Raw genomic sequence first — 62173 nt, forward strand, 5'->3', positions numbered from 1 at the left:
AGAGATGCAGCTGCAAGGTAAGTGGGGTCGATCGAGACACTCAAACGTTATTTTATTTATTGAGACAAGGTCTTGCCATGTAGCCCAGGCCAGCCTGGAACTCGGGAGTCTCCCCGCCTCAGCCTCCCGGGTCATAGGCGTGCACCCGCTCTCGACGGTGTTTAGTAAGCACCTCAGCGCCCCTGTTTTGACCATGAAATGCAGCGGCTTGAATTGTGGTCGACGGGCTTGAAGCAGGGGTCGCCTGATTATATAATATGGATTAGTTAGCTGACCGGGCTCTTCCACCGCGGTGCAACTTCCGTGAGAACAAGGGCTGTGTTCTCCTGCGCGGGACTGAGAAGAATGCCCGGCAGGTAGGAGCTGCTTCGTAAATGGCACGAGCGAGTGGAGTGACCCTTGCCAAGACATCTTAACGTACCGCGTAGCCAGTGCACCTGAGAAGTAGGGGGAAGGGAGCAGAAGGTTGGGAGAGCGCCAAGCGGAGTCCTGCTCAGGAGGGTCTTTCCCGCTGATGGGCTCAAGGCGGAGGGGCCCAGAGCCCAGAATCCGGACCACAGCTAAATCTCACCGACCTTCGATGTCCCTGCCCTTCCTTGCCAGAGTTCGAGAGTGTTTTGTTTTTCTTTGAGTATTCCCATCTACAGGTCGGAAACCAATCCGCTTGTGTCATTTAAGCCCCCTGGAGTATCATTTAATAAAAACTGTGTCTTCCGTCTCAGATGATGCAAGATGAATATCTTCGTACCTACCTTTCGTCCCCTCCCATTGAACATTTTCCCAATGAGTATATTCCTTAGACAAACTATATTGGGTCTAGCTGTGTCTTATGTTACTTACTGTATATTAACTTTCTAGAAAGTCAGCAGTGACGATGGGTGTGCCTATAACCCCAAATTGGGAAGTGGGGGCAATAGAAAAGGACTTCAGAGCTAACGTGGGCTATTGGGACCCTGCCGTGTGTGTGTGTGTGTGTGTGTGTGTGTGTGTGTGTACACGTATGTACGTACGTACATACATATTTGTACATATACATGGGAGGCAGGTGAGATGTCTCTGTCCATAAAGGCACTTGCTGCCAAGCCTGATGACCTGAGTTTAGATCCCCCACGCCCACATTAAAGGCTAGATTTGGTTGTGCACATCTGTAACCCTAGTGATGAGGGGAGGAGGAGAGATAGGTGGGTTCAGGGCAAACTAGCCAGTCTAGTGGGTACACTGTGTGTTCAGTGACAGAGACCAGCCTTGTAAGATAAGGTCGGGGCGCAATAGTGGAAGAGATTGGATGTCAGCTTCTGGCCTCCATATGCTCTCTCTCTCTCTCTCTCTCTCTCTCTCTCCCTCCCTCCCTCCCTCCCTCCCTCCCTCCCTCCCTCTCTCTCTCTCTCTCTCCCTCCCTCCCTCCCTCCCTCTCTCTCTCTCTCTCTCTCTCCCTCCCTCCCTCCCTCCCTCTCTCTCTCATAATGAGGGGATGGAGAGTTGGCTCATAGTTTTAGAGTACTCATTGCTCTTGCAGAAGACCCAAGTTCTATGCCCACCACCCACATGGTGATTCACAACCGTCTATAACTGTAGTTCCAAGGGATCCAACACTCTCTTCTGACCTCTGAGGGCACCAGGCCTGTATGTGGTACACATTCATACACACAGGCAAACAAAATGAAAAATAATTGTTTTTAAACTTAGTAATGACAAGGATCTGTTTCCTCGATAATTATGATGTGAGTGTCTTCTGGTGTTAGGCACTGAACTGGGCTCAGTAAGCGCAGACATAGATTCTGCTCTCATGTACCTTCCGGGCTAAGGCAGGAGGCCCAGATTAATCCCATCATCAGCACAAGTGGCTGATTACATACTGAAAAATAGTGCAGGGCAAGCAGAGCCACTATCGATGAGGATGAAATCAGATTTTGAGTTTCAGGAGAACTGGGGGTGATGATGTTGGGAGTCATTTTAGTAGTGAGCCACCCTAAAAAACAGTCCTTCAGGCTTGCTTTGCCTGTTTGGGATTGTCACTTAACCTGCACTGTTGTGAAGCCTCTAATTAGTGGCAGTGAACAAGTCATTACAAACTTAGGGACTAGTAAAATGACTCTGGTGTGCTGGTTAGGTCTTTGTCATCTTGACACAAGCCAGTCATCTGGGAAGAGGGGGCTGCAGCTGAGAATCACTATCAGTTTAGCATGTGGCCAAGTCTATGGGCATTCGCTTGAACTTTGATGTGGGAGCCCCAGCCCGTTGTGGGAGGTACCATGCCTGGACTGGTGGTCCTGGTTCTGTAAGGAAGCAGGGTGAGCAAGCCATGGGGAGCCAGTAAGCAGCTGCCTCCATGGCCTCTGCATCAGCTCCTGCCTCCTCCAGGTTCCTGCCCTGCTTTCCCCGCGAATGGACAATGTTTGGATGTATAAGCCAAATCAACCCTTTCCTCCCTGAATTGCTCTTGGTCATAGTCTGTTACAGCAATAAAATCTAACTAGAACAAGCAGGGTAAAAGTGTTTACTGCCTGGCTTACAACTCGAGTTTGATCCCCGAGACTGGGTGGTGGGTGGAGAGAACTGAGCTCTGCAGGTTTCCTCTGACCGGCACTGGACATCACAGCACACACGTTGGTGTACACACATTCACACTCATACACACTCACACACCACACAATATACTCACACATACTCACACACTCACACCTGCACATACTCACTCACACACACACACACACACACACACACACACACACACACACACACACACTGGCCATGGTGGTGAACGCTTTTAATGCCAGGGAGGCAGACACATGTGGATATCTGTGAATTTGACACCAATCTGGGCTACATAGCAAGTTCTAGGCCAACCAGGGCTACATAGTGAGACCCTGTCTAGAAAAGAAAAGAGAGAGGAAAAAAAGAAAAAAAAATCCTCTGGAGCCATTGTGGTTACTGAGAACCAAATTTGGGTCTTCTGCAAGAGAATTAAGTTCTCTTAACCACTGAGCCTTGAACTTGTGATTCTCTTGCTGGCTCCTACAATAGCTAGGATTTGCCCTTGCCTGCCTGGAATACCCTCCCATTTGCCCCTGTTGCTCACTCCTTCACGTGGTGGTGCTGGGCTGTGCCCCCCTTCCCCCGCTCCCCTCTCCCCAGCACAGACTTCCACAGCAGCCTGCTCTTCCTTCCTGGAACGTTTCTGTGTGCTGTCAGCTCCCCGCATGGCTGTGGGCTTTCTTCCGCTTGGCGGTGGTTTTTTTTTTTTTAGATTTTTTAATTTATTTATTATTTATTACATATACAGTGCTCTGCCTACATGCCAGAAGAGGGCATCAGATTGAATTGTAGATGGTTGTGAGCCACCATGTGGTTGCTGGGAATTGAACTCTGGACCTCTAGAAGAGCAGTCAGTGCTCTTAACCTCTGAGCCACCTCTCCAGCCCCGGCGGTGGTTTTCTTTTCCTCCCTCCCCACGGTTGTTCGTTCATCATGGAGGATTCCCATGTGCTGCGTCTGAATGCGGGTGACAGAACAATGTGGTAAAAGTTGGTTCTTTCTAGCGTGTGGGTCCCAGGGAGCAAACGCATCAGCCCCTACAGCGAGCGAGCGCCTTTGCTGATTTGGGGCCATGTTTCTGTGCTCATGCTTGCTAGGCAACGCTCTGCGCACCGAGCTGCAGCCCAAGCCCCCGTTTAAAGGAGAAAACAATTTCTTCCCTCTCAGATATCTCACACAAACTTCTCCAGATCCCAAGTGATTCTCCACGTGTGGACACTGTCTTGAGGTCTACCTACAAGTCAGTGCTGACACGAGGTGTCTCCCCTGTGCTGGCACCTGAAGCCACAAGTTAGAGAGCTCAGTCCTTCGAGATACCTCCCGCTTCAGATGGCCCTCACAGGCCCGCGCTGCCACCTGCCCTTCTGAGCGGCTGGTTTGCAGACCAAGCGCTGAAGCCGCTGAGGGACTCGGAAGCCCCCGCCAGCTCTGGCTCCTTTGGAAAGGTGCAGCCCGGGAGTGGCCGGTTGAACGAGGTGCGTGGGCTGTGTGGGGTGGAGGGTAATTCATGCATGGCTTCATGATACTCCACGTGATTACCAACCCAGAGGCTCTAAAATGCAGTGAGAGCCTTTTATGGCAGCTTCACGCCCCTAACGAACCAACGTGGCATGGGTAAGACACAGAGTTCCAAGCTGTTCATTTATTCTTCTGTGAGCAGCCCTGTCCTGAAGCTCCCCGGGACCCACCAGACTCCATCTCAGCAGGATGAGAATTGCCCTCATTCCTCGGGAGGATTGAAGGGATCCAGGACTGGGATGTTCCCATGACCCCCACCAGGGATATTATCTGGGTGTGGTAGCACACGCCTTTAATTCCAGCATGTGGGAGACAGAGACAGTAGATTGCTGTGAGTTTAAGATTATTCTGGGCTACCATTTCAGGTAGCCATTTCAGGTCAGCCAGGGCTGCATAGTGAAAACAAACAAAAAAACAAAAACCACTCTGTGAGTTCAAGGTCAGCCTGATCTACAGAGTGAGTTCCAGGACAACCAGGCCTGTTACACAGAGAAACCCTGTCTTGAAAAACAAAAAACAGGGGTTTTATGAACCTTGTGTCAGAAGATGTATACATCTCACTTTGTCACAATGTTTTGGGTTTTGTTTTTTCATTTTTAGAAAGATTTATTTTAATTATATGTATATATGTGTGTAGGTACCCAGAGACAGGAGGTTGTAAACCATCTGACATGCGAACTGGGAACTGAACTCAGGTCTGGAAAAGCAAGCTGTTTTCTTTTTTTCTTTCTTATTTGGTGGTTTGAGACAGGATCTCTCTACATGGCCCTGGCTGTCCTGAAACTCAAGTGCAGAGAGATCCGCCTGTCTCTGCCTCCCAGTGCTGGGATTACAGGCGTGCATAGTCACACCTGGCCACTAGCTCAGCTTCCTTCCTTCCTTCCTTCCTTCCTTCCTTCCTTCCTTCCTTCCTTCCTTCCTTCCTTCCTCCCCCCCCTCCTTCTCCCCCCCTCCCTTCTGTTGTCCAGGCTGATCACAGAGATCCACCTACCTCTGCTGGGATTAAAGGCATCAGTTTTCATTTTTAAAAAAACAGCCGTGTCTCAACCTGAACCCACAGAAATGAAGGTGCTAAGGGGCAAGGGTGGGGTGAGAGAGGAAAACAACACATAACTGGAACCAGGAGTCTTGCATAAGTTGATGACTTATACTCAGCAAGTTTATTAGGAGATGCAACATCTTATTCGGTATTTGTAAGGGGAGAATGGGCCAAGGTAGCAGAGAGCGAAATCAGACACCATCAGCTCCAGCTTAGCTGCAGGCTAAGGGGAGGATAGGACACCAACCAACTGCACTCTTCACTCCTTCAAGGCACAGCCCCAGCCTCAGACCTTGCCAAGTCTGCTCCTGGGCAGTGACACAGAGCTAGCATTCCCTTTGTCCTTTTATCCAGGCCTCTGAGAAAGCCTTGGATTGTTGGGCTCCCAACAGGGGCTCATATACCCCAGGCTGGATTTGAACTTGCTGTGTAGCCAAGGACGACCTTGAACTTCGATCCTCCTGCCTCCACCTCCCAAGAGCAGAATTACAGGCTCTCATTTATGCCCCCCAATGTAAGAATTGTGAGGACAGGAGTTTGCTGTCTGTCACTGACATAGGAAAGTTAGAAGACAAGTTGAGCAAGCCAGGGGCAGCAAGCCAGGGGAAGCATCCTCCATGGCCTCTGCATGAGCGCCTGCCTCCAGGATCCTGCCCTGCTCGAGTTCCTGGCTTCCTTTAATGATGAACTGTGACGTGGAGTGTGAGCCCAGTAAGCCCTGTCCTCCCCAAGGTGCTGTGGTCATTGTCATCAGAGCAGTAGAAACCCTAAGGCAGTGAGAGAGTCTGTCCCAGGAGCCAAATGGGGGCACCTACGGAGTGCTACCCAAGGTTGCCTGTGGGCTCCACACGCATGCATTGCATTCAGGGACATGCGGGGGTGGGGATGGGGGCACCTAAGGAGTGCTACCCAAAGTTGCCTGTGGGCTCCACATGCGTGCATTCAGGGACATGCGGGGTGGGGGTGGGGTGCAACCACAGAGAGGGTTTGGTAATCGCTTTCTTCATATTTTATTCAACAAAGATGCATTAGGTGTGGCGGCGTACAGCTCTGATCCCAGAACTTGGAAGGCAGAGGCAGACAGATCTCGGAGTTCAAGGCCAGTCAGGGTAATATAGTAAGACTCTGCCTCAAAACCATACCAACAGAAAATCATGTTGAGTCAAGATGAAATGCCCAGAAAAGTCACCACTTACTGCTCCTAATACTAAAATACCAGAGGTTAGCGTTTGCCTTTTGCTCCTCCTCAGACTAAAGGCCTTGGGGTCATTACCTGTGACCCTGAAATCCTCAGGATCACAGAGATGGTTTGGCTAAATTACATTTGAAAGGTCTGACCCTGCAAGGGGCAGCGTTTAAGTTTTGTTTTTAGATGTGTGTATGGCTGTGTGTCTGCATGAGTAGATGCCCGGGAGTGCGGGTGTGTGTGTGTGTGTGTGTGTGTGTGTGTGTGTGTGTGTGTGTGTGTGCGTGTCTCCCTGGAGCTGGAATCACAGGCGGGTGTGTGGTGTGTGTGTGTGTGTGGTGTGTGTGTGTGTGGTGTGTGTGTCCCTGGAGCTGGAATCACAGGCGGGTGTGTGTGGTGTGTGTATGTGTGTGGTGTATGTGTGGTGTGTGTGTGTATGTGTGTGTGGTGTGTGTGTATGTGTGGTGTGTGTGTATGTGTGTGTGGTGTGTGTGTATGTGTGGTGTGTGTGTATGTGTGTGGTGTGTGTGTGGTGTGTGTGTGTGTGGTATGTGTGTGTGGTGTGTGTGTATGTGTGGTGTGTGTGTGGTGTGTGTGTATGTGTGGTGTGTGTATGTGTGTGGTGTGTATGTGTGGTGTGTGTGTGTGGTGTGTGTGTGGTGTGTGTGTATGTGTGTGTGGTGTGTGTGTGGTGTGTATGTGTGTGTGGTGTGTGTATGTGTGTGGTGTGTATGTGTGGTGTGTGTGTGTGGTGTGTGTGTGGTGTGTGTATGTGTGTGTGGTGTGTATGTGTGGTGTGTGTGTGGTGTGTGTGTATGTGTGTGTGGTGTGTGTGTGTGTATGTGTGTGTGTGTGTGTGTGTCCCTGGAGCTGGAATCACAGGCAGCAGTGAGCCAGTGTGGGCACTGGGAACAACTTGGCTCCTCCACCTTTAGCCCCGACTGTGACTCTGGCCCCTCAGCTGTCTGCATGTCCCTGTGAGAGTGTCCTCTGTGATCATGTGCCCCAAATACGCTTGCAGGGTGTGAGCCAAGACCCTCGGGCCCTGGTACCTGAAAGGCAAGAGCCTCCAGGGTTCCACATATCCGGACAGTGAGGGATTTTAGACTGGTCCCTAGGATAATGTGCTCCTCCGAGTAGGTAGGGTCTAGCTTGGGCACCAGGTGAGTCCAAAAAAAAGCAGACGACCCCAACGTTGGCGTTAGCGCTTCCTCCGGCCCCAGGCACAGAAGGAAGGGGCGGGGCCTCCACAGGTCGATGCCGGAAGTGCCTCTCCGCCCCTGCTGCTGGACCATGGAGACCGTGGCCCAGTAGAGATCTCAGTGTGAGACTTGCAGGGGTGGTGGCCATGGAGGCTGTGCTAAACGAGCTGGTGTCAGTGGAGGATCTGAAGGTGAGGCCTGGGCCAGAGGAAGGGGGAGGGCAGAATCGGAAAGGGCAGTTCCTGAGGAGAGCTGACCGAGGCCGAGCACTGCCGGTTTCGGCTTGCTGGGGAAACGGAACTACTGCTCCCAGCAGCCTCTGCGATGTCCTGCCTCTTGTGGGAACCGGCGTTGTATTCCTGGGCCTGATGGGAGTTGTAGTTTCCAGGGTTTTGGCTCCGACCTGAGGCCTGGCGTGTTAGGGGTTTAAGCGTGATGCTGAGTTGGAGTTTAGGGTACTCATGCAAGCGATGAGGTAGCATAGTCACCTGCGTAAGCTTTTGCTAGTGTTGAGTCCAGCGTGGTTCCTTGTAGCAGTGTTTTCTTTCCTCTTCTAGAATTAAGGTAAGGCAGACCCAGCCCCCCCCCCCAAAAGTAGGGTGAGACGGAACCAGCAGCCTTAAGTGAAGGCGAGTGGAAGGTCATTTAGCTGCTGTGACGTGTACTGTTCAGCTGCTGGGGTCAGCTGGCCCAGGAGCAGTGCCCGCGGCTGCCACCAGATGTCGTCTCCACTTGGTACCAGTAGGGGCTGGGCAGGGACTTTCTGAGGGAAGGGCACAGAGCCTGGGTACCAACGTGGGACTTGACACCAAGTTCAGATGGAGACCGGTGCACGCCCTTTGTTTCTAAATGACTCCCTTTCTCTCCAACGACAGAATTTTGAAAGGAAATTTCAGTCTGAGCAGGCAGCTGGCTCTGTATCCAAAAGCACACAGTTTGAGTATGCCTGGTGCCTGGTGCGAAGCAAATACAGTGACGACATCCGTAGAGGCATCGTGCTCCTGGAGGGTAAGGCGCTGGGCCCCTTGACCTCACCCCTCCAGGGTCCTTTTCAACATGGAACCCTCACCTCATAGCCACCAGTAACCACCAGTAAGTCCACAGCAGCAAAAGACCAGGTCGACTCTGTATCCCCAGTTTCAACATCCGAACATTCGTTCAGATGGAAAATGCTGTGGAGAAAAATGTGTTCTCGGGCTGGGGAGGTGACTCCTGAAGACCTAAGTTCGAATCCTCGGCACCCGTGGAAAAGGCTGAGTGTGGCCACGGATGCCTGCACAGAGAATGGCAGTGAGGCTGCGGGTCTTAGCCCCGGGTTCGGGGAAACCCTTTCTCAAGGGAATGGGGTAGAGAGTGCCTCTGGCCTCTGCGTGTACATCTGCACACAGGTAACCCTACATACCACACACAATATAATAGCCACAAAAATTTCTTTCTTCAGTTATTAGTTGCTGCTAATATAGCATTTACATTGTATTGTAGAATAGTAATTTTAAAAGTTCTAGAGATTTAAAATATCTGAGGGGCTAGTGGAATTGAAGACATGTGATCCTAGGTAGAGGCATGAGGGCATAGTTCAATAGTAGAACATTGATTGCAGACAGAGATGAAGGCAGAAGTTCAAGGCCAGAGTCAGCTATATACTGATCAAATTCGAGGTCAACCTGAGCTACCTGAGTTCCCTGTCTCAAAAAAGCATCTTTGGGGAATACAACTAGGTTCTGTATAAATAGTGTTTAATTTTATATAAGGGCCTTTACATTTGTAGATTTTGGAATCTGAGGGGCATGTTGGGATAATCCCTAAGGCTCCTGGGACAACACTGTATTAACAAAGGATGCCTATGTCATTCAGTTGATTTTTGATTTTGACACAGGGTCTTTACATAGCTCAGGAAGCTTCAACTTCTGAATCCTGCTTCAGCCACCTTAGTGCTGGGAGTTGAGGTGACCATGAGCTCTGGGGCCTTTGTAAGATCAAATACTGTCACCCTACTTTGATCAGTCCTGGTCAAACTCAGAGATCCGCCTGCCTCTGCCTCCCAAGTGCCAGGATTAAAGGGGTGTGCCACCACTCTGACCATAAGTCCCTATCTTAACCCCTATCCCAAATACACACACACACACACACACACACACACACAGAGAGAGAGAGAGAGAGAGAGAGAGAGAGAGAGAGAGAGAGAGAGAGAGAGAGAGAGAGAGAGAGAGAGAGAAATAGTCAGGTGAAGGTCACTCAGGGAAGTTGAGTTAAAGAGAAGGGGATGCATTGTGGTGGTGCATGTCTTTAATCCCAGCACTCGGGAGGCAGAGGCAGGTGGATCTCTTGAGTTCAAGGCCAGCCTGGTCTACAGGGAGAGTTCCAGGACAGCCAGGGCTACACAGAGAAAGCCTGTCCCGGGGAAAGGAGAAACAAAAGCTCAGTGAGTAGAGTGCCTGAGACGCTGGTTCGGTTCCACTCCCAGCACCACATGAGCCAGGTGTGGTCCTGCGCCTCTCAGGAGGTGGCAGCAGCAGGGTTAGAAGTCCTGGTCACCCTCAGCTCGATGCTGAGGGAATGCAACTGTCAGACAGGAGGCGGCCTTGCAGTGAGACCCTCTAGCTGGCCATCAGGGATGCGCCCATGAGGGCTTGCACCCATCAGTGCAGGCCGGATCCCTGCATCTACCACAGGTGTCTGGCGGGCTCACGCTGTCTCCGGGCTGAGACTACAAAGCCAAGGGTGATAGAAACTGATAATGGAGGCCTAGGACAGTGACCTTCTCAGGATCCTAGAGTGAGTCAGCATGGCAGGACCTGTGGAACACAATGCTAAGAAGAGAATCGGGGGCCTGGAGAGGTGGCTCAGCAGTTAAGAGCACTGGCTGCTCTTCCAGAGGACCTGGGTTCAATTCCCAGCACCCACATGGCAGCTCACAACTGTCTGTAATCTGGTTCTAGAGGATCTCAGCACCCCACACAAGCATACATGCAAGCAAAACACCAGTGCACATAAAATATAAATTTAAAGAGAGGATCCATCTTTCTCCTCTCCCTCCTCCCCTCCAGAGCTGTTGCCCAAAGGGAGCAAAGAGGAACAGCGGGATTATGTCTTCTACCTGGCGGTGGGCAACTACCGTCTCAAGGTAAGGCTGTGGAGCCCTTCCCAGTCACATCCCACTTGAGTCCCCAGGCAGAGCCCTGGCCCCAGGAAGCTATCAGAGGGCAGCGGGCTGGGGCTGCGGTAAGTGCGCGGGATAGAGTGAGTCTAAGACAGACTCTGAGGGGAAGATGAGGCTTCAGGGCGTGGGGACTGTGGTGACGTGCAGCCCCGTGCCTGGAGCTGTTATCTCTGCTAGCTTATCACCCCCCACAGCTGGGCTGCTCGTGGACTCTACTCTGTGGGGTGGGGTTGTAGCAGGAGTGGAGGAGGAGGAGGATGAGCCTGAGCCAGGGCCAGAGGAGGGCAGCCTGGGTGAGCTGGCAAGAGCGTGTGACGTGAGGCGTCTCCTGGCTGCAGGAGTATGAGAAGGCGCTCAAGTATGTGCGAGGTCTGCTGCAGACGGAGCCCCAGAACAACCAGGTCAAGGAGCTGGAGCGCCTCATCGACAAGGCCATGAAGAAAGGTGACATCTACTGTCTCCTCCCTCATGCCCGGGGCCCTGTGTCAGACTTACCCCAAAGGTCTCTGGAGCCCTAACCCCCAGACTCTGGATGCAGGCTCCCCTCTCCTGTGGAGGGGAGTGTGGTCAGGGGGCCTGGGGGCAGGACCCGTCTGCTCACGGCTGCTTCTTTCCTTTTCCAGATGGACTAGTGGGCATGGCCATTGTTGGTGGCATGGCCTTGGGTGTGGCGGGGCTGGCTGGACTCATTGGACTAGCTGTCTCCAAGTCCAAATCCTGAAGACAGCCTCACCTGCTCTCTGCCCTGGTGCACCTGGGAGCCTGGGGGACACTGGAAAAGGGTCCTGTCCATCCTCACCATCGCCTTCCCGTTTCTTCCCCAACCCTGCCTCCACCTCTACAGTCCCCATGACCTTACCCCTGACACCTGTTACTTAACCCTAAGTCCCGCTTCGCAATGAGTGTAAATAAAATTGGGCTGTGGCTGGGAACCTCTGTGTCTTGAGAGTCTGTTGAGGGGGGAGCAGGTTCACTGGGTGCACTGTGGCCCCCACAACCCCCCTCCAAGTTCCTTTGCCAGCATCCCAGCCCACACCCTTCCTTCCTCCCCTCTCCTGAATCCACAGCGCAAGAACAGGGAACAGCTTTTCCACAGAACAGCGAACAGAAGAGGGAGCAGCAGCCTGGGATTTATGACTGTGGTCTCCTCTGACCCACTAAGCTGCCTGGGAGTTTTCCACTGCAGGGGGCCCGCTGGGCTTCCTCCAGAAACCCCCCCCCCCCCGCCCTTCCTTTGTCCTCCTGCCCCCCCTTCCTCCACCTGCTCCTTCTCCTTAGCGGGACATGGATGGAGGACGCACTGTGAGAGAGGAAGCCCTCTGAAGATGACGGGTTATGGGGGACAGGGAACCCCATTCCCAGCCTGTGGGATGGGAGGGAGAGATGCCCGCCGCCCGCAGTGCCAGGCTCCGCTCTGCGTGGGCCTGTTTGGCTTCCCTGAATACTTGTCATTCCACAGCCCTGGCCAGGCCTGCGAGGAAGCAGGAGGAGGTACCTGAGGGGAACAGGGAGGAGCCTGATACTGGGCAAGGGGGTTGGGGGGCCTCAGAGAGTATAGCTCTGTCTCACTCTGGACAGGGAATCCTGGTGTCAGCGTGCCAAGCCAGAAGTGGTCCAGAAGGAAATCTATGCTAAGCCAGGGTTGGGGTGGAGGACCCAGAGGCTTCCATTTATCAGAATTAAGAGAGCCGGTGATAGTTCCCAGTAAGTGGATAGGTAGATTAACCAGAATCATGCCCTAGGCCTGTGATCCATCCCCCAACCTGGGCCCCTGGCCCCTTGGCAGCAAGATCAAACTCAATACCAAAGAGTCAAAGGGCAGCTCTGGGAGGGACAATTCAAGTTCAGCAAGTTGGAGTAAAGTAGCATTCGGTGGCCTCACCTCGGCCCTGCGGCATTTAGATCCAGGGCAATTACCAACCGTTGGGGCCATGGGAGTGTGCCGGGAGCTGTGATCTGTGCTCCCAACTCCCATTACAACCCAAGAAGTCAATAGTGTTGTGTCAACAAGGCTGGGAGCCAGAAACCCAAGCCCAGGGCCCTTTGATAATGCTGGAGTCTAGTGGGAACCCCCGCTGGCCTGATTCCAGAGCTCCTGTCACCCCGTAATCAACCTTCATGGTCCTTAAGTGTCCCAACCCCAGGGTCTGCAATGTCTTAGGTTGCTCTCAGGATCTCGTACTCCATCATGGAAGCTCTGGTCTCTCAGTTACCTAAAACCCTTTGTCCCTCTAATTTCATTCCCTGACCCTGGTGACAGCTGAGTCAGAGACAGGCCACTTCCCCTGGATTCCTGATGGGTCCCTGGGGGCTGCTCCTTGGCTGTAACCCTGAGTCTCCCATTAAGTCCAGCCTCCCCCCTCCTAGGGCGGGGAGTCCCGGGCTAGGCCGGGGGAGGGGGGTGGACTTTTGGCCCGTTTATTCCCTGCATCACAGTCAACAGCTGCTGAGCAGAGCGGGCTTGGCTCATTCCGCTGACCTGCCAGGAAGCAGACAGTCCCAGGGACCGGGCTAAGACAATCCAACCTGGGCGCCAGAAGAAGACGGGCAAGCAGCTGGATGGGCCATCCCTTCCCCTGCTCCCTCCTCAGACTCTCTTAACATCTCTTCCGGGCCAAAGCCCCCACAACGCACCTGAAGGTGCCACCTCTATCCCGATCCCTGGGGCTCAAGCCCCCTGGGGGACCTGCATCCCAGCATGTCTATAGCTGTGGAGACCTTCGGCTTCTTCATGTCAGCCCTGGGACTGCTGATGCTCGGGGTGACCCTACCAAACAGCTACTGGAGAGTGTCTACGGTCCACGGGAATGTCATCACCACCAACACCATCTTTGAGAACCTATGGTACAGCTGTGCCACCGACTCCCTGGGAGTCTCCAACTGCTGGGAGTTCCCTTCCATGCTGGCCCTCTCTGGTACGGGGTGAGGGGGCCTCTAGGGGACAGAGGGAGGTTGGGTGGCCGGCTGGGGGATCCTAGAGAAGAGGGTGGAGGTGGTTGCCTGAGGCCTGGCCTTGGGTGTCGTAATGAGGAAAGTTCAGATGAAGCCCCCAGTTCTGGCAGCTTCGGCCAAGAGCTCTGCGTAACCCGGAATGGAACACATGGTTCCCTAACATATGTGATCCGGTACCAGCTGAGTGGAGCTCCCATATGCAATTCAGGGCTTTGCTAGCTCCAGGCCTCCGGTGAATGATGGCATGAATTTAGTCTTAGCCATCTGCAAGCCAGGAGTAATCGTGGCGCCAGTGCACGGGTGCTTCTCAGGCCTCTGGGCAACAAAGACGTGCAGGTGTGAACGGGATGTGGACTATATTTTAGCGATTTATTCTGGGGAGGGTTTGCTCAGTTGTCAGGCATGGGACCAAGGCTCCCTCTTGGTGGATTGACTGCCAGCCTCAGTAGCTCTCTGGACATCACAGACTGTGGTGCATCTACCCTGCTGAGCTCTCTGGAGGGGAGTCTCCTAGGAAGTCTCAGTGGATGCTGGGGATGCGGGGCTCGGCTGCAGCCTGCAGCTCTTAGACCCTGGCGCTCTCGCACATTTGCACAACAACTCTCCCTCCCCTGCCATCGCTTCCCCCAAGGAGTCCACTTGGGCTTCCTCGGCTCTCTCATGCTGCAAAGACTGCGGCGATGACCATGAACCCTCCCTCGATGTTCCTGCCACCAAGTTCGGGTCCCGCTTTTCTAGAAATCCAACAGCAGGTGATGAGCGGGTGGGAGACTGAGGTCAGCCCGGGGTGGGAAAGTAAACGCTTTGAGCTGGCCCCATGCATCTGGAAGGTGCCCCGAGCAGCATGGGTGTCTGGGTGATCTCCGGCGCCTCTCTCCCCAAATCTCCTGAGGTACCTAGCGGCAAGGGTTTCACACTCCAGGGCCTCTGATGGTGCTCTGGCCCAAACCTTTGGAAAAGCTGACTCTATTCTGGACCACAAACTCAGAGCAGTAAGTGCCCAGAAGGGACCACAGGTGTGGGCAACTCTGCTGCGTCCCCTCTGTGCAGAGGGCGTTTTGCTGTGAACCTGGCTACCTAAGAGGGGGCTCACACGGTGTTGCTGCTCTTTGCCTGCAAGAGAACATGCGTTTAGAGGGAAGTCTCAGGGGAGTTTGCTGGGGGTGATGGAGAACAGAAGGCCTTGAGATCTCCAGGGCTCCTGTCACTTCCTTTTTGTGGTTTTTGGTTTGGGTTGGTTTGTGGGGTATGTGTGTGTAATGTTGTTGTTTGTTTTGGGAGACAGGGTTTCCCTGTAGCTCTGGAGCCTGTCCTGGAACTTGTTCAGTAGACCAGGATGGCCTTGAACTCACAGATATCTGCTTCCCGAGGGCTGTGCGCCACTACCGCCTGGCTGTGTTTTGAGACATGGCACTGCTACATGCTCTGATCGCTGACCTCAACTATGTGGTCCTTGGCTGGCCTTTAGCTCCAAAAGAGCCTCTTGCATCAGCCTCCTGGGTGCTGGGGTTACAGGTGTGCACCGCCATATCTAGTTTTCCCTTCGGTATGGGCACTACCCTTCCCACTATGCACATCCATGCTTTTCAGAAATATTTACATCACTAACCTCATTTCGTCAACGCTGGACCACTCTGCAGAGTTAAGCAACCCGCCTGGAGGCAGAGGAAGTGGAGAGGAAGCTGTGATTCTAATCCGCTGTGTCTGGGCTGTGGACCAGTTTATTCCTCTGTGTCTGCTGAGTCCCAAAGGGATCCTATCTTTCTTTGTACCCAGTACCAGAGATTCAACTAACAACCCTAACCCTGCTAGACGGGCATTTTACCAGTGAACTATCTGTCCCTCCCATGAGCATTCCAAGCTGGTTGGTGTTCTACCACTAAAAGTGACCCTCCAAGCCCTCCCTGGGGAACTGCAAACCTCTGAGTTACAGCGCCAGCTCCCTTTATTGTTCATTGTGGGACAGTCTTGCGGAGATGCCCAGGCTGGCCTTGTACCTGCGCTCTCTTGCCCTAACCTCTTGAGCGCTGTAGTGATTTCAGGCATAGGTCACCAAGCCAGGCCTAACTATCAATGACTTCACACCTATGCCACCTCTACACTGTTCAACCACCGACCCACACACCTGCAAGTCCTTTAGTCACTGTTCCTCTGTCCATTAAGAATTAATGCACATTAAGACTTGGTGGGGGAGCCAGGCGTTGGTGGCACACGCCTTTAATCCCAGCACTCAGGAGGCAGAGGAAGGCGGATCTCTGTGAGTTCGAGGCCAGCCTGGTCTACAGAGCGAGTTCCAGGACAGCCTCCAAACCCTGTCTCGAAAAACCAAAAAAAAAAAAAAAAAAAGACTTGGTGGGGGGCTGGAGAGATGCTCAGAGGTTAAGAGCACTGACTGCTCTTCCAGAGGACCCGGGTTCAGTGCCCAGCACCCACATGACAGCTAACAACTGTCTGTAACTCCAAGATCTGACACCCTCACACATACACACATGCAGGCAAAACACCAATGTATATAAAATAAGAATAAATAAATTTTAAAAAGAAAGCAAGCCTGGCAGTGGTGGTGCACACCTTTAATCCCAGGACCCAGGGAGGCAAAGACAGAGGCAGGAGGATCTCTGTGAGTTCGAGGCCAGCCTGGTCTGCAGAGTGAGTTCCAAGACAGGCTCCAAAGCTACACAGAGAATCCCTGTCTGGAAAAATAAAGCAAGCAAAGAATTGGTGGGCAGCTGGGCGATGGTGGTGCACGCCTTCAATCTCTGCCACTCCCAGGAAGCAGAGGCAGGATCTCTGTGAATTCTAGACCCGCCTGGTCTACAGAGTGAGTTCCAGGACAGCCAGGACTGTTTCACAGAGAAACCCTATCTCAGGAGAAATGAAAATAAGAATTTGTGAGGAACTCTCTAGAAGGTGCGGCTGGGAGTCATAATGTCCTCTCAGAGAACTTTGTCCCTCCTCCATACCTCTAACTCCAAGCTAGTTCATCTCTTCCTGGCAGACACCCAAGCCTTTTGCCTTCAACTCCACGCTATGGGCCCCACCCGGGAAAGGGGTCCAAGGTCCCTGAAAGTGCTTAGCAGCCATCAAAACCCAGGAGGGGCCAGCAGCTTCCCTCATATTTGAGGAAAGGGAAACTGAGACACTGAAAGATTATGAGCTGAACCAACTGGGATGTGTTCCTAGACCCAGGTTTCCCATCTCCCCAGCCCTCAACCACCCAGGCCCTAGATCATCTGCCCTGAGTCATTGCCGCCCCCTGCTGGTTATTCCAGAAGAAACTCAGCTCTAACCAATGGTGTCAGATATGGTGACACATGCCTAAAATCCCAGCAAACCAGAGGCTGAGGCAGGAGGATCAACAGTCACCTCAAATCAGGCGGTGGTGGCGCACACCTTTAATCCCAGCACTCGGGAGGCAGAGGCAGGCAGATCTCTGTGAGTTGAAGGCCAGCCTGGTCTACAGAGTCAGTGCCAGGACAGAGAAACTCTGTCTCAAAAAAAGGAAAAGAAATTATCTCAAGATCATCCTTGGCAACATAGCAAGTTGGAGGCCAGTCTAGTTTATGTGAGACCTTGTCTCAAAAAAAAAAAAAAAGAAAAGAGAAGAAAAACAAAAACAAGCAGGGGTGTAGCTCAGCAGGTAGAGCCTAGCTTCCCTGAAGCTGCGGTGAGATCAATATCCCTGCTTGCTAGAGTCCATCAGAGGCTGGCTTGTGGACTGTTGACATTCTCTCAGAAAAGGAGAGGATGGGAAGAGTCATTGAACCCAGCCTCCCAACCATTTGTTTGCAATTCTGCCTTAATGGCCTGTGGCCTGGGAAACCATCACCCATGCTCTCTGTGAGGCAGCCCAGTAAACTCACTGTTCCCGCCCAAAGTGATATTTAGTAGAATACTACTTTGGTTTGTTCTCGACCACAAGAAGAAGGGGCAGATGTTGATTCCATTCCCCCAGGGAAGGAATTTTGGCAACATCTGGGTTGCTTCCCCAGCACCACATAAACCAGGCGTGGTGGTGTGAGCCTGTCCTGCCAACCTGGAGAGATGGAGACAGAGGGTCAGAAACTTCAGGTCATGTCGAGCTATTTAACAAGTATGAGGCCATCCTGGGCTCCATAAGGCCTGTTGTTGTTGTTTTTAAGTTTCAACAGTGGCACCCCAGCATAGAAAGAGGGGTTGCAGGGTGAGGGAGCCGAGACCGAGCAGAACGGATAAGAGGGGGGGTTGACATGGATCCGGAAGGGGGGAGTAGCTAGGAGACTTAGGTGAGAGAGACCAGTGGGAAAGCATGCCTGCTGAGGGACTGTATGACGGAAAAGACTGACATTCACTCTCCTGCATCCCCAGGGTATGTCCAGGGCTGCCGCGCCCTCATGATCACCGCCATCCTCCTGGGCTTCCTGGGCCTCTTCCTAGGCATGGTGGGACTGCGCTGCACCAGCGTGGGGAACATCGATCCCTCCACGAAGGCCAAGATGCTGGCCGTTGCAGGGGCCCTCCACATACTTGCTGGTAATGGGGAGAAGGGGGTGTGGATTGGGGAGGCCTTCGCCACAGCTCCCGGCTTCTCCGTCTTCATCTCCTGCTCTCTGGGCTTCCCTCACCTCCTTTCGGTTGACCCCTGCCCTCTCTTGCTCACCCTCTCCCTACCCTGTCTGTATCTGAAAATCTCTAGACCACAACTTAGTGTCAAAGAGTAGGGTTGCCCAGATCCCAACTGAGTCAAACTCGAGCCAGACCAGAGAGGCTGTTTCCGTCCAAAACTTACAACTGGCTGGGAACAGAGTCAGGGCATGTGTGTACACGTACACACACTCGCACACACTCACACGCAGTTAACAGAGCTACGGATGGTCTATTACTGTCCAGCTTACTATATTTCTGCACATATTCCTTCACAATAAACCATGCAGAGCTGGGTGAGTCAAGGTACTTTGTGGTGACCCAAGGTTGATCCCAGGATCCCGTGGTGGGATCCTGGGGTAGATAGAAAGAATCAACCTCTGAAAGCTGTCCTTGGCCCTCCACATGAGTACCTGCACTCACACACACACACACACACCACACAAATGATCAAATAAATGATAGTAACTAAAAAAATCCAGACAGGGTGAGTATTTCCTGTTTTCTGGATCTGAAGGTTTGAAAGGTCCCTTAGCCAGTGTGACAAGCAACGGGTGGGCAGGAAGGACTTTTGGGACAGCTGGGCATTCAAGATGGGTGTAGTTACCATCTAGGTTCATTTTCTCTGCCAGCTAAAGAATGAAAAGGCAGGGAACATGCCAAGCTGGACAGGTAGCAGCCGGGAAATCTTGAAATCAGCCGTTGAAGAAAGGCGTTTACTGGGGACGAGGAAACACATGCACGCAGCAGACACAGAGAAAGACCCTGCTCAAAGCAGAGGGGGACTGAGAAGCCAGAGAAAGGCCAGTATCGCTGGAGGAAGGCAGGCCTTTTACGTCTGAGGAGCTTTTCTCAGTGTGGGCTGGTCGGCTGGAAGGCAGACAGGGTGGCTGATTGGCCCTCACTGTTCTGATCCAGCATCGACCCCTTGAGCCAGTTCATCCGGGGATGACTGCTGGCAGAGAAAAATAAACTCCACAAGGTCCCTGTTTTAAGCCACCAGGATTTTGTCTCAGGCCCAGAAGGGAGGGAAAGCCAGCCAGCCTAGAGTCCACCATCTTTATCACCTAGGCATGGCCACTCTCCTGGTGTCCCAAGGAATCTTGTCCGCATCCTGGTCCCTCAGTATATTTGAGGGCTAATGTGCTAATGTCCTGGGTCCCATCCACAGTAGAGTAAATTGTCTGGTGGTTCATGACTATAATCTCAAGAGGATTACAGTCATGCTGGGCTACGTGGTGAGTTCAAGGCCAGCCTAGACTTCATAAGATCATCTTTAAAAATGTAAGATATCCAGCGCTTGGGAGGCAGAGGCAGGCAGAGCTCAGTGAGTTCAAGGCCAGCCTGGTCTACAAAGGGAGTTCTAGGACAGCCAGGACTATTACGCAGAGAAACCCTGTCCTGGGGCGGGGAGGGGGGATGAGTAAGATACCCTAGGACTCAAGCAGCCTGAAGACTGCAGTTTGAACATGTCTGGGTCACAGGCTGGAACAGAAGAAAGGAACTGTTACTTTTGGACATGATGCCCCGACCCTCAAATCCCTTGCTTTGAGAGGTTGTGACTGCAAGAAGGGCCCTTAGGAAAATCCTCTATCCTTTTCTCCAGGGGCCTGTGGGATGGTGGCTATCTCCTGGTATGCTGTCAACATCACTACTGACTTCTTCAACCCATTGTATGTTGGAACCAAGTAAGTAAGGACCCCTGCCCCTGGTGGCAGTGGGTAGGGTTACAGTGGTCTTGGCCCAGCCCCTGTGGGCTGGCACTTACCTCTTTCACTCCTCAGATACGAGCTGGGCCCCGCCCTCTACTTGGGCTGGAGCGCCTCTCTGCTCTCCATTCTGGGTGGCATCTGTCTCTTTTCCACCTGCTGCTGCGCTGCCAAGGAGGACCCAGCCACCAGGTGAGGGGCCGAGTGGGAGAGGATGGGATCGGGGACTACGACATGCTCTGTCCACCTGTGACCCCGCCTTCCTCTTAATTCCACAGGGCCGGGCTTTCCTATAAGCCCTCTACCGTCGTGATACCCAGAGCCACCTCGGATGAAAGCAACATCAGCTTTGGTAAATACGGCAAAAATGCCTATGTGTAGGAGCTCTGACCTGGTGGACACCGTTTCTTGTCCCACTATCCCCAGTGGAAAAGTGTCCCCAGGACCCACGGACCAGTCTCCAGTTAGTAACCTCAGGACAGACCATCTCCAGGCTCCGCCCTGTTCTGGGTACCACCTTATCTGGCACTCCAGCCTCTCCCAGAACAGAAGCTGAGGGGGCAACTCGCATGGCCTCCTACGGCTGGACCCAAGGGGATAGAGGTGTCTGCAGCTCGTGACGGCGTATAAATACATACAGAAATAAATGTATATTGTGATTGTTCAGGGGGATCCAGGGGCCATGAAGTTGCGGCCAAGTAAGGGGTTCATTTTCATACCATAGACTGTCAAGACTGCCTACTTTTGAGCTGTCTCATCCAGTGAAATAGTGTGCCAAGGAGCTGGGGAGAGGGCTCAGTGAGTAAGAGTGTTTGCTACACAAGTATGAAGACCTGAGTTCAAATCCCCAGAACCCATGTAAAAAGCAGGGGCCTGATCACACTCCTGTAACCCCAGTGCTGTTGCAGAGGCTCTCTGAGGCTTACCAGCTTCCAACCTAGCTCCAGGTGAGTCCCTCTCTCACAGGAGTAAGGTGGAGAATGATAATGCAGGCCACCGGAAGCCCTGCTCTGACCTTTGCAGGCACACAGACCTGTGCACGAACAACACATGCATGCACTTTTCTCTCTCTTTTCTTTCGTTTGTTTTTTTTTTGTTGTTGTTGTTTTGTTTTTTGAGATGGGATTTTCTGTGTAGCTTTGGAGGCTGTCCTGGAACTCACTCTGTAGACCAGGCTGGCCTAGAATTCACAGAGATTTCCCCCTGCCTCTGCCTCCCGAGTGCTGGGATTAAAGACGTGTGCCATCAACGCCTGGCTGCATGCACACATTCTTAAAAGGTGTTGCAAGCGCCCACCTCAGGGAATTAGTACTATAGTACTAGCTGGGACGCTGCTGGCCAGCTGAAAGTCTCTCTTTTAACTCTTAACCTGTTCTCTTACTGCTGTACAAAGAAGCAGTTGATCCAGAACAGGTGTTTGTGTATTGGGGTTTAATAAAGGTATTTTAAAAAATGCACTATTTACGTGTATGTGCCTGTGCCTTTTCCTGTGTTTCTGTACACCATGTGCCTGCAGGTGCCTAAACATACCAAAAGAGGGCACCAGGTCCCCTGGAACTGGAATTACAGGTAGTGTTGGGAAAGGAACCCTGATCCTGTCAGAGCTGCAAGGGCTCCTATGTGCTGAGCCATCTCTTCAGTCCCTTATAAAGATATTTTTAATACAGATGGAAGTTTGAGGGTCAAGAAAGTGGACCTCACAAGAAAATGATACCCAAGAGCATGGATGTTGGTGGGGTTTTTTGTTGTTGCTGTTTTTCGAGACACCGTTTCTCTGTGGCTTTGGAGGCTGTCCTGGAACTCACTCTGTAGATCAGGCTGGCCTTGAACTCAGAGATCCGAGGAGGGCTGAGGGATGTTGCAAAATGATTGAGAGGGAACCAGATCTGTCTGATACTTCGCTGAATGGGACCAGTCAGGGCTGACTCTGTCCCCAATGCTTCTAGGGATGTCAGAAGTGGAGTGAGTGTGAAATTCTTACCAGCATATGACCGGGATGGTCCTGGGAAGCACGAGGGAGTCTTAGAGGCTCCTGATGCTGATGGTGCTGGCTGCTGAGACTGACTTGGTATTTGCGGATCTCAGACTCACTGCCTGTCTAAGTGGATTGCAAGCTGTAATCACGAAATCCTTGAAACCACCCTGCTAAGTGCACAGCAGGGGCATCCTAAGTATTTGTTGAACAATACTAATGAGATTCAGCAAAGTTTTGTGAATAGTTTGGCTTGTTTTTTGAGATAAGTTCTCACTAAAATTTTGGGTTGGCTTAGTGGGTAAAGTCCTTTATGGCTGAGTCTGAGGACCCGAGTTTGATCCCCAGGACTGATTCCCACAAGTTGTCTTTTGATATCCGCATGTATGCTGTGGCACACATGTGTGTACACACACACACACACAAGTACTTAAATGTTTTCTTTAGCCGTGCAGTGGTGGCGCACACCTTTAATCGTAGCACTGGGGAGGCAGAGGCAAGCGGATCTCTGAGTTTGAGGCCAGCCTGCTCTACAGAGCATGTTACAGGACAGCCAGAGCTACACCAAGAGACCCTGTCTCAGAAAAAAGGAGGGTGTTTTTTTTTTGTTTTTTTTTAAAGTTGCCATTGGTCTCTTACAGTTATGTGACCATATAGTGGCTCATTTTCTTTCTTTTTTTTTTTATTGGTTTTTCAAGACAGGGTTTCTCTGTGTAGCTTTGTAGACCAAGCTGGCCTGCCTCTGCCTCCCAAATGCTGTTTTCTTTTCTTTTTTTTAACATTTATTTATTTATTATGTATATAGCATATGTCTGTATGCCCTCAGGTCAGAAGAGGGCACCAGATCTCATTACAGATGGACAGATGGTTGTGAGCCACCATGTAGTTGCTGGGAATTGAACTCAGGACCTCTGGAAGAACAAGTAGTAGTTCTCTTATCCTCTGAGCCATCTCTCCAGCCCAGTGGCTCGTTTTCTTTTCTTGAATAGGTACTGGCTCAACTTGGTCCCCAGTAGGGCCACACCAAGCTGCACATAACACACCATCCCCATCAGCCAGCCATGGCTATACATGAGCCTCTTTCTGGAAGATATTGCAGCTTTCCCATGGAAACGTGTGCATACCAGGCCCAGCCCAGCCTCGATGAGCACACTCAGGCTTCAGTGAAACAAACCTTGTCTCGAAAAACAACAGCAACAACAACAAAAAACATAACAAAACAAAACAACAAACAAACAAACAAAAAACGAACCAAACCAAAGCAGCAGTAGCTGGAGATGGGACATAAACCTTCCACGACACAGAGGGCAGACAATGTGAGGTATATGCAGGATTGACAGTCAACCCTGACCTTCACCTCCAAACACACCAGAACAAGCAGGCAGGGTCCATTCACCAGGCCATTTATTACCCAGCATACAACCCACAACAGTCCCTGGGTGAATGGACTGCTCCTCTCTGTCCTTTGAGGATGATCTGCGGTAACGGTTGGAGGGACTTCTTCTCCCTGATGCCAGGCTTACACAGTCCACTTCAGACACCTGCAGACAGAGAAAAGAAGCCCATTGGAGGCGGAGGGAGGTTGGAATGCTGTGCAGAAGGGGACTACGGGCGTGGGGTTGGGCTCAGGCTCACCTGGTCTCCTGGTGGGTGCCCAGGCAGCGCACTGTGCAGTACCGGGCGCCACAGCTTACGCAGGTGTATGGGGACGGGAAGCCACACACGGCACAGAAGGGGCGCTGGGGTCGGGATGGGGGACCAGCACAGGCTGTCAAGTAGTTGGGGCCCTCGGATGCACTCAGGTTCTGCAGGGACATGAAGGGACGGGCAGGCTGAGTTCTCCACTCTGCCACGCGGCTCACGTCCACCAGGGACATGAAGAGCGTGGGCTCACCCCTTTGCTCTGGGGACTCCTGCCCCAGGCTGAGAACTCTCTTACCTGCTCCTCCAGCAAAGCCTGGAAGTTTTTCCGGAAGCGCAGTTTGAAATGGTCACCTCGAGTTTTCTTCTTTTTCTTTCCTGGGGGATTCAAGGACGATGAGCAGCTAGACAGCTGCTGTGACACTTGGGGTCTGTCCCTCCCTGCCTGCACCTGCCCTATACCCTGACATCTCCAATCTTGGTTGGCTGTCAGCTCCTTAAAGTTCAGTGTGCTCCATCTTTTTATCTGGGGGACAGGAACTCATGTAGCCCAGGCTGGCCATGAACCCACTATGTAGACAAGGATGACCCTGGACTGGTCCTCCTGCCTCCACCTCTAAGTGCTGCTTTTCTTGCTTCGACACAAGATCTCATTATACACCCCAAACTGACTTCAGACTCACTATGTACACCAGGCTGACCTTAGATTCCTGGCAATTCCCCTGCCTCAGCTTTCTGTGGGCTAGGTCTATAGCCACACATCATCATACCTTGTTGCTCCATCCACACCCATGAAGAAACCCAGGCACAGAGAGGGGAAGACCAGCACAGGAGCTAGTCATCCTCAAAGCCGAGTAGTTCCCAAGTCACCTCTCTGCTGGGACCCTTCCCGCATGGTCCTCCATAGTCCTGACTCCTTCCCTTTCCTACCCCAATGACAGGAATAGTGTTTTGTTTGTTTTTGAGACAGGGTTTCCCTGTGTAGCTTTGGAGCCTGTCCAGGAACTTGCTCTGTAGACCAGGCTGGCCTCTAACTCACAGAGATCCACCTGCCTCTGCCTCTTGAGTGTTGGGATTAGAGTCATGTACCACCACTGCCTGGCTAGCAGGGATGCTTTTATATTCTGTTTTACAAAGACACTTGAGGCCGGGCGTTGGTGGCTCACGCCTTTAATCCCAGCACTCGGGAGGCAGAGGCAGGTGGATCTCTATGAGTTCGAGACCAGCCTGGACTACCAAATGAGTTCCAGGACAGCCTCCAAAGCCACAGAGAAACCCTGTCTCGAAAAACCAAAAAAAAAAAAAAAAAAAAAGACACTTGAGTCAGCAAGATGGCTCAGTGGGTAAAGGCACTTGCTGCCTGAGTCCATCCCTAGGGACAAACATTACAAAAGAGAGAACTAACTCCCAAAAGTGGTCCTCTAACACACGCACACGCACACACACACACACACACACACACACACACACGCACGCACACACACGTGTCGAGAGCTCCTGCAGAGTTCTGCAGCTGGTTTGATTCTGGAATGTCAGCCCCTGGCTTTCATCTGCCTATTGTGTCCTGTACCTTCTGTTTGAAATATGTAAATCTTTTTTATTAGTTTATTTTTTACGTTCCAATCCCAGTCCCCCCTTACTCCTTTCCTCCCACACCATCCACTCCCCCCTCCTCCCATCTGCTCCTCAGAGAGGGTGAGGCCTCCCCTAGGAAGTCTACTAAGTCTGTCCCATCATCTAGTTGAGGCAGGACCAAGGCACCTCTCCACCCCAACACCCTTGTGTCTAGGCTGGGCAAGGTCTCTCTCCATATAGAAAGGGCTCCATTGAGTCAGTTTGTACATTAGTGTTAGATCTTAGACCCACTGCCAGTGGCCTCATATATTGTCCCAGCCACACCATTGTCACCTATATTAAAGGAGTCTAGTCCAGTCTTAGAAATATGTAAATCCTATTTGAGTGTTTCCTAAAGGTTCAAAGCCTATGCAAAACTTGGCTACAGGACTCATCAAACTGAGACGTCCTGTGGCTAGGAACTGCTTTGTCATTTCTCTTTGAGGAGGTTTTGGTTTGCAGAAATTGACTTGCTAAAAAGCGTAAATTGTATAACAATAAAGAACCCCTTGGCTAAGCTACAGGCAATGGTTTGCCAGAGGCTGACTCCCACTGCCATTGCAAAGGCTAAAGTTCATCCTAGAATGTCCCCAATTCTTCCACGAAAACCAACACGCATGTACAAATAAAACAAAAGAAATTGCTTAAATTTTTAAAAGTCTCACTGGGCACGGTGGCACGCACCTTTAATCCCAGCACCTGGGAGGCAGAGGCAGGTGGATCTCTGTGAGTTCAATGCCTATCTGAGAGACCCTCTCTCAAACAACAGACAGACAGATAGAAGCCTCCCTACAATACAAAGAACAGGCACATGCACTTATTATTAGCTTAGTGCATACAGCGGCTCATGGTTGTTTTGTTGAGTTAACCCCTCCCTTCCAGTCCAGGTGTCCTTGGAGTATAAAGGTGACTCCAGTGGACACTTAACTTGACTCAATGGTTCAAAGTGCCTGAGCCCAGACACCCGCAGGATGAGGGACAAGTTCAAGGAATGGCAATGAGAGGCACAGCCATCATAGGTCTCAGAAATGTGCCTGACACCTGACACAGCCTGATGGTAAATCAATCCAGAATGGCTGACAGCCTTTTGTCTCTGTCGATAGCCTGCTGACTGAAGATGGTTCCTAAGAATAGTAATACACTGTCTTCTCAGATCGTCGGGTCTCTGAGTAAAGGAAGTTTTAAAGAGCCAGGGGCTGGTAAGACTGCCCAGTGCGTAAGGGCACCTGCTGCCAAACCCAGCAACCTGAATGACCCGAGTTCAAACCCTGGAAGCTATACAGTAGAAGGAGAGAACCAACTCCTTCAAGGGTTTCTTCTGACCTCCACATGCAAACATGTGCAAAACTGCAGACACACACATGCATGGACAGACACACACACACACACACACACACACACACACACACATTAAAAACACAATAAAGATTCAAGTCCCATCTCTGCTCCCTGGCATCTGCGGCATCTGCTGTAAGAAGCTTCCCGACACCGTTCCGTTCTCTCTCCCACAACCCCCACCTCACCTGTGTCTGCATCATCATCAAACTGAGGCAGCCGCTTGCCCAGCTGGGGGAGGCCTGCGTGGGGGTCATCCTGGAAATTGTCATTTTCTAAAGCCTCGAGCTGTCGATTGATCCGTCGCTGCCGGGCTGCCCGGTCCAGCACCCGCCGCTGTCCAGGGTCCTGGGAGCGAACTAGATGGGACAGAGACGGGTCAGGAAAGGAGGGAAGCTGGGATGGCAGTCTCCTGTCACTGTGTTGTGGGAAGTTCAGAGCTGGGGCTCTGAACCCTGATTCTTTCCAGCCTGGAAAGCCGGTTTCAGCCCTTCAGGCTGACTCTTAGTCCTCCAGTCCCGCAATAGCTAGACACAATGAATTGCGGCTGGAGAGATGGCTCAGTGGTTAAGAGCACCCCCTGCTCTTGCAGAGTGCTGAGTTCAGTTTCCAGCACACAGGGCGGGCAGCTGCTAGGGTGGCTCACAACTGCCTGTAACTCCAGCTCCAGGGCATCCAACTCCCTCTGCAGTCCTCTGTGGGCATCCACGCTCAACTGCACACAGCAACACACACACACACACTCAACTGCACACAGCAACACACACACGCTCATCTGCATACAGCAACACACACACTCACACACACTCAACTGCACACAGCAACACACACACACACACACACACGCTCAACTGCACACAGCAACACACACACTCACACACACTTTCATCTGCACACAGCAACACACACACTCACACACACTCAACTGCACACAGCAACACACACACGCTCATCTGTACACAGCAAAACACGCTCATCTGCACACAGCAACACACACACACACACTCATCTGCACACAGCAACACACACACACTCAACTGCACACAGCAACACACACACACTCAACTGCACACAGCAACACACACACACTCAACTGCACACAGTAACACACACACGCTCATCTGCACACAGCAACACACACACACTCACACACACGCTCATCTGCACACAGCAACACACACACACACGTTCATCTGCACACAGCAACACACACACTCATCTGCACACAGCAACACACACACTCAACTGCACACAGTAACACACACACGCTCATCTGCACACAGCAACACACACACACTCATCTGCACACAGCAACACACACACACTCATCTGCACACAGCAACACACACACGCTCATCTGCACACAGCAACACACACACTCATCTGCACACAGCAACACACACACGCTCATCTGCACACAGCAACACACACACTCACTCAACTGCACACAGCAACACACACGCTCATCTGCACACAGCAACACACACACGCTCATCTGCACACAGCAACACACACACTCACTCAACTGCACACAGCAACACACACACTCACTCAACTGCACACAGTAACACACACACGCTCATCTGCACACAGCAACACACACACACACGCTCATCTGCACACAGCAACACACACACTCACACACACGCAGCTGCACACAGTAACACACACACACTCAACTGCACATAGTAACACACACACACTCAACTGCACACAGCAACACACACACACTCACACACACTCTCATCTGCACACAGCAACACACACACACAAGCTCATCTGCACACAGCAACACACACACACACACACACGCTCATCTGCACACAGCAACACACACAAGCTCAACTGCACACAGCAACACACACACTCACTTATGAATTTTTAAAAATAAAGTGACTTTTATTTTTAAATAAAAACAAGTGCATTTGGAGGATTGACACCATGTTGACTTCTGGCTTCCACAGTCAACACACCTGTGACTTTGTAAGGCGGAATCCAAGTTTCTAGACTGTCCCCTCAGCCTGAGATGCATTTCTATGCCCTGTGGCTGCACTGAATACTTTCCTTGCACTAAAGGAGTCTCCGTTCACTGCCATGACTCCCAGCCGTCCTCCTGTCCTCCTCTCTAGGTGGGCGTGCTTCCCGGTCCCACATCTTGGCTCCTCCCTTGCTCTCTAGGACACCTCTGCCTGTCCTTTTATTGATAACCTTGACCCTTTCCCACCCCCCACAACCTCTCGGGAGGCCCAGGCTGGTCTGGAACTTACTATGTGGCTGGGCATGGCTTTGAATGACCTCCTGTGTACCCCCACACCTGTGGTTTCTGTGGTGCTGGGGAAGAAACAAGAGCTTTGTGCGCGCCAGACAAGCACTCTCCCGGCTGAGCCAAACCCCTAGCTTCTTTTTCCAGCATACGTTTCTTCAAGAAGTTCATTTATCCTATGCTTTCCCATGTGGGTACCGCAGCACACGAGTGGAGGTCAGGACAATCTGTGGAAGTCTCTTCTCCCCATCACGCGGGGCCTGGGGACTGACTGAGGTGGGCGGGACTGGCGCCTTTCCCTCCTGCGCAGTCTTGCTCGCCAACCCACTCCTGGTGCTTCTAATCAAAGCACGGGCTGGGTTTCCCACAACAGGCTAGTCTCAAGGCAGAACCCCCTCAAACCACAGACTTGGCTGCAAGACCCGGAGAGGCTGAGGCAGGACCAGCCTACCAGCTACAAAGTGAAGCCTGTCTCATTAAATGAAAAAGTAACAGGGGAGTGGAGTTTCATCCAGAAGCTGGGGTGGGTACCACTGCTCGTTGCACCTAAGCTTTGGAATGGCAAGGCTCTGCTCTCCATCCCCAGCGTTCAGCTTGCAGCGAACATTCACAAAAAACCATGAATGGTTGCTGGGGGCTGGCTGCCCCAACGCCGAGAAAGGAACCGCGAAGAGAGTTGACATGAATAACTGGGCGGGGAATTGTTAAGGGGGGTTCGAACTTGAGGTGTAGAAAGGGCCGAACCGCTGAGGGCTCACATACCCGAGGGTTTCTTCTCCACCATTTGCGCAACAGTTTTTTTTTTTCGGGAGAGCCTACTGCGCACGCGTATTAACCACCCCCACCCCTACCCGTGGTCCGAGCGCATCCCTTCCGGTGGCGTGCACTGGCACGCGTGCGCAGCCATGCCCCTCCTACTCGGCGTCACTACGCGACGTTCCCTTGGAGACCAGGAAGCTTTCCGCCATCTTTGATACGGGCGAACCTACTTCCGGTCCCGTTGTGGTTGTTTTAACAAAAAAAAAAAAGCCCCAAAAAACAAAACAAAAAACAAAACCCCTAAGCGTTCACCCGCCACGTGCCCCGCAAAGGGCGACTTTTGAGGCGTGGTGCGGGCGGCCTTGAGGGGCGCGTCCGGGTCGGTGCCCTCGCGGGCTCGGAGCGCGTCCCCGGGCGGCGGGGGGGATGGGTCGGCCGGGCTCTGTTGGCCCCGCAGCCGCGGCGATGTCCGCGCGGTCCCGCCCCGTGCTTCCCGGCCCCTCCGGGCCCGTGGTCCCCGCCGCAGCCCGGGTCTGGCCGCCCGGTCCTCCTCCGGGCCAGCGCGCGTCCCCGGGACCCCCCTCGGGGGCCACTTCCGCGCCTGGGGCCTCGGCTCCGGCTGTGCCAGCGACCCCGGGCTCCTCCCCTCCCGCAGCCCGCGCCCGCGGACAGTCCTTGCCTTGTCTCGCCGTCTGCATCTCGGGTGTCCCGCGGCCTCGGGTTACGCCTTTTTTCCAGGGCGGAGCCGCTAGCACGGCCCCTCCTCGCGGCTCCGCACGGCGGGCTCCGCTTCCCTTTGCCCGGGATCTGCTCCGGGAGCCGGAATCCAGGCGCTAGGCTCGGCCCGGCTGCGGGCCCAGGTGTCGCCTGCGTGTGCCGCTAGCCATGGCCGCGCCCGGCCTGGAGCCCCGGCGTCTGCTGCTGCTGCTGCCGCTGCTGCTGCTGCCGCCGCCCGCCGTGACTTCTGCCTCCGATCGACCCCGGGGCTCCAACCCTGTCAACCCAGGTGAGAACCCGGGAGGCCGCTGGGCAGAGTCGACACGTCCGCCAGTCCGGGAGGGAGTGTCCAGTCTCTCCCGGGACCCAGCGCGTCACCCTCTCCCCCGCTGAGCTGGGGGGTCCAGTGTCCCCAGAGCGACAGGAACACCCCAGCCCCCCACCCCTGCGTGTCACACTCCTCTCGACTCTTCTGGACACCAGATGTCCCCGGGGCAGAAAGATGTTGAAGGGGGGACCGGAAAGAACTTTAGTGAAATGACAGGGAGGCGGAGGGGATACGAGGGGATAAACACGTGCGACACCGGGCAGCGGGAGCTAAGTGCCAGTTTCATGGCCGTGGCAGACAAATTGCTGGTGATCACTGTGGCTACGGCAGAGACAGAGGGATACCGGCGCTTTCTGCAGTCTGCGGAGTTCTTCAACTACACTGTTCGGGTGAGTGGGGCCCCTGGGAGAAGTTCCACCAGGAGTGGACAGGGGGCTGCTCCTGTCTCCTCGCCTGGGCCTGCTGAACCTCTCCCATGGCGTGGGCGTGGGGTCTTTCCTGCAGACCCTGGGCCTGGGGCACGAGTGGCGAGGGGGTGATGTCGCTCGCACAGTGGGTGGAGGCCAGAAGGTCCGGTGGCTGAAGAAGGAAATGGAGAAATACGCAAATCGGGAAGACATGGTCATCATGTTTGTGGACAGGTAAAGGGGGTCGGGGTGGAAAGGGAGGGACGGGGAATGTGCAGACAGGAAAATGAGACCCTTTTTCTTGCCCAGCTACGACGTGATTCTGGCCAGCAGCCCCGCAGAACTGCTGCGGAAGTTTGTTCAGAGCGGTAGTCATCTGCTGTTCTCCGCCGAGGGCTTCTGCTGGCCCGAGTGGGGGCTGGCAGAGCAGTACCCTGAGGTGGGCACGGGGAAGCGCTTCCTCAATTCTGGCGGTGAGTGGCCAAGCACCCGAGAAAGAGCTCCCCCCAGTGGCGGGGCATTGCATGCTCCAGGACCCTGGGATTCCTGGGGATCGACCTCTCTTCTGTCCCCCAGGATTCATTGGCTTCGCTCCCACCATCCATCAGATTGTCCGCCAGTGGAAATACAAAGACGATGATGACGATCAGTTGTTCTACACTCGACTGTACCTGGACCCAGGACTGCGGGTAGGGAGCCTCGGGATAGGGCATCCCCTGACTGAGTGAGAGAGAAGGCTTGGGGGGAGCTGGAGGAAGATACGGTGTCACCTGTCCCCTCTCAGTTCACTGCTCCATCTCATGTCATCTAGGAGAAACTCAGACTTAATCTGGACCATAAATCCCGGATCTTCCAGAACCTCAATGGAGCCTTAGGTGAGGAAGAAGTGGGTTAGGATTGGGTGATGAAGGATGGGTTCCTGCCAGAACTGGGCTGGCCTGCAGATGACCAGTGTGCTAACTTACCCAGCACCTACGCATGCTATATTGTGTCAGCAGTAATGAGGCTGGGAGAGCAGACCAGCAGCAGAGTGCCGAGGATTTGCCAGTGAGGGGCTGGGGTGCGGCTCAGTGGCAGAGCCCCTGCCTAGAATCCCCCAGTGAGGGGCTGGGGTGTGGCTCGGTGGTAGAGCCCCTGCCTAGAATCCCCCAGTGAGGGGCTGGGGTGTGGCTCAGGGGTAGAACACCTGCCTAGAATCCCCCAGTGAGGGGCTGGGGTGTGGCTCAGTGGTAGAGCACCTGCCTAGAATCCCCCAGTGAGGGGCTGGGGTGTGGCTCAGTGGTAGAGCACCTGCCTAGAATCCCCCAGTGAGGGGCTGGGGTGTGGCTCAGTGGTAGAGCACCTGCCTAGAATCCCCCAGTGAAGGGCTGGGGGTAAAGAATTAAGTGATAGAAGGTGTGCCTAGCATACAGAAACCTCAGCACCACCCAGAAACAAAAAGACAAAATGGTGGTTAGAGCTCACATGTCCATCTATAAGGCACTCACTAAGGTCTCCAGTCAGGGGCTCTACCCCTGTGATTTCACTGACACAGAGCTTCTGCAAAGGGACTGTTCCCTGACTTCCCGCCATGGAAGACCCTCTGGCAGATGACTAGTGAGTCACCCCGGATCACTCACGTAGAGTGGTTGAACTCTCTAAGGCAGCAACAGCCTGGTCAGGGTTACAAAAGCCAAGGATGGTGTTATATCCTGATCTTGGGTCTCAGAGGCAGGAGGACCTCGAGTTGCTGGCCATCCTGGGCTACATAGCGAGACCGTATCAAAGGGAAGAAAGGACCAAGGAAAAGTACCAAATAATACTGTTTTCTCATGTATTTGTTTGGAGGGGAGGGGAGCTTATGGTACACGCGGAAGTCAGGGCAGCGCTTGAGACACCGTTCTCTTCTGGGTGTCATGCGTGGTAGCAAGAGCCTTCATCCACTGAGTCATCTCACCAGCCCCATCAAACGCACTACGCGATAACTGAGAAAGAAATGTTTCTATGACAGAATTTCAGCTCACAGCAGCAACGTAAGCAAAGAGCAGTACCCTAACCGAGCTGCAGTGTGGGGACCTTTGGGCCGACACACTGTCCAAGAGAGTAGCTTTAAAGAACCTGCTGTTTTGTGTAAAGGGACTCTGGAAAGCCTCCCCTTTCTTCCCCCAGATGAAGTGGTCTTAAAGTTCGACCAGAATCGTGTGCGCATCCGAAATGTGGCCTATGACACGCTTCCTGTTGTGGTCCACGGAAACGGTCCCACCAAGGTGCCCTATGCCCTCTGCCCTTGCTTGTCTGAGGCCTGAGTACCGCATCCCTGAGGACCTCTGGTCCTCCCCAGCCCAGGAGAAGAGGTGCTGGTGACAGGACACCTTCACCCTGCTCAAGTCTCCTCGTGCTGAGCCCAGCTTGCCTCCCATCTGTCCCCAGACACCTCTGCTTCAGCTACCCACCCCCTGTCCCAACAGCTCCAGCTCAACTACCTGGGGAACTATGTCCCCAATGGCTGGACTCCCCGGGGAGGCTGTGGCTTCTGCAACCAGAACCAGAGGACACTCCCGGGGGGGCAGGTGAGAAGAGCCTTGACGCTGGGCAGCCGCGGTTGCTGAGCTCCTGGGCATCCTAACCCTAGGGTGGGTGTGGCTGGGGAGGGCTGTGGGGCAGAGAGAGGCCCGAGCTTCAGTGAGCCTTGTCCTGTGTCCACAGCCTCCCCCCCGGGTGCTTCTGGCCGTGTTTGTGGAACAGCCTACCCCCTTCCTGCCTCGATTCCTGCAGCGCCTACTGCTCCTGGACTACCCCCTGGACAGGATCTCTCTTTTCCTTCATAACAATGTGAGATATGGGACACCCCCTCCCCTCCCCGCATCCTGCACCTCTTCCCATCTGCCCTCCGCAGACTGTATCCCTCGGGTACCACCTCTCACCACCTCTCCGCCTGTCCCATCCCCAGGAGGTGTACCATGAGCCTCACATTGCAGATGCCTGGCCGCAGCTCCAGGACCACTTCTCAGCCGCAAAGCTCGTAGGGCCAGAGGAAGCGCTGAGCCCAGGGCAGGCCAGGGACATGGCCATGTGAGTCTCCCTGAGCCTTTACACCCACTCCTCTCCCTCATCGCCCGCGGAGCCCTGGGAAGGAGACACTGACTCTCGTCCTTGTCCTCAGAGCCGGGAGAGCCCCACTTTCCACTTGTCCTGCCCCCCCCTCCCTGCCTCCGTTCACCGTTTGGGCTCTTCTCTCCATTTGTGGGTCTCCTCCAGGGACAGCTGTCGGCAGGACCCCGCGTGTGAGTTCTACTTCAGCCTGGATGCTGATGCTGTCCTTACCAACCCGGAGACCTTGCGCATCTTGATTGAACAAAACAGGTAACTAACTGCACCTCATGCCTCCATGGAGCCCCAGGACGGCCTAGGAGCTCCGCCCCTTCCCTGTGTCCTGTCCCCTCCTGTTCAGTTCCGTCTTCATCTTCCACCTCTGTTTTCTCCACAGGAAGGTAATAGCCCCCATGCTTTCCCGCCACGGCAAGCTCTGGTCCAACTTCTGGGGTGCCCTGAGCCCCGATGAGTACTATGCCCGCTCGGAAGACTACGTGGAACTGGTCCAGCGGAAGCGAGTGTGAGTCCCACCCACGTGTACTATGCAGGCACCATAGTCTTCCCCAGGTCCCCACCCGTAGCATCCTACATGGTCACTAGGCCACAGCTATGGGTAGGGAGGGACTGGTGAGGAGTTGGGTGGTTATGGTGCATCGGTGATGTGATGGCTTCAGGCTGGGGTACCCCGAGGGAAGGCGGTGAGCAAAGCCTAATCCGAGGGTTGTCCATCTGATGACCGCAGGGGAGTGTGGAATGTGCCCTACATATCCCAGGCGTACGTGATCCGAGGGGAGACCCTGAGGACGGAGCTGCCCCAGAAGGAGGTGTTCTCCGGCAGTGACACCGACCCAGATATGGCTTTCTGTAAGAGCCTGCGGGACAAGGTGAGTGGGGTGGTTGGCATGGTTGCCACGTCCGGGGACTTGATGCCGTGTCCTCCTCACGCATGCCCACCCTCTACCCCACTCCAGGGCATCTTCCTGCACCTCAGCAACCAGCACGAGTTCGGCCGGCTGTTGGCCACTTCTCGCTACGACACTGACCACCTACACCCAGACCTCTGGCAGATCTTTGACAACCCTGTGGTAAGAGGCCCTTTGTCCCCCGCGCCATTGTCCACCGCGGTGGGGGTGTGGCCCAGTGGTGGAAACGAAGGAGACTCTGCTCAAATGCTGCAACTCTTCCCACAGGACTGGAAAGAGCAGTACATTCATGAGAACTACAGCCGGGCCCTGGAGGGGGAGGGGCTCGTGGAGCAGGTAAGCTGCCCCAGGACTGGCTGCGTGAAGCGCCCACTGCTGGGATTGGTGGGGTCCAAGCTGAGCTCCCAGGGACTGAGGGTTCGCTGTCTGAGCAAGAGGGAGGCTGGCAGCCCCACTAAGTGTTACGGGCCTATAATCCTGAAAACCGATGGAGGAGGACGGAGAGTTCCAAGCTACTCAGTGAGAACCATACCAACCATGCATGGTCAGGTGGCAAGACCAAGTCTCAAAAAACCAAATGGGGCAGCGGAGATGACTCCGTGGTTAAGCACTTAACACATAAGCATGGGGACCTAGTTCAGATCTGCAGAACCCAAGTAAATGCTAGATGTGTGGGGGCCCGCCTGAATCCCAGCCTTAGAAGGATCCTCCGCAAGCTGAGTAGCCAGATTGGCTGCACCAGTAAGCTCTGGGTTTGATTGAGAGATCTGCCTCAGTGGAGACAGCAAGAAAAACTGAGCGCGCGCGCGCACACACACACACACACACACACTCACACACTCACACACTCACATGCAAACGAATAGTGGCGTGGTGCGTGCCTGTACTCCCAGAATCCAAGTAGTAGAGACAAGAAGATATGAGGGTTAGGGTCGAAGGCCAGCCTCAGACTCACAAGTTCAAGCCCACCTTGTCTGAAACGAAATGGGCGGGACACTTTCCTAGCATTCACAAAGCCGCGAGGCTCTGCAGAGACTCAGCGTGGCCTCCCATCCAAGTACTAGCCAGGCCCGACCCTGCTTGGCTTCCGAGATCAGACGAGATCGGGCGCGTTCAGTTGGTGGCGCACGCCTTTAATCCCAGCACTCGGGAGGCAGAGGCAGGCGGATCTCTGTGAGTTCGAGGCCAGCCTGGTCTACAGAGCGAGTTCCAGGACAGCCTCCAAAACAATACAGAGAAACCCTGTCTTGAAAAACAAAAAAAAAAAAAAAAAGAAACTCAGCGTGGCGCTGCAAGCCCGCCGTCTCAGCCCTTGGGAGGTGCAGGCAGGAGGAAAGAAGTTCAAGGCCAGACTCAGCTACATAGTGAGTTTGAGGCCAGCCTGGGCTACAAAGACCCTGTCTCAAAAAGAAAAAAGAAAAAGAGAGAGAGAACAGGATCATTGCCCTAGATGCTGGGGCTCCAGGCACCCTTTTCCGGCCCTTTTCTGCACAGGCCTCTTCACGGGCCACCCCGCTCCCCCCCTGCCTAGGGGGCTCAGGCTGCCCCTCCTCTGTGGGTCTCACCTTGTCCCTTGTGCCCTGCCCTGTCCCTAGCCGTGCCCAGATGTGTACTGGTTCCCGCTGCTGACGGAACAGATGTGTGATGAGCTGGTGGAGGAGATGGAGCACTATGGCCAGTGGTCAGGAGGCCGGCATGAGGTGAGGGCGGCGTGAGGCGAGGGCGGCGTGAGCCTAGCGGAGGGCCGGTGGGATTGGGGTGTGGAGGGGAATCCCAGGGGTGGGACTCATTCTGGGTGTGTTAGTTATTTGTCTTGCTGCTGTGACAAAATATCTAACAAAAGCAACTTGAAGGAAGGGTTTATTAGGGCTCACAGTCTGTAGACAGAGTCCATCATGACGAGGAGGTGTGGCGGCAGGAGGGGGAGGCGGCTGGTCATGTGGCATCTGTAGTCGGAAGTAGAAACATGCTGGTGCTCAGCTCGTTTTCTCTGTCATTCAGGCCAGGACCATGGCGCATGAGATGGCGCTGCCCACAGTGGTCAGTTCTTCCCGTCTCCGTTACCCTAATGCAGACGATCCCTCCTGACATGCCCAGAGGCTTGTCTTCTGGGTGACCCTAGGCCCATCATTTGACAGTCAAAGTTAGGTTTTACAGAGGGTGCCTCACGGGCTATGTTTGTTAGGTAGCATGGCCAGATAACACGGGAAGGTCAGATAACATGGGAAGGTCAGAGCGATTGCAGGAGAGCAGACAGCAGGGCCAGCAGCTGTGATCTGGCTGACAAGGTGGCAGGGACAGAAACATTAAGACTCAGACTGGGCGTTGGTGGCGCACGCCTTTAGTCGTAGCCCTGGGGAGGCAGAGGCAGACAGACCTCTGAGTTTGAGGCCAGCCTGGTCTACAGAGCGAGTTCCAGGACAGCCTCCAAAGCAATACAGAGAAACCCTGTCTCGAAAAACAAGCAATAAGCCCAGGGCCAACGAGAAGCAGCTGCTGCTGTCCCTGAGGAAGAATGGGCTAGCCCAGGGATCTGAGTGGCTCAGTGTCTTGTCCATAGGATTCCAGATTGGCTGGAGGGTACGAGAATGTTCCCACCGTGGATATCCACATGAAGCAGGTGGGGTACGAAGACCAGTGGCTTCAGCTGCTGAGGACGTACGTGGGGCCCATGACGGAGCACCTGTTCCCTGGCTACCACACCAAGGTAGGAGAGAGATCGCAACCACCGATGTCTCCCTCTTCTTGTACCCCGTCTCGGAAGGCGCCATAGACTTGGGGCTTGGGAGCAAGATGAGCTTGGGAAGAAGTTAGGTCTGCTACTCAGGCTGCTGTGTCATTAGAAAGTCTCTGGGCGGCATGCTGACACCTGTGACGTCAGCACTTGAGAAACAGGCGTGAAGATCAAGAGTTTGAGGAGAGCGTGAGCTGCACAGTGAAACCCTGTCTTAAAACAGGAAGGAAGGGCTGGAGCTGTGCATCAGTTAGATGCTTGCCCAGGCTTTGTCAGCAGCCCTGTGAGCTGGAGGTAGGATAATAACTCAGGTCTATAGTCCCAGCACTCGGGCAGAAGCAGCAGGAGGATCACAAGTTGAGGGTCTCCTGTAGCTGCACAGTGAGTTTGAGGCTAGCCTGGGCTAAATGACCCTTGTCTCGAAAGATGGGGAGAAATGGGACTGGGAGATGGCTTGGTCAGTAAAGAGTTTGTCGTGTAAGCATGGCGTCCTGAGTTCATGCCATCAGCACCCATGTAAAGAGCTGGACGTGCCATTACACATGTGTACTCCAGGGCTGGGGAGGAGCCTCGGGTGAAGGAGGACAAGCGGACCCGGGTGTGGTGGCCTGTGGTCCTGTGGAAGAGGCAGAGGCAGGCGGGTCTCTGAGTTTGAGGCCAGCCTGACCTATATAGCAAGTTCCAGGCCAGATGGAGTTACATAGAGAGACCGTGTCTCAAAAAAAACCACCTCCACCCCAAAACCAAAGTGAGAAAAGGAGAGCCGTGGCTTCCCTTGCCCTTCCTAAAGCTCCCACCTCATGCCACCACAGACACGGGCGGTGATGAATTTCGTGGTCCGCTACCGGCCGGATGAGCAGCCCTCGCTCCGGCCACACCATGACTCGTCCACCTTCACCCTGAACGTCGCCCTCAACCACAAGGGCGTGGACTATGAGGTGAGGCGGGGCTCCTGTCTCAGGACACCTGGGCTTCTCCACACTCCACCTTGCGACTTGTCTGGGCCCCTCCCCAGCCTCATTCAGTCCTCAGTTGTTTGTGTCACATCTTCGCTGATGGCACCGTCCTTCATGGAGGGAAGCCAAGGCGGGAGCGGATGCAGAGGCCACGGAGGGCGCTAGCTGGCTTGTTCTTCACGGCTTGCTCAGCCTGCCTTGTTACACAGCCAGTACCAGTAGCCCAGAGATGGCTCCACCCACAGTGGGCTGGGCCCTCCCCATCAGTCACCAGTCAAGAAAGTGCCCCAGGCTTGCCTACAGGCCAGCCTGATGGAGGTGCTTCCTCCGTTGAGCCCCCCCCCCCCCCGTTCCTGATAATCCCAGCTTGTGTCAGGCTGACTTAAATCCAACCTGCACAGCTGCTTCCCTGCTTCAGTCTCCCGAGTCTGTATTGGTTTCTGTTCTGTTGCTGCCAAAACGTTCCATTTCCGACAGAAGCAATGGAAGAAAGGAAGGGTGTGTTTTGGCTCACGTTCTGGGAGCCCAGTCCTTGGTGGGGAAGGCGTGACGCAGAAGGGGCGGCCACTGGTCGGGTTGTATCCGCAGTCAGGAAGCAAAGAGGCGGAGCCTGGTGCTCAGCTCACTTCCTCCTCCCTTTTTAAAATTTAATTTAATTTTACATGCAGTGGTGTTCGCCTGCATGTGTGTCTGTGTGAGGACACCAGGTCCCCTGGAACTGGAGTTACAGGCAGCCTTGACCTGCCATGTGAGTGCTGGGGAACTTCCAGGTCCCCTGGAAGAACAAGCAGTGTTCTTAACTGCTGAGTCTCTCTCCATTCCTCACATTCTCCTTTTTATCAGTCCTAGATGGCAGCCAATGAGATGACGCCATCCTTATCAGGGTGGGTCTCCCTCACCCCCCCTTTTTCTTTCTCTGTGGCTTTGAAGGCTGTCCTGGAACTAACTTTTGTAAACCAGGCTGGTCTCAAACTCATAAAGATCTGCCTCCCGAGTGCTGGGATTAAAGGCGTGCACCACCAACGCCCGCCCTCCCTCACCCCTTTTTGACCCTTTCTAGAAACTCCCTCTCACATATTCCCAGAGGTCTGTTTCTATGATGACTCTGAATTCCATCAAGTTGGCAACCCAGGTTAACCACCACATAGCCTCTCTTGCCTGTCCCTACAGCCCGTTAGATTGGCCCCTCTCCCAGGCCTGATGCCCCCCCCCCAGGCTGCTAAACTAACCTTTGTTCTTGTGCTCTCTCTCATCTCCCAGGGAGGGGGCTGCCGCTTCCTGCGCTACGACTGCAGAGTCTCATCCCCGAGGAAGGGCTGGGCCCTCCTGCACCCTGGCCGTCTCACGCACTACCACGAGGGGCTGCCTACCACCCGGGGCACTCGATACATCATGGTGTCCTTTGTTGACCCCTGACACTCAGCCAGTCTGCCAACCCTTCTCTGCCATTGTGCCTTGTTGGGCAACTAGGGACGCAATTCTCAGAGAGAGAGAGAGCCAGCATCGGGCTCTTCTCATTTTCTGAGTGTGTCTGTGTGCCTTGCACTGAATGTTCTGACCCCAACACCCCTCTCAGGAGGTCCCTGGGGTCTGCCACCTTCCCACTGACCCCATGGACTCAGGGGGACTGCACACACACCCCCACCCCTACCCCCACCCCCAACAGGGTTTCTCTGTGTATCTGTGTAGCCCTGACTATCCTTGGTAGACCAGGCTGGTCTGGAACTCACAGAGACCTGCCTGCCTCTGCCTCCCGAGTGCTGGGATTACAGGTGAGCGCCACTGCTGCCTGGCAGGATTGGACTTCTGGGGGCTCCCTGCCTGATAAATTATTGAGCTTCCTCAGCCTCACAATAAAGGAGTGTTTGTAACTGTTGAGTCCATGAGTCATTTATATAAAGTCAGGGTCTCATGTAGCCCAGGCTGGCCTCTAACTCACTGTAGGGAATACAGTTGTGTGTCACCATGTCCAATTTATGCAGTGCTGGGGATCGAACCCAGAGCCCTTGGTGGAGTGGTCTACCAGCTGAGCTACATCCCCTCTCCTTTATTCCTGTTTTTTAAACAAATTATGTGTGTGTAAGTCTGGGTATGTGTACATGAGTGGAGGTGTCCACAGGGTGGTCTCATATCCCCCTGGAACCGGAGTCACAGGTAGTTGGGCTGAGAACCACCTGACTTGAGTGCTGGGAACCAAACTCTGGTCCAGCAAAGCACCCTCAGCCTCTGAACCTTCTCTCCAGTCCCCGCCCCCTTTTGTACATTTCTGTGTGTGTGTAGAACTTGTGGGAATAGGTTGTTTTCTACTGTGTGATTGTGAGATTATGCCAATTTGATACAAGCTAGGGGTATCTGAAAGGAGAGAACCTGAATTGAGGAAATGCCTCCATGAGATCCAGCTGTAAGGCATTTTCCTAATTAGTCATCAGTGGGGGAGAGCCCAGCCCATTGTGGGTGGCGCCACCCCTGGGCTGGAGGTCCTGGGTTCTATAAGAAAGCAGCTGAGGAAGCCATGAGGAGCAGCCAGTAAGCAGCTCCCTCCCTAGCCTCTGCATGGGCTCCTGCCTCCAGGATCCTGCCCTGTTTGAGTTCCTGTCCTGACTCCCTTCAGTGATGAACAGCAGTGTGGGAGAGAACAGTTAGGGTCAGGGAGGTGGCCCTCTGGGCACAGGCATCTGCTGCTGTCATATCTGACCCCCAAGTAACCCTTTGACCTCTGCAGGCACTCCAGGTATGTGCGCTTCCACAACTCCACCCCCCACACAAGTATTTTCCAGAAGTTAAAAGAAGCTGGGCCAGGCGTTGGTGGCGCATACCTTTAATCCCAGCACTCGGGAGGCAGAGGCAGGCGGATCTCTGAGTTTGAGGCCATCCTGCTCTACAGAGCGAATTCCAGAACAGCCTCCAAAGCCACAGAGAAAACCTGTCTCGGGAAAAAAAAAAAGAAGGAGGAGGAGGAGGAAGAAGAAGAAGAAGAAGAAAGAAGAAGAAGGGCATTGATGGTGAATGCATTTAATCCCAGTACTTGGGAGGCAGAGGCAAGCAGATCTCTGTGAGTTCAAGGCCAGTTTGGTCTACAAAAACGATCCAGGACAGGCTCCAAAGTTACAAAGAGAAACCCTGTCTCAAAAAAAAAAAAAAAAAAAAAGAAAAGAAAATTTAAAATCAAATGGATTTGGCCACCAATAGTACATTTTCTGCCTCTTATCTCCTCCATAATTGCAGGGAGTCCCTTCCTTCTGCCCAGTGTCTAAACTGATGATGTAACCAATCCCATAGGGTAAAAGGGAAGGTTTTTATCATAGATAGGAGAGAGCAGGCAGAGGCCTCGGGAAGAGTCCAGAGTGGATCTCTCTGAGTTCAAGACCAGCCTGGTCTACAGAGCAAGCTCCAGAATAGCTAGGACTACACAGAGAAACCCTGTCTGGAAAAATAGAGGCAGGGGAGGGGGAGGAAGAGGAAGGCAGCAAGGGGAGTGAGAGGGAGAGAGAGAGAGAGAGAGAGAGAGAGAGAGAGAGAGAGAGAGAGAGAGAGAGAGAGAGAGAGAGAGAGAGAGAGAGGGAGAGAATAGCTGAACCACCAGGGCTGTGAGGAGAGCGAGCAGCTCTGGGGAGGGAAGCGCCCAACCTGGAGGAAGTTTAGGTGGAGGGGTGCGTGAGGAGGGTCAGGTACTTGTGATACTAAGGGAGGCTGGAGGCCAGCATGAGCCTGAAAGGGGTAAACTAAGTGCAAGGGCTTCACTTCTAATAATCTAGAAACAAAGGGACCAGACCCTCACTCAGCCCCTGCTTTAGCAGCCATGACAGCCTACAGGAAAGACACGTAGGCCTCTGACACAAGCAAACTCCAGATCCTCTGGCCTCCCAGAGCCCAGGGCCAAACTGGACAACAAAGAAACTCCAGACCCCCCTAGCCTCCTAGATACTTGGTTCCTGGGAACTGTTTGGTCACAAAAGAAACTCCAGGGGAGACCAAAATCTCCCCTATAGTCTCCAGGATATAGTTCTGAAAACTGTTGGTATCTATGAACAACAGGCCACCTGCAAGTAACAAGACAATGCCATAGAAGCCACAGAATGTTCCCTCTCAGCACTGACCAATGAAAATAATTGGTACACAGGTATTTCATGCCAAAATATGACTTTGAGAAATGCTCCTAATTGTTTCCAAATGTCAATCAGAAACCAACCCGTACCTACTGACGTAATCCTGTAACTTTTGTCTATAAAACCTAGCAGCAGACAGGGAACTTCACTCCCTCTAGGGACTGCTGCTTCAGCTTGCTAGACGGGGTCCCTGTCACGGGTGGATGAACAATCATTAACCTTGCTTTTGCAGTTTAGTGGGTCTGTGGGGACTTTGCAACTTGGGGACAACAGTGCCAATGGACAACGCAGATAGCCTTTGTCCCTTCTGCCAGTGATAAGGAACACGGCTCCTTTTGCAGAGGGGATCCAGCCCACAAGTTCCTGAGGAATGCTGGCTTTTCCTAACCGCCAGAATTTGAGGAAATGGAGTTTCCTTTGCACCTGACAGCAAGGCTCCTAGGAAAACCTTCCAGGCAGTGGGGCTGATCACACTTCCACGTGGTTTGAACGCTTGTGTGTGCTGGTTGTGTATGTGGTGCTTATGCGCTCCCCTGATGCTTCCCACGGATCCATACCTCTTACTGGGGACTCAGCAGGAGCCGGCCAGAGGAATGGCATTTAACCCCCTTTCCCCTGGCTGTCACCACTTTCGTCCCAGGGAGGGCAGTGATCTGAGAGAGGACAGGAGGAAACACCCCTTTGGCAGGTCCTGGAAGTGGCAGCCTTCATGAAGCAGAGACAGAGGGGAGACAGCATGGGCTTTGCCCGTCTGTGGAGACCCAGAACTTTTTATTGATCACCTCCTGCATTCTGGCATTCAGTCACTTTGAGAAAGTGCTAAACAGATCTGGGAATGGGGCTCAGTTGGTAGACTGTTTGCCTAGTGTCTTAGTTAGGGTTTCTTTTTTTTTTTTTTTTTTTTTGGTTTTTCGAGACAGGGTTTCTCTGTGGCTTTGGAGGCTGTCCTGGAACTAGCTCTGTAGACCAGGCTGGCCTCGAACTCACAGAGATCTGCCTGCCTCTGCCTCCCTACTGCTGGGATTAAAGGTGTGAGCTACCAAGCCCAGCCAAGAGAAATGTTTAATAGGGTGGCTTAAGTGTTCAGAGGTTCAGTCCATTATCATCATGGTGGGACGTGGTGGCGTGCAGACAGACATGGTGCTGGAGAAGTGGCGGAGAGTCCCACATCTTTTGGTCAACAGGAAGTAAACTACATCACTGGGCATGGCTTGAGTATTATCTGAGACCTCAAAGCCCGCCTCCACAGTGGCATACTTCCTCCAACAAGACCACACCTACTCCAACAAGGCGGGGAATCTTAATAGCGCCACTCCCTTTGGGGGGATTTTGTTTCTTTCTTTCTTTTTTGGTTTTGTTTTTCGAGACATGGTTTCTTTCTCTGTGTAACAGTCCTGGCTGTCCTAGAACTCGCTCTGTAGACCAGGCTGGCCTTGAACTGATACCCGCCTGCCTCTGCCTCCCTGCTTCTGGGATTAAAGGTGTGTGCCACCACTACTTGGCTGCCAAGTACCACCTCACACAGCAAACTTGAAGTCTGGGGTTCCACGCCCTGCGTGCCACTAATCCCAAGTAGGAGGTCAATGCCATTCTTGACTACATAATGAGTTTTGTGAGATTGTGTCTCAAAAGGGGGAGTGGGGTGCTGGAGGAAAGGGGCAACAAAGAAGGAATTATCCCATCCAAGTCTGGTTTGGTGAGCCAGAGACCCATGAAAGCTGTGTACTGAAGTGTCCGCTGAGTAACCCCCCCCCCAGCTCTACTGTGCCACCTCTTTCAGGACCTCGTGGATCTGGGACAGGAACTGCGTCAGGGGAGGTAGAGTGAGAGGCCACAAAGGCAGGAGACTCTGACAGTGGCTCTTTCCCAAGTATCTGGTGCGGGTGGGGGTGGAGGCCAGAGGTCAACTTTAGATGTCATTGGGAGTTACCATCCACCTTGTCTTTGAGAAAGGGTCTCTCCTCATTGGCCTGGAACTCAGCCATTACTGGGCCTCTCGTCTCCACCTCCCCAGTGCTGGGATTACAGTAAACTTCCATGTCCAGCTTTGTGCGTGCGTGCGTGCGTGTGTGTGTGTGTGTGTGTGTGTGTGTGTGTGTGTGTGTGTGTGCAGCCTTGGCTGTCCTGGGTCTGTAGACCAGGCTGGCCTTGAACTCACAGAGATCCGCCTGCCTCTGCCTCCAGGGTGCTGAGATTTAAAGGTGTGCTCCACCACCACCTGGCTCATGCCCAGCTTCTGACCACGGATGAGTTCTGGATGGGGTGGGGTGGGGGCAAACTCAGGAAGGCAAGCACTTTGCTGACTGACTGAGTTATCGCCCTAACCCTCCCCCAACTCTTTTTTTTTTTTTTTTTTTTTTTTGGTTTTTCGAGACAGGGTTTGTCTGTGGCTTTGGAGGCTGTCCTGGAACTCGCTTGGTAGTCCAGGCTGGTCTCGAACTTACAGACATCTGCCTGTCTGCCTCTGCCTCCTGAGTGCTGGGATTAAAGACCACCAACGCCCGGCACCCTCCCCCAACTCTTTTCTAAAAAGACTTACTTAGGCACTGGAGGGATGGCTCAGCCATTACGATTACATACTGCTTTCTTTCCCAGGGAATCCGAGTTTGGGTCAGACAGCTCACAACTGTTACTTGGGAAGCTCAACACCCCTCCTCCCTCTCCAAACCCTGCCCCTCAGAAAGCGGTGGCTCCTCCCCTGGAGCCGCTCAAGACTGGTCCTACAGGGTATTTAAGCTCCTGTCTGTAGACCTACGTGTGGTTTCTCTCCTCCCTGTCCGTAGACCTGTGTGTGGTTTCTCTCCTCCCTTTCCCGTGAGTCACCTGGGAGTGCTTTGCTCAGATTAAACTTGGTTTATTAATTTGACTTGATCTGGGTTACTGCATTGGCAGAGAAAGCTACTCCCAGGGATCCAGAAATGTTTATTAACAAGCAGAATCTGATGCCTCTGGCCTGCAAGGGCACTTGCATCCATCCTCCCTCCCATACGCATGATTCAGTATAAAAAAATCTAAAAATCTTTATGTAAAATATTTATTTTTATTTGTGTGTGTGTGTGTGCTTGTGTACACATGTGTCCAAGAGTGTTCAGGTGCCTGTGGAGGCCAGGAAAGGGCATCGGATCCCCTGGAGCTGGAGTTACAGGCAGTTGAGACAGATAACATGGACATGGGAATCAAACTTATGTCCTCTGCAAGAGCAGTAAGTGCTCTTCCTCCCACCCCCAAACAGGGTTTCTCAGTGTGGCTATGGAAGTCCCTGCACTCACTCTGTAGACCAGGCTGGCCTGGAACTCACTGATACCCACCTGCCTCTGCCTTCCGAGTGCTGGGATTAAAGATGAGCGCCGCTGCCGCCCAGTTTAGCCTTGGGAATTTGACCTTAATTAGACCCAGGCAGTGACTATGGAATTTTCAAAGTTGTTCCTGCAAAAGCCCGCGGGGCCCTCATAGTACATGTCAGACCTCTCTACCTCAGCCCCAGCCGCTGTGGGCTTGCCCTAGGCTCCTGGCCACGCCCTGAGTTATCCCCATTGGTCAGCTCCTGCAAGCAAAGGGAGCGTTATCTTTACCTTGCGGGGTTCACAGTTCAGTGCTCACGTGGCTCACCGCGTGGGGTCGGGGGGGGGGCAGAAGTGGGGGTGGGCTCAGGCCCAGGGGTCGAAGTCAGAGTACTGAATTATAGCGGGTGTGTGTACATAAGCTGTGGGTGGCCCCCGTGCGTTTCCCCTCTAGAACATGGAGGTCTCGTCCAGTCCCCTGCAGCGGAGTCTTCAAGTCTTTGCTGTGCTTCAGTGGGTCTTTTCGTTCTTGGGACTTGGTGAGTCCCCGGAGCCCGTGGAGCTAGACAAACCTGGCGGTTGGTACTCTCCTTGCCCATGATCCTAGGAGACAGAGTAGGAATTTCTGGGGTCTTAGAACGAGTCTGGGGCTTGAATACCATGGTACTGGGAGAGTGAGTCAGAGGGGAGGAAAGGGCTTAAGCATCCGAGTCCCTTTAAACATATTTTTATTTTATGTATTTATTTGTGGGGTGGCGTGTTCACAGCAAATGTGTGCCGAACGGAGGGCAACTCGAAGTCATCACGCCTGTCATTCTATAGGACCGGGGGATCGAACTCAGGTCATCAGGCTTGGCAGCAAGCACCTTGCCTGCTCTGACACTTGGTTCTTGGCATGCCCTTCTATCTTGTCAGCCCTGCTCTGCCTGGTGGCATTGGTCCTAGCCTCCCTGGGCCGGGCCTGGACCCTTGTGGTCCTCTACCTGGTCTGGCTCTACAGAGACAGACACACACCCAGGATGGGGGGTCGCCGTTCTGCCTGGGTCCGGAACTGGGCAATCTGGAGGTATTTCCGAGACTACTTCCCCATCACGGTGAGGGTCCCAGGAAGTTGGCTGGATTGATGGATGGGTGGGGTTTCAAAAGAGGCAAAGGCGGCTTCCCATCTCCAAAGCTGTTCCTCGCTGGGAAACGTGTAACTTCCATTACCTTTGTTCTCCAGCTGGTTAAAACGGCCGAGCTGGATCCATCCCAAAACTACCTTTTTGGTTTCCATCCCCACGGGGTCCTGGTTGTTGGGGCCTTCAGCAACTTCTGTACGGAGGCCACAGGCTTCTCTCGCCTCTTTCCGGGTCTCCGATCACATGTACTCATGCTGCCATGCTGGTTCCAAGTGCCTCTCTTCCGAGATTACATCATGACCAGTGGTAAGGAAGTCCTTTCTTAAGATGGCCTGGCTGGCCGATGGATGTCACCTAACCTTTCTGATCCTGGGGAGGGGGCGGGGTGCCCGTGTTCGCCTCTCTCTCTCTCTCTCTCTCTCTCTCTCTCTCTCTCTCTCTCTCTCTCTCTCTCTCTCGCTGGTCCCCATGCATCCCGGCCTTTGTCCTCCCCACGCAGGTTTAGTCTCTTCTGACAAGGCTAGTGCTTCCTATCTCTTGTCCCACCCCGAGGGTGGCCAGGTGGCCGTCCTGGCCGTGGGAGGCCCCCTGGAAGCTTTGGAGGCAAAGCCTGGAACAGTGAGTTTGCGGCTCCGGAATCAGAAAGGATTCATTAAATTATCGCTGGAACACGGGTGAGGAGTGGGCAGGTGGCGGCAGGGGCAGGTGGCGGCAGGGGTAGCTCCACCGGAGCTCTGTCCTGCAAGAGAGGAGCGGGGAGCCCGGTCCCTTCGGGCTCCGGTCACCGGGTCTCTTCCCGCTCCTCCAGGGCTCCTCTTGTGCCTGTCTTCTCCTTTGGAGAGAATGAGCTCTTCCAGCAGTATCCCAACCCGCCAGGCTCCTGGGTGCGGAGGCTGCAGGAAGCTCTTCAGGCGACGCTGAGTGTGGCCCTGCCTCTCTTCTACGGTCGCCTGGGTCTCCTGATCCCCTTCCGTGCGCCCGTCCACACTGTGGGTGAGCCGTATATCTCTCTCTCCCCCTCTCTCTCAGGAGCGGCACTGCTCCCTTCAAGCCTGATGTCCTAGCTCGCTGGTCCAGCCTGATGCCTGTTAGTGGGAGATTTAGGGACATCCTTCTCCCCTACTGTTTTCCACAGTGGGCGCCCCAATTCCTGTCCAGCGAAGCCCGAGGCCCAGCCGGGAACAGGTGGATCAGTTGCACGAGCTGTACGTGGAGCGGCTGATACAGCTGTTCGAGGACTACAAGACGCAGTATGGCGTCCCTGCTGGTCAACACCTTGTTCTCACCTAGATGTGTCCAAGTCCCCGTGTCCATGTCCCCGTGTCCTGGCCTGCCTGACTGCAGGGGGTGGGGGTGAAATTAAAAGTGGGAATGGACGAGAAATATTTGTGTGTTTTGTACAAGTTCAGGGGAGGGAGAGGTAGCCACAGGGCAGGGGGACCCCATTGTTCCCACTGATGGTGGTGGTCTTGAGGGCTGCCAGGGAGCTGGAAACAAACTGTGTTCATCGCCCCTGCCAGCCTGCCTGGGTCCTCCTGCCCTGCTTGGCCTGTGTGCTGGACATCAAAGTCTCAGGTCCCCACCTCTGTCTGGGGTCCTATGGGTCACTGGGCGGGCTGGCCAGCTGCCTCACGCCTGTTCTCACCTTAATGCCTCAGTCACAGGGAGGCGGGTGCTGTCCATCTTCTGCACTCCGAGCTCCTCCCAGTGACCTGCCCAGACTCATTGACCAAGGAAGTTCAAAGATCAGTTCAGGAAGGAGCCTAGAAAGTTCTGGGGCTCCAGGTCCAACATCTGATCATCCCAGAGGTGAAGTGCTCCCTGTGAGATCACACCCCCAAAACCTCCACCCTCTGCTTCCGGGGTCCTGGTGACACAAAGGGAGGCCTCTAGGACAGCTGTCCCAAATCCTCTCTCTCACCATGAAAACACCTCAGAAGCAGCGGCTTGAAGTGATAGGCGCTTACCAATATGTGCTTACTTTTCTCTTCATGGGTAAGAGTGACGGGAGAGGCCCGGGGAGTGTGGCAGGCATGGGGGCCTAGAGACAAGGAAGCTAGGAAAAAGGCATTGAAGGCCATCTGGGGGGTCTGCTACCCCTGTGGGCTCCAGGCACCAGGAGAGAGTGGAGGAGACGGGGGGGGGGGGAACAGATTGTTTTGGCTGACTGCATGACAGAAGCTGAGTCATCTTTCCCTGTCACCCAGGCCTCCTCTGCACCCTCCTGGTCCTCTCCCTCCTCTTTACCCGGCTCTGGTCCTTGTCCCTCCTCTATTTGGTATGGCTCTACCTGGACTGGGACACACCCACCCAAGGTAAGTCTCGGGCGTCCGTCTCCAGCCGTGAGGCATGTTTCCCCGTTGTCTGTGTGGATGTGCACTCCTGTGGGGATTTTTGTTCTGTTTTTAAGTGTCTGTGGGTTCACCTGCCGCCTGTGGAGAAAGACCGGGGGTTGACTCCATCACTCTTCCACCCTGTCCACTGAAGCAGGGTCTCTCAATCGAACCTAGAACACACTGATACGGCAGTGTCTGCTAACCAGCTTGCTGGGGTGGGAGGTTCCTGTTTCCACCTTCCGAGGCCGGGGGTTACAGTGACTTCCATGCCCACCTGGCAGTTTGCACGAGTTCCGGAGATCTGAACTCTGGTCATTTTGCCTGCCTGGCAAGTGCTTAATTGAGCCATCTTCCCTAGTCCGGAAGATACAGTTTTTCCCAGCGAGTCCTCTCACCCCTGCACGTCTCTCCGTGTGCAGGAGGAAGACCCTGCGATTGGATGCGAAAGTGGACGGTTTGGAAACTCCAGAGAGATTATTTCCCTATCAAGGTGCAAGTCCAAACTCTCGAGAGACGGTCGGTCTCCTCCCTCTCTGCCACCCCTCACCTTCCTCCTGCACTGGGTGTCTGAGCTCAGGGATGGGTGATCCCTGAGAATGACCCCCTGTGCCTTTAGCCCGGTCTTCGGACCTTGAACTTTGAACTCTGGTGGGGTAAAGGGCCGTTCTTCCCAGCAGTTATCTTGTATTCTTCTTTAGTTTTTATTTGCTTTTTAAATGTATTTTTCTTTTGAAGTTTATGTTTTACTTGGGGGGGCTTGTGCATGCCTCCACGTGCCTGTAGCAGTCAGAATCGGGTTTTCTTCCATTGTGTGGGTCCCAGGGATGGATCTCAGCTTGGCAGGCTTGCTAGTGGCCTCCTCTACAAGCGGGAACAATTCACCTGGCTCTCACATTGTCTTCTGTGCCTCTTCCTCCCCACACCCTCCCAAACACCTCAAAGCTGCTGAAAACTGCAGAGCTGCCGGCCGACCGGAACTACGTGCTGGGTGCCCACCCCCACGGGATCATGGGCACAGGAATCTTTTGCAATTTCTCCACTGACAGCAACGCCTTCTCCCAGCTCTTTCCCGGGCTTAGGCCTTGGGTGGCCACGCTGGCAGGACTCTTCTATTTCCCCATCTATCGAGAATACCTCATGTTCAATGGTGAGCCTTATCCTGGCCTTGAGTCAGCTGACACATCCTAGAGCCACTGAGGAGTCTCACTGAGGGGTTTTCCAGATCAGGCCGGCCTGCGGACATGTCTGTGGGGAGACCCATCTCAGCCATTAGCTGACGTAGGAGGATCCAGTCCACAGTGGGCAACAGCATTCCCAGGGCTGTGTAAGAAGGTCACCTGGGCTGGGCATTGGTGGCACACGCCTTTAATCCCAGCACTCGGGAGGCAGAGGCAGGCAAATCTCTGTGAGTTCGAGACCAGCCTGGTCTACCAAGCGAGTTCCAGGACAGGCTCCAAAACAATACAAAGAAATCCTGTCTCAAAAAAAAAATCAAAAAAAAAAAAAAAAGAAGGTCACCTGGGCATGAGCCTGCAAAAGTTCCTGTAAGGAGAATCCTCCTTGGTTTTTGCTTTGAGTTCCTGCACTGACTTCCCACAGCGATGGACTGTAACCTATGAGCTGAAAGAAACCCTTTCCTCCCCTAAGTCACTTTTGACCAGAGTAAACACAGTAACAGAGACAAAAGTGCCCGTGGGTTGCAGGGTATCCCCTCCATAACTAACAAGACCCTTACACAGCAGACCCCTACTTGGGTAAGAGAACGGGCTTGGACATTGGCCCTACTCAGAGGGGGTCCCCAAGCGTGTTGTACAGGATGCAGGGGTTGCAGAACTCGAAGGGAACAGGATGCCAGACTTGCTCTTTCTGTACGGAAAAGTGGAGGTGGGAAGGCCAGGGAGCTGGGGAGAGGGCGGTGACAGTGGCCCACTTTTGTCCCCAGGGATATGTCCTGTGAGTCGACACAGTCTGGACTTCATTCTGTCCCAGCCCCAGCTTGGCCAGGCAGTGACCATCGTGATCGGGGGTGCCCAGGAATCCCTGTATACGGCTCCGGGGGAGCACCGCCTCGAACTGAGGACGCGCAAAGGCTTTGTGCACCTGGCACTAAGGCATGGGTGAGTGGGGCTGCAGAATCGACACAGTTGCTTTGTAACAGGGTCCCATGCAGCCCCGGCTGTCCTTGATCTCACTATGTAGTAAGAATGACACACACGCACACACACACATGTACACACGCACGTGCACACACACGCACGTACACACGCACGTACACACGCACACACGTGGCGGTGAGAAGGCATCCATCATGTCCTCTGTCTAGAGTCACAGGCAGCTCCCTGTGAGTTGCTCAGCACAGTGTAACTCAGGTCCTCTGTAGTACGTACTCTTAACTTCTGAGCCATCTTTCCCACCCGCACCTGCATTTCCGAGAACGTCTTTAACTTTATGTGCACGCATGCTTGCCTGCCTGCATGTCCGCCCGTGTGCTGTGTGTGTGCGGTGCCCAAGGAGACCAGAAGAGGGGCATTGGATCTCCTTCGATTGCAGCTAGAGACAGTTGTAGGGTACCACGTGGGTGCTGAGGCTCGAATCCAGGTCTCCAGCCCCATCCTTTGCATCTGGGAATCAAACCCGGCTCTTCACTATTCCACGGCAAGCACTTCACTGTCCGGGCAGCATCGCCAGACCCTCAGCCCTATCTCAAGGCGATACCTTGGAGCCGGGTGTGGTGAGACAGGGCTAGAACCCCAGCAGCCTGGGAGACTTAGGCAGGAGGAGACCACAAGCCTTTCTTCCCTCTTCCCCCTCCCCAGGGCCTCCCTCGTGCCTGTGTATTCCTTTGGGGAGAATGATATCTACAGAATCAAGTCCTTTGACCAAAACTCCTGGCAGTATCGGTGCCAACTTGCCTTCAAGAGAATCATGGGATTTTCCCCTTGCATCTTCTGGGGCCGCAGTCTCTTCTCAGCCAAGTCCTGGGGTCTGGTCCCGTTTGCCCAGCCCATCACTACTGTGGGTGAGTCCAGGCCTCTGGGAGGGGAGTCAGCTCCATTTGCAGCAGGAGAGCCCTGTCACCCATGCCTCCCCTCCCTGCAGTGGGCCACCCCATCCATGTGCCCCAGTGCCCCACACCCACTGAAGACCAAGTGGACCGTTATCACCAGCTCTACATGAAGGCTCTGGAGCAACTGTTTGAAGACCACAAGGAGGCCCATGGTGTCCCTGCCTCCACCCACCTCACCTTCTGCTAGACCTGAGGCCCCGAGCCGGGGCCTGGAGACTTCCGCCGTGTCACGCTCCACTCCTTCATAAATGCCAATTCTGCAGGCAAATATGTCCAGACAGGGCCACCCCCATCCCACGGTACTCCAGAATGCCCTCTCTCCCCAAGTCTAGGTCTCTGTCCTGACCCTGAATCTCTTCCCAGTGAGTCTTGGTTGTTTTTTTGACCTCAGATAAGTCACTACTCAATTTGTTTAAGTTTCTTACTAACATAGTTAATTACACACATGGCCTGGAGAGAGTACTCAATAGTTAAGAGCACTTGCTGCTTTTGCAGAGGTTGGAATCCCAACACCCACACGGAGGTTCACAACCACCCATAACTCTAGTTCCAAGGGATCCACTGTCTCTTCTATCTCCACAGGCACCAGGCAAGCACATGGTACACACATTCATGCAGGCAAGCATTCATTCACATAAAATAAATGAATCTAAAACTCAACCATCAGGGGTTTTTGTTTGTTTGGTTAGTTTATGTTCTTCTGTGTAGCTCTGGCTGTCCTAGAACTCACTCTGTAGGCCATGCTGACCTCAGAGAGCTGCCTGCCTCCTGGGTGCCGGGATTAAAGGCATGCACCACCACACCCAACATCTAGCAAGTTTTAGTATGACATTTTCATGCATGTGAACAATGCATTGGATCACACTGGCACCCGAGACCCTCTCTTGTCCCGTTCCCTTCCTCTTTCCCACTGACTTCTGCTTTCCTGTCCTTTTGTTTGTCTGTTTGTTTGTATTGTTTTGGGGATCCAGTGAGCTTTATTAGAATCATTTACAGAAGTGTGGTCACCTCACCCTGCTGAAGAGAATAAGGTCTCACCCTCTCATAGCGAGCATTAATCTCCGCCCATCCCCAAGGGTGAGTCTACCGCTATCACGTTGCTATCAAACTGCCCTCTGTGTCTGTGTATCTCCTTACCTATAGGTTAGCGCAGCTCCTAGACCTTATCAGAAAAGCTCCTTTGTATAGTGGACAAAGGTCCAGGTAGAAGCTGAACTAATCCGCAGAGAATGAGCGTCATCTAGGAAGAGGGGAGCAGGAAGACTAAGAGTCAGGGCAGACGCCGGAGGACCTTGCTCTCAGAGCTCACACCAGCTGTGTTTGCCTGCACAAGGTCCAGCCAGCACTGAAGGGGGAGGAGCCACAAGACCCCTCCCCTAGCTGAGGAGCTGTTGAAAGCTGAAGGCTTCTGTAGAAGGGAGAGATAGTTTTCTTTAAGTGTGTCAACCCTGGTACAGACCTACTCCAGGAAGTAGATCTATCTGTACTCATAAGTATACAGGCATCACAAATTGGAATGGAGCCGGGCATTGGTGGCACACGCCTTTAATCCCAGCACTTGGGAGGCAGAGTCAGGTGGATCTCTGTGAGTTCGAGACCAGCCTGGTCTACAGAGCGAGTTCCAGGACAGCCTCCAAAACAATACAGAGAAACCCTGTCTCGAAAAACCAAAAAAAAAAACAAAAACAAAAACAAAAAACAAATTGGAATGGAATCACTGAGGTGTGTGTGTGAGAGAGAGAGAGAGAGACAGAGAGAGAGAGACACAGAGAGACGAGAGAGAGAAGTTCAAAGGGTGTGAGGTGAGGTGGGGGATGTATGGGGAGGAGTGAGAAGTCTATATAATTGAATTATATTGTATACGTGTATAAAATTTCCCCCCAAATTAACAAAATGATATCATATTAAAAATATATAAGGTCTTGGGGGCTGGAGAGATGGCTCAGAGGTTAAGAGCACTGGTTGTTCTTCCAGAGGTCCTGAGTTCAATTCCCATCAACCACATGGTGGCTCACAACCATCTATAATGAGATCTGGTGCCAGCTTCTGGCCTGCAGGCATACATGGAGGTGGAACACTGTACACATAATAAATAAATAAATCTTTAAAAAAGAAAGAAGTGGCCCTTAAAAAATATATATATATAAGGTCTTAAGATGGGGATGGAGACAAGATGAGAGTTAGCAGGAGTTCACTGACGTCATTGGGCATGGCACATCGGGTAGAACGAGAGTTAAGACTTGATGCCTTAGGAGCCCCCGTGTGGACACAGCGTCCTGAACTCCGCCCGTTTGTTCACTGGCTTTGTGTTTCATCCGGATCTAAAAACAAGAGTGACTTGTCAGCTGGGCACCATGACTCACGCCTGCAGTCTCTCGGGATGCTGTGACAGAAGGATTTCTTTAGGTAGGAGGGCAGCCTGAGCTACACAGTGAAACTGTCTCCAGTAACAATAATAACACCAGTCTGTTTGAATGTGGTCAGGCTGCAACTGTATTATGTCATTCACTGTACTGTAAAATGTTTTCATGGAAGAATTTTTTTGTGTCTACAGGTGAAAGTTTGGGCAAACCTGCAAGTTATGTTGGTTCTCTTCAGATAGAAAGGGTTTTTTTTGTTTGTTTTGTTTTGTCTTTTTTTTTTTAATACAGGGTCTTGACAGGCAGTGGTGGTGCAAGTCTTTAATCCCAGGACTCGGACATGAGAGGCAGAGGCAGGAGGATCTCTGTGAGTTCCAGGCCAGCCTGGTCTGCAGAGTGAGTTCCAAGACAGCCAGGGTTACACAGAGAAAACTTGAAAAACCAAACCAACCAAACAACAACAACAAAAAACCCATAGTCTCATGTAGCTCAGGTTACCTTTGAACTCACTGTGTGAGGAGAGGTGCCCTTGAATTCCTCATCTCCTGTCTGTGTTGGGGATGGAAGGAACCCAGGGTTATCTTGTGTACTACACAAGCATCTGCCTACTGAGCCACCTCTCCAGCCTTCCGGATACCAGTTTTGTTGGTGTGTGTGCGTGTGCGTGTGTGTGTGTGTGTGTGTGTGTGTGTGTGGTGTATGTGTGTGTGTGGTGTATGTGTGTGTGTGTGGTGTGTGTGTGGTGTATGTGTGTGTGTGGTGTATGTGTGTGTGTGTGTGGTGTGTGTGTGGTGTGTGTGTGTGGTGTGTGTGGTGTGTGTATATGTGTGTGGTGTGTGTGTGGTGTGTGTGTGGTGTGTGTGTGGTGTGTGTGGTATGTGTGGTGTGTGTGTGGTGTATGGTGTGTGGTGTGTGTGGTGTGTGTGTGGTGTGTGGTGTATGTGTGTGTGGTGTATGTGTGTGTGGTGTATATGTGTGTGGTGTGTGTGTGTGGTGTGTGTGTGGTGTGTGTGTGGTGTGTGTGGTATGTGTGGTGTGTGTGTGGTGTATGTGTGTGTGGTGTGTGTGGTGTGTGTGTGGTGTGTGGTGTATGTGTGTGTGGTGTATGTGTGTGTGGTGTATGTGTGTGTGGTGTGTGTGTGGTGTGTGTATGTGTGTGTGTGTGGTGTGTGTGTGTGGTATGTGTGGTGTGTGGTGTATGTGTGTGTGTGGTGTGAGTGTGTGTGTGTGTGGTGTGAGTGTGTGATGTGTGTGTGTGTCTCCTCCCTTCCCTTCTCTCCTCTTATTTGAGACAAAGTCTCACGTAGCCCAGGCTGGCCTTGAACTCACTATGTAACCAAGGCTCCCTTTGGACTCCTGACTCCACCTTGCAGATTTTGGGATTATAGACACTGCTACCACGCCTAGCCCATAGGAAGTTCTCTCTGGAAAAGGGCACATGCCAGGTGTTGTGGGATGATCTTTTTGTACACTATGAAGGTGTGCCATTGGTTTCATAAAGGGCAGGACTTCTGTGGAGAGAGAATGCCCAGAAGGAAAAAGGGATTTTCACCAGCAGACTCAGAGGAGGCCGAGTGTGCTGTCCTGACAAAAGGTAAAAGCCACATGGCAGAATGTAGATTAATAGAAACAGGTTCATAATTAATATAAGCCTCTGTGTGTTTATTTGGAACTGAAGGTCAGCGGGACCAGGCGGGAAAGAAACTCTGCCTATACCTGAGTTCAGTCCCCAAGAGCCTGCAAGATGGAGGAAGAGAGCTGAGTGCTTAGAATTTTTTCTCTGACTCCCACATACGCACGCACTGTGAGTGTGCTTATACACATGGGGGGGCGGTGAAGGGGGAGAGATGGAGGGAGGGAGGGAGAGAGAAGAAAATATTTAAAAAATATTTCATTAAATGTGAGCATGTACTCACTCTGACCCCTGTGCTACACCCCAGTTCCTGTTTCCATTTCGAGACAAGATCCCACATAGCCCAGGATGGTCTCAAATTGCTGTCTAGCCAAGACTGGCCTTGAAGTCCTGAACCTCCATCTTCCAAATGCTGGAATTACAGGTGTGCATTGCACCACCCCACGCTACTTAAAATACCGTTTTTGTTGTGAAATTTCTATTGCAGTCTGTGTAGGGGGTGGGTGCATGCGTGCTGAGGTACATGTCGGAGATCAGAAAACAACTTGTGGGAGCCAGTTCTGTCCTTCCGTCATGAGGATCCTGGGGATCGAACTGGAGTCAGCCCATTTGCCAATTTTAAAAACCGGAATCTGTCTGGGTGTGGTGTTGCACACCTTTAACCCCAGAAACAGATGGATCTCTGTGAGTTCAAGTTCAACTTGGTCTACATAATGAGTTCCAGGACAGCCAAGGCTACAAATAGAGATACTGTCTCAACAAACAGAGAAATACCCACATTTGTGCCAGGCATTGTCTCTGACAGTGATGAGAACGGCCACTACGGAATACACAGAGATTCAGGCATGATGACACCAACACGACCCTGTCCTAAAAGCGTTCACGGTCAAGGCTGACGGTTCTCCTACCTCTCTGACTCATGGAACTCCCAAGGGCACTCCTAGAATCCGGCAATGCTGCCTATGGACTCACAAGAGCAGCTTCCGTTATGGCTGCCCTGTTATGTACAGGCTGTAATGAAACTCCGCTGGGGAGTGGCTGCTCCAATTGGCTAAATAACAATCCCTCCCATCACCTGAGCCTCAGTGCCAGAAACACAGCACCGAGCCCTTTCCATGCAGCATCTCCTCCAGCCCTTACTGGAAGTGCGGCGTTGGTTTTTACAGAAAGGGAGACGTCGTGATTCACCAGCGAGTGTGACATTGGCGACCCATCGCCTTCTGGGCCATCCAGACCATTCCTCTAAGCGCTGCCCTTCTGAGTCAGGCTCTCAGGCATTCTTTGGCTCTGTGATGACAGGCCAACTGCTCAACCCTTCTGTCTCTGGCCTCCTCCCTTGTCTTATAGGGAGCTCATTGTGAAGGCTAGGGAGCACCTGCGGGGTGCTGGGGGTGTCTTTCGGTGGGTAGACTGCTTGCAAAGCAGGAAGAAGTCCCTGGATGCCGTGTCCAGCATTGCATACATCCAAACGGAGCAGGCAATCCTGGCTCGTGCCTGTAATTCCAGAGTTAGGGAGGTAGAAACCGGAGGATTGGGAGTATCATCAGCTGCATAAAGAGCTGGAGGCCAGCCGGGCATTGGTGGCGCACGCCTTTAATCCCAGCACTCGGGAGGCAGAGGCAGGCGGATCTCTGTGAGTTCAAGGCCAGCCTGGTCTACAAAGTGAGTTCCAGGACAGTCTCCAAAGCTACAGAGAAACCCTGTCTCGAAAAACCAAAAAAAAAAAAAAAAAAAAAAAAAAAAGAGCTAGAGGCCAACCTGGGCTACATAAGACCCTGGTTTTGTTTTAAAGCATATGAGGCTGTCATGGTGGCTCAGTGGGTAAATCTCTTCAGCCTACAAATGTAAGTTTTCAAATGATTGGAGTTTTAAAAGTATTCTTTTTTCTTTTCTCTTCTAGACAGGGTTTCTCTGTGTAGTTCTGGCTGTCCTGGAAACTCACTCTGTAGACCAGGCTGGCCTTAAATGAAGAGATCCACCTGCCTCTGCCTCTGGAGTGCTAGGATTGAAGGCATGAAATTATTTTATTTTGTTTTATGTGCATGGGTGTTTTGCCTGCAGGCATAGCTGTGTACCATGTATGTGCAGTGCCCATGAAGGCCAGAAGAGGGCATCTTGTCCCTTAAAACTGAATTTGCAGATGGTTGTGAGCTACCATGTGGGTGCTGGGAATCAAACCCAGGTCCTCTGGAAGAGCAGCCAGTGCTCATAAGCACTGAGCCACCTCTCCAGTACCAACAAATGTTAAAAAAAAAAAACTATGAGAGCTGGTGTGAGATTGACTGTCTGTAATCCCAGCCTTTGGGAGGATAAGGCAGGAGGACCCCAAACTCAAGACAGGCTTGCACTTAATGGCAAGAGCCTGTCTCCATTTAGACAGACAGGCAGAAAAGGCCTATTCTCACTCTGAGATTGACAGTGATTTTCTAATGTGTCTTTGTGAGTGTGTATGCATGCATGTATGCAGGTGTGTGTGTGTATTCACAGAGACCAGAAGAGGCTACCAGGTCTCAGAGCTGGAGTTACAGGCATTTGCAGGATGGGGTCTGGGACCTGAACCCTGGCCTCCAGATTGTACAGCAAGCATTCATAACCACTGGCGTCTCATCTGTAGTTCCCACTGATTTACTTTTGCTTTAGGGCCTCCTGAAGCCCAGGCTGACCTATCCAAGGATGACCTTGACTTCCTGATCTCCCCACCTTCATCTATGGGTGAATGGCTCCATGTGAAATGCTCTCTTGAGCTCATGTGTTTTATTTATTTATTTATTTATTTGGTTGGTTGGTTTGTTTTGAGACAGGGTTTCTCTGTGTAGCTTTGTAGACCAGGCTGGCCTCCAACTCACAGAGATCCGCCTGCCTCTTGAGTGCTGGAATCAAAGATGTGCGCCACCACTGCCCGACTGAGCTCATTTTTTAAACTTTATTTTATTTGCATTGGTATGAAGGTATCAGATCCCCTGAAACCGGAATCAGACAGTTGTGAGCTGCCATGTGGGTGCTGGGAATTGAACCTGTGACCTCTGGAAGAGCAGCCTTAACCTCTGAGCCATCTCTCCTGCCCCGAGTTCATGTGTTTTAATACTTGGTTACCAGCTCATGGATCTGTTTGAGAAATTTCGAGACCATTAGGAGGCGGAGACTTATTTGGAGTCACCTAGGAGACACACCTCTGAGTATGTCTGTGAGGAGAGAGGACGCACCCTAAACGTGAGTAGTGCCATCGCATGGGCTAGGGTCCGAGATTGCATAGAAAGGAGAAAACAGGCTGGAGTATCAGTTTTCACCCTTCTCTACTTCCTGACCAAGGAGACAATGTGCCTAGCTGCTGCCACAATGATGGACTGTACTTTCAAACTATGAGTCAGAAGAAACCAGTGTCCCTAAGTAGACATTTGTCAAGCTATCTTATCTTGTCATAGTAACTATGAAAGTAACAAATAACCTATCACAGCAGGGCTCCAAACCTAACCCAAACAGCGCCACCTGCTGGAGACCAAGTGTTCATACACACATGCCTGTGGGGACAGTACATATCCACGGTAACCATCCACCTACAGTGTTCTGAGAATTATGCCAAACCTCTTTGAAAACAGTCTGGGTGGTACTGTGATTCATAATGCATCATGTCCTCGAGAGGACCCTGGAACACAGGGCTGCTGAGTCAAAGGCCTCCTCTCCTGCCTCTGAAAAGGTCTTGGCTATTATTAAACAGCGCTGAGGACGCATCAGAAGCAGAGTTCTTGTCTACCATGAATAAGCTCCTGGGATAGATTACTAGCCAAAAGAAAGAGGAGGAGGAGGAGGAGGAGGAGAGTCAAAGTGTACTCCATGTCCCATACTTACTTAGAATCTCAAAAGCCATCATTGCTGTCTGTCATCTGATTTAGGGGGAGCCCAGTCAAGACAGGGTTCCTCTGTGTAACAGCCCTGGCTGTGTAACAGCCCTGGCTGAACTCACTCTGCAGACCAGGCTGGCCTCGAACTCACAGAGATCTGCCTGCCTCTACCTCCCAAGTGCTGGGATTAAAGGCGTGTGCCACCACCGCCTGGCTTAAAACATTTTTAAAGAGATGTATTTTAATATGTATGAGTGTTTCACCTGCTTGTCTGTATGTGTGTCATAGGCTACTGCCTATGGAGAACAGAAGAGGGCGTTGGATCCCCTGGAACTGGAGCTATCACATGGGAGCTATCACATGGGAGCTGGGAAGCAAGCCTAGGTCCTCTGCAAGGGTGACAAGCTCTTAAGCACTGAGCTGTGTCTCCACCTCCTTAATTTAAACAAGCAATCGTTTGCGTCCGCAGGGCCGAGGAGTCACGAGGTGTCGTGTCATGTTTGAGTTCCTGGGTGAGCATGTCCTGTGGCTTCTCTCTCCCCACTTGCTCCTAGCCTTTTTTTGTCCCCATATTTTCGCTCCTGTCTTTGGGTGCTTTGCATGACTGGCCTCTGCATCTTAGCTGGCTTCATCTCTATTCCCTTCTTTCCTTCACCACTGAGGGAAGCCACCAGCCTGCCGGACATCCGTATGTCAGAAGCAGGGGTGGAGCGGGGACGGGATGGGGGGATCACGGTTCTTCAGCATGTCCAGTGGCTCCATTCACCCCCTTCACCTGCAGCCACTGTTCATGTTCGTGAGATTAAAATAACGAGAGGCTGGAGAGATGGCACAGAGGTTAAGAGCAGCACTGGCTGCTCTTCCAGTCCTGAGTTCAATTCCCAGCAACCACATCTATAAAGGGGATCTGATGCCTTCTTCTCATGTGCAGGCAGAGCACTATACATAATAAATAAAATATTTAAAAAAAAGAAAGACAGGGGCATGGGAGGATGGGAGGGACAGGGAACTGGGATTGATATATAAAATAAGATTGTTTCTAATCTAAATATAAAACAAAGAAGAAAAAAAAGGATGCCAAGATAAGTGGGAAGAGTGTACTATGTGCGGCTTGCTTCTGACCACGCTCAGGAGGCCAGGGTTTGCCCAGGAGTCTTCCCAGACACCTTTTGAGACTTAGTTTCAAGGTGTCAGTTTGGAGAGTGCTCTGTTGCAGAGCAGAGAATAATCAGACTGTGGAGCAAGATGCTGGGGGCTATCTTATAGTCTGGGCTTACCCTGGAACCGCTGTCCCACCAGCTACCTGGACTCACCTTTGCGGTTCGGGGATCTTAGATCCTTTGCTTATGTCTCCTCTTTTGGAAACGGAAGCAGAGGGAAATGGCTGGCAGGGCGGCTCAGTGAGTATAGGGACTTACCTCTAAGCCTGGTGACCTAAATTCAGTCCTGAACCCAAAGAGTAGGAGCTAAGATGATTCAAGCAAATGGACATCTGTCCCTTGAGTGCACACACACACACATACACACACACACACAATTAATAAATGTAACAAAAAGTAACCAAACAGGCCTGTGGGACGGCTCTGTGAGTAAAGACGCCTGTTCGCCAAGCCTGACCACCTGACTTTAATCTTCAGCATCTCCGAGACGGAAAGAGAGCACCGACTCCTTCAAATGGTCCTCTTACCTCCTCTACACACAATCTGTGGCACATTTACACACACACACATATAAACACACACAGAGACACACATATAAACACACACACAGAGACACAGTCTGTGG

At 52.8% G+C, this 62173-nt stretch overlaps 6 protein-coding genes and 1 long non-coding RNA gene across 11 annotated transcripts in view; 5 read left to right on the plus strand and 2 right to left on the minus strand.

The window, feature by feature from the left end:
* The window catches only part of Fis1 (fission, mitochondrial 1), an 11730-nt gene extending 158 nt beyond the window's left edge, over window positions 1-11572 (plus strand). Inside the window, exons 1-5 of one of the 2 annotated variants that reach the window (XM_040731244.1) lie at window positions 1-17; window positions 8356-8488; window positions 10528-10604; window positions 10979-11084; window positions 11264-11572. The exon at window positions 1-17 is cut by the window's left edge and continues 158 nt beyond it. In XM_040731244.1, the coding sequence (XP_040587178.1) occupies window positions 1-17; window positions 8356-8488; window positions 10528-10604; window positions 10979-11084; window positions 11264-11361 (431 nt within the window). In that variant the 3' untranslated portion in view covers window positions 11362-11572. Of the gene's footprint in view, window positions 18-7545; window positions 7672-8355; window positions 8489-10527; window positions 10605-10978; window positions 11085-11263 lie in introns of those variants that run through there. The other variant, XM_040731245.1, reaches the window with a different exon arrangement.
* Window positions 11573-13063: 1491 nt separating this feature from the next.
* Cldn15 (claudin 15) lies at window positions 13064-21381 on the plus strand. The gene is made up of 5 exons (XM_005080397.4): window positions 13064-13555; window positions 17940-18104; window positions 19822-19903; window positions 20000-20116; window positions 20203-21381. Exons 1-5 carry the CDS (start codon window positions 13339-13341, stop codon window positions 20303-20305), a joined length of 684 nt encoding a protein of 227 aa, XP_005080454.1. The 5' UTR covers window positions 13064-13338; the 3' UTR covers window positions 20306-21381.
* Window positions 21382-23283: 1902 nt separating this feature from the next.
* On the minus strand, window positions 23284-30316 carry Znhit1 (zinc finger HIT-type containing 1). Of its 2 annotated transcripts, none has more exons than XM_040731196.1 (5): window positions 30188-30316; window positions 26675-26845; window positions 23836-23915; window positions 23532-23701; window positions 23284-23437 (listed from the first exon to the last, which is right to left on the minus strand). In XM_040731196.1, the coding sequence occupies exons 1-5, from the start codon at window positions 30204-30206 to the stop codon at window positions 23416-23418; spliced, it is 462 nt and encodes a 153-aa protein (XP_040587130.1). In that variant the 5' UTR covers window positions 30207-30316; the 3' UTR covers window positions 23284-23415. The 2 variants fall into 2 exon arrangements, with proteins under 2 accessions (XP_040587130.1, XP_040587129.1); XM_040731195.1 differs by lacking the exon at window positions 30188-30316 and adding an exon at window positions 29512-29619.
* A 62-nt stretch (window positions 30317-30378) lies between these two features.
* Plod3 (procollagen-lysine,2-oxoglutarate 5-dioxygenase 3) lies at window positions 30379-40516 on the plus strand. Of its 2 annotated transcripts, XM_040731194.1 has the most exons (19): window positions 30379-30514; window positions 30851-30942; window positions 31058-31194; window positions 31270-31433; window positions 31537-31649; window positions 31772-31835; window positions 33109-33206; window positions 33408-33509; window positions 33646-33771; window positions 33890-34011; window positions 34198-34302; window positions 34427-34552; window positions 34775-34916; window positions 35004-35117; window positions 35223-35291; window positions 36551-36655; window positions 37516-37662; window positions 38502-38627; window positions 39906-40516. In XM_040731194.1, exons 1-19 carry the CDS (start codon window positions 30394-30396, stop codon window positions 40059-40061), a joined length of 2229 nt encoding a protein of 742 aa, XP_040587128.1. In that variant the 5' UTR covers window positions 30379-30393; the 3' UTR covers window positions 40062-40516. The 2 variants fall into 2 exon arrangements, with proteins under 2 accessions (XP_040587128.1, XP_040587127.1); XM_040731193.1 differs by having other exon boundaries at window positions 34775-35117.
* LOC121133940 lies at window positions 36800-45371 on the minus strand. Its single transcript, XR_005870952.1, has 2 exons — window positions 45291-45371; window positions 36800-37073 (listed from the first exon to the last, which is right to left on the minus strand). It is a non-coding gene; the product is annotated as an uncharacterized LOC121133940 (long non-coding RNA).
* A 1042-nt stretch (window positions 45372-46413) lies between these two features.
* Window positions 46414-48536, plus strand: LOC101828835 (2-acylglycerol O-acyltransferase 2-A-like). Its single transcript, XM_040731197.1, has 6 exons — window positions 46414-46571; window positions 46948-47126; window positions 47255-47459; window positions 47653-47827; window positions 47962-48146; window positions 48289-48536. Exons 1-6 carry the CDS (start codon window positions 46490-46492, stop codon window positions 48441-48443), a joined length of 981 nt encoding a protein of 326 aa, XP_040587131.1. The 5' UTR covers window positions 46414-46489; the 3' UTR covers window positions 48444-48536.
* A 377-nt stretch (window positions 48537-48913) lies between these two features.
* Mogat3 (monoacylglycerol O-acyltransferase 3) lies at window positions 48914-53000 on the plus strand. Of its 2 annotated transcripts, none has more exons than XM_040731198.1 (7): window positions 48914-49148; window positions 49361-49468; window positions 49909-50005; window positions 50432-50636; window positions 51432-51606; window positions 52306-52508; window positions 52589-53000. In XM_040731198.1, exons 2-7 carry the CDS (start codon window positions 49434-49436, stop codon window positions 52741-52743), a joined length of 870 nt encoding a protein of 289 aa, XP_040587132.1. In that variant the 5' UTR covers window positions 48914-49148; window positions 49361-49433; the 3' UTR covers window positions 52744-53000. The 2 variants fall into 2 exon arrangements, with proteins under 2 accessions (XP_040587132.1, XP_005080529.1); XM_005080472.2 differs by having other exon boundaries at window positions 48915-49148; window positions 49909-49979.
* The last annotated feature ends 9173 nt before the right edge of the window (window positions 53001-62173 follow it).

This window comes from Mesocricetus auratus, unplaced genomic scaffold (assembly GCF_017639785.1).
Source record: "Mesocricetus auratus isolate SY011 unplaced genomic scaffold, BCM_Maur_2.0 Super-Scaffold_100025, whole genome shotgun sequence".
NCBI classification, from domain to species: domain Eukaryota; kingdom Metazoa; phylum Chordata; class Mammalia; order Rodentia; family Cricetidae; genus Mesocricetus; species Mesocricetus auratus.

Coding starts and splice junctions, on each gene's coding strand:
- Cldn15 (XM_005080397.4), top strand. CDS start 13,339: ATGTCTATAGCTGTGGAGACCTTCGGCTTCTTCATGTCAGCCCTGGGA. Junction 18,105..19,821: donor GGCCCTCCACATACTTGCTG/GTAATGGGGAGA, acceptor CCTTTTCTCCAG/GGGCCTGTGGGATGGTGGCT. Junction 19,904..19,999: donor CCATTGTATGTTGGAACCAA/GTAAGTAAGGAC, acceptor TTCACTCCTCAG/ATACGAGCTGGGCCCCGCCC.
- Znhit1 (XM_040731195.1), bottom strand. CDS start 29,533: ATGGTGGAGAAGAAACCCTCGG. Junction 26,846..29,511: donor GGTGGAGAAGAAACCCTCGG/GTATGTGAGCCC, acceptor TGTCCCATCTAG/TTCGCTCCCAGGACCCTGGA. Junction 23,438..23,531: donor GGCACCCACCAGGAGACCAG/GTGAGCCTGAGC, acceptor CTCTGTCTGCAG/GTGTCTGAAGTGGACTGTGT.
- Plod3 (XM_040731193.1), top strand. CDS start 30,394: ATGGCCGCGCCCGGCCTGGAGCCCCGGCGTCTGCTGCTGCTGCTGCCG. Junction 30,515..30,850: donor CTCCAACCCTGTCAACCCAG/GTGAGAACCCGG, acceptor TGGCCGTGGCAG/ACAAATTGCTGGTGATCACT. Junction 34,012..34,197: donor CAGGCCAGGGACATGGCCAT/GTGAGTCTCCCT, acceptor GGTCTCCTCCAG/GGACAGCTGTCGGCAGGACC.
- LOC101828835 (XM_040731197.1), top strand. CDS start 46,490: ATGGAGGTCTCGTCCAGTCCCCTGCAGCGGAGTCTTCAAGTCTTTGCT. Junction 46,572..46,947: donor CTTTTCGTTCTTGGGACTTG/GTGAGTCCCCGG, acceptor CTATCTTGTCAG/CCCTGCTCTGCCTGGTGGCA. Junction 47,828..47,961: donor AAATTATCGCTGGAACACGG/GTGAGGAGTGGG, acceptor CCGCTCCTCCAG/GGCTCCTCTTGTGCCTGTCT.
- Mogat3 (XM_005080472.2), top strand. CDS start 49,076: ATGAAAACACCTCAGAAGCAGCGGCTTGAAGTGATAGGCGCTTACCAA. Junction 49,980..50,431: donor GAGATTATTTCCCTATCAAG/GTGCAAGTCCAA, acceptor AACACCTCAAAG/CTGCTGAAAACTGCAGAGCT. Junction 50,637..51,431: donor AGAATACCTCATGTTCAATG/GTGAGCCTTATC, acceptor TTTTGTCCCCAG/GGATATGTCCTGTGAGTCGA.